Genomic DNA, 63,490 nt, shown 5'->3' with positions numbered 1-63,490 from the left:
ATAATATTGAGAATGCACATTAAATAGACATTCTCAATAACAGAGCTCGGATTAAATTGATGTTGATTTCTTGTTCTTATCAAATAACAAAGCTCGATTTTGAAGCATGGACTCATCAGCTTGTGGACTAACACCAAGGATGTAATAAGTATTTGCTTTCCACATTTACTTCGTTCATGACCGCGTGTTGCAACATCTGATTAATGGCTTTGAGTCCAAGATACAAATTCTTTAAAGCAAACTTATTCACTCCAAAATGTCTTATGGTTAATATGGTATAATTTTGGTGATGAAAGATTAAACAAATATGTACATATTATTGTGAGTGACAAATGAGATGGTTATTGTGATTGTTTCATTAGGAGATCAATATATTGGTAATTTTAATTGTGATGTATCTCTGTCAGTTACGAAAAAGGGATTGATTCTTGAATATCATCGAGTTTTGATTGCGAACATGATTATCAATCTATCGAAGAATAGATTTGAAGGTTATATTCCAAGTACTTACTATTGGAGATCTCATTGCACTTCGTGCGTTGAAATTATCTCATAATAGCCGGTGCAACATTTATCAGTAATTGAATCATTGGATATCAAAGCGGAGAGCATGGAAGCAAGAGAAAATGCAGCAGCAACCATTTTCAGTTTGTCACTCGGCGATGAGAATAAAACATTAATAGGTGCATCAGGGGGCCATACCAGCTCTCATAGATTTGCTTATGACAGGAAATACCAGAGGGAAGAAAGATTCTGCATCAGCATTGTTTAATTTGTGCATATAATATCAAGGAAACAAGGAGTCGGGCTGTTCGGGCAGGGATTATACCAGCACTGCTAAAAGTGCTGATGTTTCATAAAGCTTTGACCATTCTTTCGTTCCTAGCCAACCACCAATTAGAAGCTAGCATAATAATGTTATTGATAGATCTCCTAAGGACATGTATCCTTTCAATTGCCTCTTTTTTGTGTTGTGGCGTCTTCATTGAATTAACAAGTCGATAACTTCTACTAAAGATATGTATAACTATTAGCACTAATTTTTGGCTCTAAAGATCTTTATTTTCCCTTCTTAAACATATCAATGACTAATATGAATAGGTGAGACCTGGAATTGCCTTCAATTTCCATAGTAATGGCTTGGAATGTTATGCTATAGTACTGATTTGAGAATGTTTCATCCAACAAAAGTGATTGTTATTAAAGAAAAGAAAAATTACAAAGAGAATATAGAGAAAAAAAAAGTTAATGCCCATATATTCTGACCATTTTTTCCAACTCAATCTCATCTGTGGCGGTCTCTAATAGTTGTCATCAAAAGTAGTGCTACATATGCCTAAAATCTATTTTGTGGTGCATTTGTATATTATTTGTGATGATCACAACCGCTGCAATGGATAATAAAAAATTAATAATAATGCAACAGGAGCGGACGCACATTCATCCAAGCCTTAGCGGAAAACATTCACAAAAATTATATGTAAAAAAAATAAAATTAAAATAGTTTGGATTAGGCAAATATTTTCTTACTAGAAAAGTAGTACTTTAAAGGATAATCTAGTCACATTCATGTTTATAACCGTTAGAGCACAAGATGAAATAAAGTTTTTGGCCGTCGCCACCAAATGTTGTGCTATATGTCGTCATTGTAATAGCGACCTGTCACGACCCAAAACTAACCCGTCGTGATGACGCCTATCATGGTACTAGGCAAGTCGAGTCTCAAACAACTACCAACATTTTGAATGAACAACATACTGAAACAGGGTTTAAATAAGTAAAACTCTCATAACTGGATAGAAAGTCATAACTAAATGCGCAAAAATCCCCAAAACCTAGGTGTCACTGAGTACATGAGCATCTATACATAACAACAAAATCTGGTACACTATCTGAAAAATAAAACCAAATACATAAAATTGAAAGATAGGGAAAGGAGGATCAAGGTCTGCAGACGCCAAACAGCTACCTCGATGATCTTCGAACAGGTAGACTCGCCCGGAAATGTCTGGATCTGCACAAGAGGTGCAGGGTATAGTGTGAGTACAACCAACTCAATAAGTATCGCAAATAAATAAGGCAAGGTAAGGGAAGCTTAATTTGTTGAGGTCATTTGTTAATTCAGTGCAATTTTTTCCCTTTTTTATTAACACAATATAACAGTTAAGGCTAGCTCATAAGGCTTCGTGACATGAATATCCGTGTGTTCCTGGGCACTGGTTCTCAAATACCCTGCTCAACAGTGTTATAACATGTAGAGGAAAGAAAACATGTAAATCAAATAAATAATCAAGAAAATAAAAGTTCCACACACTGCACAGACAACTCACGTGCTGCACGCACAACTCACATGATGCACGCACAACTCACGTGCGCTACGGACAACTCACGTGATAATATCAATATATGAATCCGGACGAAAAATTCATGTGTTGCACGGACAACTCAGGTACCAATAATATCAATATATGGATCCTCACGGACAACTCACGTGCTGCACGGACAACTCACGTGCCAATAATATCAATATATGGATCCGCACGGACAACCTCACATGCTGCATGGACAACTCACATGCGGCAGTCCAAGAATATCATACAGGAGCAGTTAAGCAAGTATACAATGGATGAAATACGATTCTACTATCCCAGGACTGGTGTAAATAACATGCTAAAGTGTAGGCATGTGCAAAGTGTTCTATGGTAGCTTAATCCGTCAATTTCATCAATGAAAAACATTTATCAAGTTCGTTTAGGTTCTACAGAAGATACTTTGCTTCTGCGCAACCGCGGGTGCGACCACCTTCCCGCACCTACGCTGAACCTCCGCTTCTGTGCTCGACCCCTCTGCATCCACGACTACGCATGTGCGGAAAATCTTTCGCACCTACGACCACATCTTTCCTTACTCCTGGCCGTATCTGCGCAACACAGCTCGCACTTACGATCAAAGCTCCGCATGTGCGATTACACCAGCAGAGTCCCAGCTTCAGTAATCATTACAACTCTAAATTCGATCTATTAACCATCTGAACTCCACCCGAGGCCCTCAGGACCTCGACCAATTATACCAACAAGTCCTAAAATATGATACGAACTTAGTCGAGCCCTCAAAGCACGTCAAACAATATCAAAAACACGAATCGCACCCCAATTCAAGCCTATTGAAACTAAGGAATTTCAACTTCTACAAACGACACCGAAACTTATCAAATTATGTTTGATTGACCTCAAAGTTTTGCGCACAAGTCACAAGTAATACCACGTTCCTACTCCAACTCCCGAAATTCCAATCTGAGCCTGGTAACCACAAAGTCCACTCTCGGTCAAATTTCTAAATTTTCAACTTTCGCCATTTCAAGCCTAATTCAACTATAGACCTCCAAATCACAATCCAGACACGCTTCTAAGTCTAAAAACTCCATTTCGATGTCGTTTACACATAAGCCAACATCCGATCAACCATTTCGACTTATGCTTTCAACCTTGAGACTAAGTGTCTCAACTCATTCGAAAACCTCTTCGGACCCGAACCAACTACCTCGGCAAGTCACATAACAATTGTAAAGCATAAAAAGAGTAGTAAATGGGGGGAACGGGGCTACAACTCTCAAAATGACCTGTCGGGTCGTTACACGACCACTATTTCAGTGACAACCTTCCGTGGCGAGACATTTCAGGACTTCAATATCAGTTGGCTAACTTGAAACGGCTAATCTTGAGACATTTAGGTACCACAAAGACCTCTTGGTGTTCGATTCCGTTCTGCATTTCTTCTTTGATGTCACGACCCTAAACTAACCCGATCGTGATGGCGCCTATTGTGAAACTAGGCCAGCCGACACAAACCCAAAAAAACCAGAAAATCATAAGAAGTCATTTAAAACCATTAATTAACTAAAATCCCATAATATAAGTTTAAACAAGCAGTGCGAAAATATACCACAAGCCCGATATCGGGGTGTCACCAGTCATGAGCAACTACAAACTCGTCTAGGAACAAGAAAGGACAACATAGTTCGAAAATAAAATACTAAGACAATCTGAATAAGATATGAAGGAGAAGTAAAGGGCTGCGAACGCCAAGCAGCTACCTAGTCAACTCCGGAGACCTGCTGGAAGACTGTTTAGCAATCACTATCGCGTCCCGAGACTCCTGGATCTGCACACAAGGTGCAGAAAGTAATGTGAGTACACCAACTCAGTAACTAATAAAATTAAAAGTTCCTGGGCAGTAAGAAAACAGGTAATTTCATGTCATAATACTATAGCAAAATAGTGTATGTCCAGAACAATACAGTAAATCAATAAACTCGTAAAAACAACTCAGTTCAGTAAAACCTTTTTAAAACATCTTTCCATAGTTTCAAACAAGTGATGAAAACAGTGAGTAAAAGGATAGAAACGTAAACGGCCCCTCGGGCAAAACATGTACCACAACTGCCCCTCGGGCAAAATGTCAACAGAACCAACCCCTCGGGCTACCTTACAATCACTTGTAATCAGCCCGTCTGGCAACAACATGAAACAACAACAACCCCTCGGTCGATATCAAATCACTCACTCTGGGTACCCGCGCTCACTGAGGGTGTTCAGACTCCGGAGGGGCTCCTACAGCCCAAGTGCTATCACAAGCCATCTCGTGGCATAATAAATCAGGCCCTCGGCCTCTTATATATCACAAATCAGTACAACCTACTATGGCGCGCAACCCAATCCTATGATATCCTCACAACACAGGCCCTCGGCCTCACTCAGTCAGAAATCTCTCAAGCCCCTCGGGCAATAGTAAAACATGATGGTTAGCCCAAAATATCATTTAAATATCAAAACGGAGTAAATACGACTGAGTTATTAAAACAGTAGAATACAACATGACTGAATACATATATTAAGTCAAAACAGTGAGAAATAGTAGTAAAAAGCCCCTAAGGGTCCAAAACAGTTGGCACGAGGCCCAAATATGGCATTCCGCCCAAAACATAGCAATACTTTCCAAAACATAATGATATCAAACAGTTTTCAATCAAATACGCGACTTAACAGCCGTACGGGACTGACCAAGTCATAATCCCCAGCGGTGCACGGCCCCACGCTTGTCATCTAGCGTGTACGTCACTTCAAAGTAGCACCACGATGTGAAATCCGGGGTTTCATACCCTCACGACAACATTTACAATCATTACTTACCTCAATCCGGTCTAAACTCTAGCCCGCGATGCCTTTGCCTCTCTAATAGGCCTTCGAATTCTCCAAATCTAACCAAAATCCGTATTATACCATTAATACGCGCTAAAGGAACAAAGCCCAAGCGAAAATAATCAAATTAACTCAAATATCCCGAAATTGGCCAAACCCGACCCCAGGACCATGTCTCGAAATATGATAAAAATCACATCAATAGGATCCTTATCCTCCCACGAGTCCATACATACCAAGAACATCAAAATCGGACCTCAAATGGCCCCTCAAATCCCCAATTTACACTCTCCAATTTCAAGTCCTAATTCCCCAACTTTATGATTTAAATCCCACTAATTTCATGTCTAAATAGTTAGAAACCACCACAGAATCGAGTATTGACTTCAAAAACCTTACCTCCAAGTGTTTCCCTTCGATTCCCTCTTCAATCCCTCTCAAAAAGCTTCAAAACTGCTCAACAATGGTGGAAAATGGGCTAAAAATCGCGAACGCCTCTATTTAAACATTCTGCCCAGGAATTATTTCCTTATTCGCGAACATGGTAGCTCCCTCGCGTTCGCGAAACACAAAATTCCACTATCCAATAGTTCCTCTTTCGCGAACGCGAGTCCTTCCACGCGAGCGCGAAGCTTCAACTGCCCAAGCCTTCGCGAACGCGACCCTACCTATGCGAACGCGATGAACAAACTACTAGGGCCCCAGCTTCTCTAACTACCCTACGCAAACGCGGGACCTACATCGCGTTCGCGATGCACACTCTGCCTCACCCTTCGCGAACGTGGAACCAACAACGCTAACGTGAAGAGTAATTCATCTTCCTCACTCCACATCCCTTCATGAATGTGAGAGCCCTCTCGCGAACGCGAAGGACAAATCTCTGCAACAGAAACCAGAAGAAGTCTCCAACTCTCCAAACCAAGAATTTGAACCGTTAACCACCCCGAAACTCACTCGAGGCACTCGGGACCTCAACCAAACATGCCAACACATCCCATAAAATCATTCAAACTTGTTCCAACCTTCGAAATGCTCGTCCGAATGACCTAAAATTTTGCACACACATTCCAAATGACACAATGGACCTACTCCAATTTCCTAAATTCCATTCCGGCCCCGATATCAAAATTTTCACTACCAACCGAAAAACACAAAAATTCTAATTTCGCCAATTCAAGCCTAAATTTACCATGGACCTCCAAAATATATTCTGATTACGCTTCTAAGTCCCAAATCACCTAACGAAGCGATCCGAGCTATAATAACCAAATTCCGAGATCTTTTACTCACAAGTCAACTTCAGGTTGACTTTTCCAACTAAATGGCCAACTTAGGAGACTAAGTGTCTCATAACACTCCAAAACTACAACAAACCCGAACCAACCAATACGATACGATGAAATGTAGCTGAATGTAATACCCTATATTTTTAATAAGGGTGTATTGGTCATTAGTATAATAATAATAATAATAATAATAATAATAATAATAATAATAATAATAATAATAATAATAATAATAATAATAATAATAATATAAGCAACCATCTATTAAAAATAAAATAAGAACTAATAAAAAAAGGAAAAAAAAAGTAAGGAATGTAAGACAAAGGGTCGAAGCCCATTACAACTCATACAAGATTTAAAAAGGGTTATATGCACCCTTCTAAGGAAAAGAAGCAGAAAGCTTCAAACGACAAAACAAAAGAAAAACGAACAGAGAAAGAAGAAGAAGAAGAAGAAGAAGAAGAAGAAGAAGAAGAAGAAGAAGAAGAAGAATAAGAAGAAAGCTTTGGGCAAAGACCTTAAGAAGAATTGGGAGTTGAAATTGAAAGTATTAAAGCTCTCCTTCGGCTCAAGAGGTTAACCTTCTTCCCCTCATCTATTGAATTATTTCACCGCATCTATACAATTTCATGTAGTACAAAAGAATTCAATATCAACTTTCTCTTATATAAAAAGAAATATACAATTACTATGGAGATAATGAGGCTATAAAAGTTTGGTTTAAGTACTAATAGGTCTAATTTTAGAGGAATAAATTATACCAAATAGTTTGAAATTGATAGAATTATGGACCAGTTCTATGATTAAATATAAATCCACAAACTAAGACTCAAACGTGAACCCCGATTATTGGGTATTCTAAAATAGTGATGGATTTATCCTAAATGAGGTAATTAACATGAGATCGATATTATATAATTATAGATTGATTGGAGGAATTTGTACGAATTGCTCGAGGTGAAGCATTTGGTATTTCAGCACGAGTATTGTGACTAGTAATCTTACTGCAATTTGTATTTTCATAACTTGCATGATTTACACATGATTTTTAATATGAATATGTTACTGATTATTTTGAGTTGCATGTGGAACAAATATTTTACTTGATATGATACCGAAATAGTTATTTGAGATGAATACCGTGGTTTTAAATATTTTCGTTGTCACCAGATCTGTTTTACCGTTACTTGAATTTACGGTTATCGAAAATAAATTATATGATTTGATAAGAACCTAAATGCCCTATATTGTTTTAAAATATTTTCTACGAGTATATACGGATTACAGAGACAAGTATAAATGGGAATAGACAGTGAAGGATCCCGTAGCTAACGGCGGGTTCGTTAGACTTGGTGCACCTTGTAATTACAGATTACCATTATAGCCCTCGCTAGTGGGAAGGTAGAACTAGCATACCGTTAGCGACTTCCCTTGAGTAGGGATTACCGTTATATTTGACTTCTTGCGAAGAAGTCCACAGTTATACCGATTACATGATCCATTTATTGAAACCTTCCAAATGTGAATATTGATATTATACAGTGGTTACCGAGCTTATTACTGAAATGTTAATTGTATTATACTACAAGAAAAGCATGATGAAACTGAAAATTATTTATTATTTCTGAAAAGGCATTTTTATGTTATTTTCTCTTTGAGATACTAGGATATTTCTGACTTGTCCCCAAATAAAAACGGTTGTGGTTAAGTGTTATTACTCACTGAGCTAGTGACTCATTCCCTGCTAATTTTTTTTTACAGAGATAACAGTTGACGCAGGCGAGGATTTCGTTAATTAGAGTGCACATGTTGAGAATTCTTGGTGAGCCTCGCACTTGTTCGCGTGGGCGGAGATCTTTATCAATTGTTATGGTCTTTTCTTTGAATTCTGAGAGTCGCTCCATAGTCATTCTTTTAGTGTCATGAGTTTTATTTTGCTATTAGTCTTATGTCGAGTATTGTTCTTTATTATCAAAGTCGGAGATAAATTAGTATTTCTGGTTGTTAGTGGGTTGATTATTAATGGTGAAGACTATTTTGGTTAATTGATAAGTTGTCGGTTGGTTGAATTGCTATTAGGATGTTTGGTTGCTGATTTGAGACAGGGAAATTTTTTGGGATAGTCCAAAAATAGGGAAACTCTACCCAATTATTTGTAAAATACCGATGAGGCTTACTTGGGAGAACTTGCTCCTAAGCGCCGGTCACGATCCTGAATTGGGTCGTGACAAAGTTGGTATCAGAGCCAGGGCTTTAAGTCCCGAGTCATGGAGCAATGTTTAGTAGAGTCTTGTTCATGGGTATGTAGGCGCCCATACTTATGACCTTGAGGTTACTGAACATTTAGGAATGTTTTCCCTTCTTTCATTCTTTGATCGTGCATTGAGATAACTTGAGATTGACTTTGGAATATTTCTTTCGCAGATGGCTAGGACACTCACACCCTCATCTGTTGGACATGGTGCTGGATGTGGTGCTACGTGGGGTGGCGATCAAGTTGGGGTTCATCAAACTAGAAGACAGACTGTTCATCAACCTCAAGTTGGGAACATGGGTCAAACCCAAGTTGTTATGACAGATCAAGTGCAAGAGCTGGGAGTTCAGAACGCTCCACCACCAGTGCCAACTGTTGTACCTATTGTTGCCTTACCTGCAGATGCAGTGGCAAAGTTATTTAATGTGTTAGAGGCATTGGTGCCTACTCAGGGCGGAAGTTCAGCTCCTCAGTCTACTTTATAGACACAAGCTCCTACACATACTCAGCCTTTCGGGAATAAGGAAGTATCCTTACACGAGTTCCTGAAATTAAAATCACCAAAATTCACAAGTTCCGATAACTCAGCAGATACTCAAGGTTTCTTGGATGGGACACTCAAGGCATTACGTGCTCTTGGATGTTCTAGTGAGAGAGCCGTGGAGCTTGCATCATACAAACTAGAGGATATGGCCAACATATGGTATGAAACGATATTGCTAGGAAGGCCAGCAGGAGCACCACTACTGACATGGGACGAGTTCACTAAGTTGTTCAAGAATCATTTTCTTCTAGACAGTCTGATGCAACAATATGCTAGAGACTTTGAGAGATTGATTCAGACTCCAGATATGGATGTGTCAACATATAACACTAAGTTCTGTAAGCTGGCTATATATGCTCCTCACTTAGTGCCTACCAAAGAAGCTCGAGTTCAGAGGTTTGTTGATGGATTGGTTGGTCGTCTATACACTACAGTAGCCCCACAGATGAAGACTTTATCCTACTCTGATGTAGTCGTCCTAGCTAGAAAGATTGAAAATAAGGGACTTGAGGAGCGTGCAGCTAGTGATTTATGTAAGAAGGCCAAGACAGGAGAGGCTTTCAGTGGTGGTTTTAGTGAAAATAGAAGAGCATGAAATCAGGGACAACAACAACAACAACAACAGGGTTCTCAGACAGGGACACACATGTCTTCACAGTCCACATACAGACCACGTTACAGACAAGGTAATAGGGGACCATCATCTTCTAGACATCGTAATTCTGGGCAGATATATGCCACTACTCTAGCCTGCCAGACTTGTGGTAGATCACATTTGGGCCAATGTCGTGTTCTAACTAGAGAGTGTTTTCGGTGTGGCCAGTTGGGACATCACTTGAGGGATTGCCCTCAGCCTCCAAAAAATTTCAACCAGGCTTTTATTCAAACAGCTGCACCGACTCATACTACTCATAATACTTCAGGTGATATAGGTACAGGAAATAGAGGTCGAGGTGCTAGAAACTGTGCTACTATGAATCAAGGACAAGGGAATGCTAGTAGAGGTCAGGCGAGAGTTTTTGCATTTACTAGACAAGATGCCCAGGCCTCGAATGCAGTGGTTACATGTTACAACCCATATCCACATGTGTTAGTTCATGCCATATAATAGTTAACATAAATCCAAGAAGGAATTATCTTTTAGATGATAAGAAGTCAATCATATTGGTCTTAAGTGATACAAGAGTGTATAAGGGTGATTAACCAGTATTAAAAGTTAAACGAATCAAGGATGTTGTAACTCGTATTTTCAGGTAATCTAGCGGTGCTTAATACACTCAAGAGGTCATTTATTAAGGTATTTTAATCATATAATATCCGTATCATAAGTCTTGAAGTCAAACGAGTTATGAAACAAAAGTCGACAAAAGTTGTCGCAACTTAGGTTCATAATTTTACTTAAACATTGGGTCAAATGTTTCTAATCTTTTCTCATAATTTACAAGGAATTACGGGGTGATCTACCAACAAAATTAAAGATCTAGGAGTCTAGTTTCCAACTCATTAAACCGTTCATCGATACGATCTCGGAGTAGAGAGATATTCGCGTTTTCGCGAGACTGCGCCAAGCACCTCTCTATGGGGCCCACTAAGTCGGTTTAAGATATTTGGACCTATATAGGATGACTCCAACCCGTTTTAAGTCATTTATTTTCACTATTTTCAGACCTTAGAACCCTAGGAACATCCTCTCAAGGTTCTCTCAAGATTCAAGACCCAAAAAAGGGCAAACAACACAAATCAAGTGTCGGGAATTCCGTGGCGCTAGTAAGTCTCTTGTTCTTCTTGTTGTTGCTCATTTTTGTGTCGTTCCAGCTCATGTGGGAGGTTGTTTTAAAGGGTTTATGTTCTGTAAATACTCCCTCATGTTCTTAATATCAATCCTAGGTGATTTCAAGCCTTCTAAAATGATTCTAGTGCCGAAAAACACTAATTGATCGCTAGTTTCGCTTTTTTGTTGTTGTGGCAGCATTGGAGGGATATTTCATGGAAATTTAAGGTCAAATTGGAGTTTTTATTTCTGTATAAAGGTAATGAACCTCTTACTCTATATGTATTTAAGATTATCCAAGTTGCAGCTAAGCCATTGAAGCTAGAACTTGTGAAATATATATCGAAAGGCTTGGAAGTAATGTTATTGTTTTGTGGACTGTTTTGCATTGTTGTTGGGCTGCGAATTTTACTACTATCTTGTGGAGTTTTGGAGGAGGAAGGGTGTAGAGAAACACCATATATATGTAGGGTTATGGGCTGATAGTTATTCGTAACATTTCCAGGTTGTTTGACACGACTACGATGGTCGTCGTATGTATGGAGTGATTAGGCAGTGTGTGGACTATTTTGGGAGGCTCAATATGTTTATTATTGATGATGTTTGGGATGTTTGGTGATTGTTTTGAATGGTGTGAGGTCATATATATAGGGGAGGTGCTGTCCGTTTCATCGTAAAATAGGTTGTGGTCGATACATAATAGTTATGACGCTTAAATGATAACGATAGTATCGTTTCTCTTATTGTAGACTAAGGAGTTTTGACAATTGCATAGCTTGAGATTGGGGCAGTATATACAAGGTATGTGAGGCTATCCCTTTCCTTCTTTTGCACGACTCCGATTGTACATAATGTAATGAACGAGCTTCCAAAGATACTCTACTCTTAGAAGCTAGCAGTACTTACATTGTTTTCCCTCTTATGGAACGATTGATGTTAATGTTGCTTCTCTTATTCTTATGTTATCAATGTTGTTCATACTTCCTGAATCTTATAAGGTTCATAGTGAAGACTTAGTCCTAATAACGTGTACAGAGGATACCGACCTTACGTCACTCCGAAAGGTTTAGAATGTGATTCCATGAGTCGAGCATGCATTATATATATGTATCTATTTTACTCTACCGAGCCACGCTATAGTTGGCCGGGTACGACACCTATTGTGCAACCACTGATCAGTTGGGTTTTACCGAGCTCCACGTGGCCGGGTACGATTCTACCGAGCCTATTATGGCCGGGTACGATATGATGATGATGATGCCCACAGAGGCGAATGCTTTAAAGGTTTATGTATTTATACATATGTATCATGCATTTCATGTAAGTAGCCCTCAGAGGTACTAAGATGTTACAGGTTGTATATTCTCTATCCTTGCTTACATTACTGATCGTATTTATGGTTCCTTGCCTTACATACTCAGTACTTTATTCGTACTGACGTCCTTTTATTTGTGGACGCTGCATGTCGTGCTGCAGGTCCTGATAGACAGGCAGGTGCAGCTCCCCCACCACAGTAGACTGTCCAGTTCAGCGGTGATTGGCGAGATCCCTTCTCCGGACTTGCCTTGGTCTTGGTATGCAATTTTTGTTATAGACATTATGGGTATGTCGGGGCCCTATTCCGGCTATGTTGCAACACTTATGTTCTTTTAGAGGCTCATAGACAGGTGTCGGCTCATGTATAGTTTGGTATGCCTTGTCGGCTAGTTTTTGTTGTATAGTCTTTCATAGTAGCGTGGTAGCTCATACCTTATATGTAGTTTCTTGATTGTCTGGTCATCCCCTGCTATGTATGTTCATGCCGTCATATTTTATTGCTGGTTGTCCATGATCTAGGTCTACCATTTATATTGATCTCTTTAGCCTTAAAAGATAATAATGAAGGTTAGATGAAATGTACGTTGGTGCTCGGCAAGTGTGGTCGGGTGCTAGTCATGGCCCTTCAGTTTGGGTCGTGACAAACTTGGTATCAGAGCAAGTCTGTCCTAGGGGTTGTCTATGAGCCGTGTCTAGTAGAGTCTTGATTATGGATGTGTAGCGCGCCACATTTATAATCAGGAGGCTACATGACATCTAGGGTTGTTACCTTCTTCCTGAATCTAGATCGTGCGTAGAGTTGAGTCGTAAGTGTTTGTCTCTAATATTCACCTTGTTTTTTTCAGTGATGCCTTCGACTAGGAAGCAAACGATTAGTAGACGGCTTGATACAGCAGCGGGAGAGGGTACCAGTCAGGTGCCCCAAGTCAGAGCAGGACAAAGTGAGGCTCAAAGTGAGATGCCCTCTCATACCTTATCTACTCCATCTCCTCCAGAGGATATTAGAAGGCACCCAGCGCCTCCAGTTCCTCCGTCTGGCACTCCAGACCAGGATATGCAGAGTGCTTTGCAGTTATTGACTAGCTTGGTAGCTGCTCAGGCTCAGAGGCAGAATACAGGTGCTGCTGAGAAACCAGTTAGTACAAGAGTTCGTGATTTTATTAATTTAGACCCTCCAGTGTTTACCGGATCAGACCCCAAGGAGGACCCACAGACTTTTATTGACCAAGTTCATCGTACACTTCGGGTTATGCATGTTAGTGATACAGAGGCAGTAGAGTTGGCTTCTTATCGGTTACGGGATTTAGCGGTTCTCTGGTATGATAGTTGGGAGAGATCCAGGGGTCCGAACCCTCCTCCAGCTGTGTGGAAGGAATTTTCTGAGGCCTTTCTTCGTCACTACTTGCCAGTTGAGATACGACGAGCTAGAGCTGATAAGTTCTTGAACCTTAGACAAGGTAATATGAGTGTGCGAGAGTACAGTATGCAGTTTGATTCTTTGGCAAGGTATGCTCCCCATATGGTGGCCGAGATGAGTGATAGGGTGCATATGTTCGTGAATGGGTTGGGACCACATCTGATAAATGAGTGTACGACAGCCTCCTTGGTGGAGGGCATGGATATTTCCCGTATTCAAGCTTATGCCCAGACCCTAGAGGATCGTAAGCGCCAGCAGAGGGCAGTTAGGGAGCAGGATAGGGGCCAGCATAAGAGGGCGAGATTTGCAGGGTATTCTGATGACTTCAGAGGCCGCATCAGGCCACAGTTTTCGAGGAGTTCGGCGCCACCTGTAGCTAGTGCTCCTCCACAGTTTCAGAGGCCTCGATATGATCGATCCTATTCTGGTCCAGGTCAGAGTTCACGGGCATCTGGCTCGCAACATCACAGGGATACTAGTCAGATGAGACCCCCAACACCACATTGTGATCAGTGCGGCAAGGCCCACTTTGGACTGTGTCGTCGAGGTTCTGATGCATGCTATTCGTGCGGGCAGCCTGGCCATATGATGCGGGATTGTCCTAATAGAGGAGGTGATGGTATGGCTCAGCCGACTGGATCTGTGTCTGGTTCTTCCTCATCAGTTCGACCTCCAGCACGGGGTTTTCAGCAGTCGACAGGTCGTGGTAGGGGTAGAGGTGCAGTGCCGAGTTCGAGTGGTGCTCAAAATCGAACCTATGCTCTAGTAGGTCGACAGGATCTTGAGTCGTCTCCAGATGTTGTTACAGGTATTATATCTGTGTTTTCTTATGATGTATATGCGTTGATTGATCCGGGATCTACATTATCCTATGTTACACCCTTTGTGGCTAATAAGTTTGGCATTGAACCTGAATTGATAAGTAAACCCCTCGCGGTATCTACTCCGATAGGAGATTCTGTGATTGCTAGAAGGGTATATAGAGGTTGCACTGTGATGATTTGTAGTCGTCAAACCTCGACAAATTTATTTGAGTTAGAAATGGTTGATTTTGATGTGATAATGGGAATGGACTGGTTGGCCTCATGCTATGCAAATGTTGACTGTCGTACGAAGATGGTTAGGTTCCAATTTCCGGGTGAACCCGTCATTGAATGGAAAGGGAACATTGCTACACCGAAAGGTAGGTTTATTTCCTATCTTAAGGCAAGGAAAATGATCTCAAAAGGTTACATTTATCATCTCGTTCGCGTTAGGGATGTGGAGGCGAAACCGCCTACTTTACAATCAATCCCTGTGGTCAACGAATTCCCAGATGTTTTCCCAGATGAACTCCCAGGCCTTCCTCCTGAAAGGGAGATTGAGTTTAGCATTGATGTGTTACCTGACACTCAACCGATCTCTATTCCTCCATACAGAATGGCCCCGGCAGAGTTGCGAGAGTTGAAGGTGCAGTTGAAGGACTTGCTGGATAAGGGCTTTATTAGGCCTAGCACTTCACCTTGGGGTGCACCAGTCCTATTCGTGCGGAAGAAAGACGGGTCGTTACGGATGTGTATCGACTATCGACAGTTGAATAAGTCTACTATAAAGAACAAGTATCCACTTCCAAGAATTGATGACCTTTTTGACCAACTCCAGGGTGCCAAGTATTTCTCTAAGATTGATTTACGTTCAGGGTATCATCAGGTGAGGGTTAGGGAGAAAGATATTCCAAAGACGGCCTTCCGGACAAGATATGGGCACTTTGAGTTCTTGGTGATGTCGTTCGGGCTAACAAATGCCCCAGCAGCTTTTATGGATCTCATGAATACTATATTCAGGCCCTATCTTGATGTGTTCGTGATTGTATTCATTGATGACATTCTAGTGTATTCTCGTTCGGAGGCGGAACATGCGGGCCACTTGCGGATAGTATTACAGACGCTTCAGGATCGTAAGTTATATGCTAAGCTCTCCAAATGTGAATTCTGGCTGAACTCAGTAGCATTCCTTGGCCATGTGATATCTGATGAGGGTATTAGTGTCGACACTCAGAAGATCGATGCAGTAAAGAATTGGCCGAGACCTACAACACCATCAGAAGTCCGCAGCTTCCTAGGGCTAGCAGGATATTATAGGCGGTTTGTAGAAGGATTTTCCTCTATATCATCACCATTGACTAAGTTAACACAAAAAGCTACCAAATTCCAGTGGTCTGACACTTGTGAACGTAGTTTTCAGGAGCTGAAGAATCGATTGACATCTGCACCAGTGCTCACTCTTCCTGAAGGAACAGAAGATTATGTGGTATATTGTGATGCCTCAGGTATAGGTTTGGGGTGCGTATTGATGCAGCGTGGGAATGTGATTGCTTATGCATCAAGACAATTGAAGAAGCATGAAAAGAATTATCCAACCCATGATTTGGAATTGGCTGCAGTAATATATGCTTTGAAGATATGGCGGCACTACTTATACGGCGTCCATGTTGACATCTACACAGATCACAAGAGTTTACAATACATCTTCAAGCAGAAAGAGTTGAATTTGAGGCAGCGTAGGTGGCTTGAATTATTGAAAGACTACGACGTCGAGATATTGTATCATCCCGGTAAAGCCAATGTTGTGGCAGACGCTCTCAGCCGTAAATCAATGGGAAGCTTAGTACATATTGAGGCAGGTAGATGGGGGTTGATTAAAGAGCTTCATCAGCTAGCCAATATGAGAATCAGATTGTTAGACTCTGATGATGGAGGTGTTACTGTACAGAATACATCAGAATCATCTTTGGTAGCAGAGGTAAAAGCACGACAATATGAAGATCCTATCTTAGTACGATTAAGAGAAAGCATTCAACAGTGTAAAAGTATGGCTTTTGGGATCGGAAAAGATGGGGCACTGAGATACCAGAGCCGATTGTGTGTGCCTAATGTGGCAGGGTTGCGAGAGAAGATTATGAATGAGATTCATCAATCCCGATATTCCATCCATCCCGGCTCGACAAAGATGTATCATGATGTCAAGGAGCAATATTGGTGGGATAATATGAAGAAGTCTATTGCAGAATTTGTAGCCCAGTGTCCCAATTGTCAACAAGTAAAGATAGAACATCAGAAACCCGGTGGATTGCTTCAAAATATAGAGATTCCGACCTGGAAGTGGGAGGTGATTAATATGGACTTCATTATTGGATTACCTCGCTCTTATCATAAGTTTGACTCCATCTGGGTGATAATTGATCGACTTACAAAATGTGCCCATTTTCTGCCAGTAAAGACAACTTACACGGCTGAAGATTATGCGAAGTTGTATATCAAGGAGATTGTTAGGCTTCATGGTGTGCCCATATCTATTATATCAGACCGAGGAGCTCAATTTACGGCTAACTTTTGGAGGTCTTTCCAGAAGGGTTTAGGCACACAAGTAAATCTCAGCACTGCATTTCATCCGCAGACTGACGGACAGGCTGAACGTACCATTCAGACACTGGAAGATATGCTACGAGCATGTGTTCTAGATTTTAAGGGGAATTGGGATGATCATCTTCCACTCATAGAATTCGCCTATAATAATAGCTACCATTCCAGTATTAAAATGGCCCCATACGAGGCACTATACGGGAGGAGATGTAGATCACCAGTTGGATGGTTCGAAGTCGGTGAAACAGAATTATATGGGCCAGATTTGATTCACCAAGCTATTGAGAAGGTGAAAGTGATACAGGAGCGATTGAGGACGGCACAAAGCAGGCAAAAATCTTATTCTGATGTCCGACGTCGTGATCTAGAGTTTGAGGTTGGTGATTGGGTTTTCCTGAGGATCTCACCAATGAAGGGTATTATGCGTTTTGGGAAGAAAGGTAAGCTGAGTCCAAGGTATATCGGGCCGTATAAAATTCTTCGACGGATTGGACAGGTTGCTTATGAGTTAGAATTGCCATCCGAATTGGAATTTGTCCACCCGGTATTCCATGTATCTATGTTGAGAAAATGTATTGGAGACCCTTCTCGAGTCGTCCCTATCAAAGATGTACAAGTTACAGAGGACCTATCATATGAAGAAGTGCCAGTGGCGATATTAGATCGGCAAGTCCGCAAGCTGAGAACAAAAGATGTAGCTTCCGTCAAAGTATTATGGAGGAACAAAAATATGGAAGAAATGACATGGGAAGCAGAAGAGGAGATGAAGTCTAAATACCCTTACTTATTCCAGAATGAAGATAACAAGGATGCTGGTGGAAGACAGGATACATTGGAAGGTGAAACGGCTCTATGAGGTAAGCAATAATTTGAGAATACTCCTCCTTAATACAAAATGGTGATATGTAGATAATGTAAATACGCATAATGCTTTGTGTAGCCTTGTGAAGCCATATGTTGGGCTTAATTACATGCAAGTTTTTCTAGTGACCATTTTATAGGGGAAAATTGATCGGAAATTTCCATTGGAATCCACGATGATTTAAACTCCCCATAAACCCTTACATTCGAGGACGAATGTTCCTAAGGGGGGGAGGGTGTTACAACCCATATCCACATGTGTTAGTTCATGCCATATATTAGTTAACATAAATCCAAGAAGGAATTATCTTTTAGATGATAAGAAGTCAATCCTATTGGTCTTAAGTGATACAAGAGTGTATAAGGGTGATTAACCAGTATTAGAAGTTAAACGAATCAAGGATGTTGTAACTCGTATTTTCAGGTAATCTAGCGGTGCTTAATACACTCAAGAGGTCATTTATTAAGGTATTTTAATCATATAATATCTGTATCATAAGTCTTGAAGTCAAACGAGTTATGAAACAAAAGTCGACAAAAGTTGTCGCAACTTAGGTTCATAATTTTACTTAAACATTGGGTCAAATGTTTCTAATCTTTTCTCATAATTTACAAGGAATTACGGGGTGATCTACCAACAAAATTAAAGATCTAGGAGTCTAGTTTCCAACTCATTAAACCGTTCATCGATACGATCTCGGAGTAGAGAGATATTCGCGTTTTCGCGAGACTGCGCCAAGCACCTCTCTATGGGGCCCACTAAGTCGGTTTAAGATATTTGGACCTATATAGGATGACTCCAACCCGTTTTAAGTCATTTCTTTTCACTATTTTCAGACCTTAGAACCCTAGGAACATCCTCTCAAGGTTCTCTCAAGATTCAAGACCCAAAAAAGGGCAAACAACACAAATCAAGTGTCGGGAATTCCGTGGCGCTAGTAAGTCTCTTGTTCTTCTTGTTGTTGCTCATTTTTGTGTCGTTCCAGCTCATGTGGGAGGTTGTTTTAAAGGGTTTATGTTCTGTAAATACTCCCTCATGTTCTTAATATCAATACTAGGTGATTTCAAGCCTTCTAAAATGATTCTAGTGCCGAAAAACACTAATTGATCGCTAGTTTCGCTTTTTTGTTGTTGTGGCAGCATTGGAGGGATATTTCATGGAAATTTAAGGTCAAATTGGAGTTTTTATTTCTGTATAAAGGTAATGAACCTCTTACTCTATATGTATTTAAGATTATCCAAGTTGCAGCTAAGCCATTGAAGCTAGAACTTGTGAAATATATATCGAAAGGCTTGGAAGTAATGTTATTGTTTTGTGGACTGTTTTGCATTGTTGTTGGGCTGCGAATTTTACTACTATCTTGTGGAGTTTTGGAGGAGGAAGGGTGTAGAGAAACACCATATATATGTAGGGTTATGGGCTGATAGTTATTCGTAACATTTCCAGGTTGTTTGACACGACTACGATGGTCGTCGTATGTATGGAGTGATTAGGCAGTGTGTGGACTATTTTGGGAGGCTCAATATGTTTATTATTGATGATGTTTGGGATGTTTGGTGATTGTTTTGAATGGTGTGAGGTCATATATATAGGGGAGGTGCTGTCCGTTTCATCGTAAAATAGGTTGTGGTCGATACATAATAGTTATGACGCTTAAATGATAACGATAGTATCGTTTCTCTTATTGTAGACTAAGGAGTTTTGACAATTGCATAGCTTGAGATTGGGGCAGTATATACAAGGTATGTGAGGCTATCCCTTTCCTTCTTTTGCACGACTCCGATTGTACATAATGTAATGAACGAGCTTCCAAAGATACTCTACTCTTAGAAGCTAGCAGTACTTACATTGTTTTCCCTCTTATGGAACGATTGATGTTAATGTTGCTTCTCTTATTCTTATGTTATCAATGTTGTTCATACTTCCTGAATCTTATAAGGTTCATAGTGAAGACTTAGTCCTAATAACGTGTACAGAGGATACCGACCTTACGTCACTCCGAAAGGTTTAGAATGTGATTCCATGAGTCGAGCATGCATTATATATATGTATCTATTTTACTCTACCGAGCCACGCTATAGTTGGCCGGGTACGACACCTATTGTGCAACCACTGATCAGTTGGGTTTTACCGAGCTCCACGTGGCCGGGTACGATTCTACCGAGCCTATTATGGCCGGGTACGATATGATGATGATGATGCCCACAGAGGCGAATGCTTTAAAGGTTTATGTATTTATACATATGTATCATGCATTTCATGTAAGTAGCCCTCAGAGGTACTAAGATGTTACAGGTTGTATATTCTCTATCCTTGCTTACATTACTGATCGTATTTATGGTTCCTTGCCTTACATACTCAGTACTTTATTCGTACTGACGTCCTTTTATTTGTGGACGCTGCATGTCGTGCTGCAGGTCCTGATAGACAGGCAGGTGCAGCTCCCCCACCACAGTAGACTGTCCAGTTCAGCGGTGATTGGCGAGATCCCTTCTCCGGACTTGCCTTGGTCTTGGTATGCAATTTTTGTTATAGACATTATGGGTATGTCGGGGCCCTGTTCCGGCTATGTTGCAACACTTATGTTCTTTTAGAGGCTCATAGACAGGTGTCGGCTCATGTATAGTTTGGTATGCCTTGTCGGCTAGTTTTTGTTGTATAGTCTTTCATAGTAGCATGGTAGCTCATACCTTATATGTAGTTTCTTGATTGTCTGGTCATCCCCTGCTATGTATGTTCATGCCGTCATATTTTATTGCTGGTTGTCCATGATCTAGGTCTACCATTTATATTGATCTCTTTAGCCTTAAAAGATAATAATGAAGGTTAGATGAAATGTACGTTGGTGCTCGGCAAGTGTGGTCGGGTGCTAGTCATGGCCCTTCAGTTTGGGTCGTGACATTACATGTATTCTTTCTGTCTGTTCATTTGATGCACTTGCATTGATTGATCCAGGATCTATTCACTCTTATGTGTCCTTGTACTTTGCTTTGAGATTTAGTAGACAGCCCGAGCTATTGAATGATCCTTTTCTAGTTGCTACTCCTATTGGAGAATCTCTATTAGCTGAATACGTGTATCGTGCTTGTCAGATTCGGGTTGAGGGTAGAGATACTCTAGCTGACCTTATTGTACTTGATATGATTGACGTTAATATGCTGATGGGAATGGATTGGTTATCTTCTTGCTATGCTATAGTCGATTGTCATGCAAAGATAGTTAAGTTTGAGATACCAAATGAACCCAGTTTTATTCTAAGAGGGAGTTAAGTTCCAGAGACTTGCAAAATTGTATCTTTTATGAAGGCTCAATGACTTATAAAGAAAGGTTGCTTTGGTCTATTAACTATTGTAAATGATACAAGAAAGGAAACAGTTAGTATAGAAAATTTACCAATGGTGAGAGAATTTTCTGATGTATTTCCTGAGGATTTACCAGGATTGCCTCCAGTACGAGAAATAGACTTTAGTATTGATTTGCTACCTGACACATAACCCATATCGATACCCCCATATTGAATGGCACCAACAGAGTTGAGGGAGGTAAAGCAACAGTTACAGGATTTGTTAGCTAAGGGTTTTATTAGACCTAGTGTATCACCATGGGGTGCACCAGTACTGTTTGTAAAGAAGAAAGACGGATCCCTGAGAATGTGCATTGACGATAGGCAGTTGAACAAGATAACAATACGCAATAAATATCATTTGCCTCGTATAGATGACATGTTTGATCAGTTACAAGGAGCTGCCCACTTTTCAAAGATTGACCTCTGTTCTAGTTATCATCAACTTAGAATCAAAGATGAAGATATTTCTAAGACTGCTTTCAGAACTCGATACGGGCACTATGAGTTCCTTGTGATGCCTTTCGGACTGACAAATGCACCAGCTGCATTCATGGATTTAATGAATAGGGTGTTCAAGTCGTTTCTAGATAGATTTGTAATAGTATTTATTGATGATATCCTGATATATTCCATAGCCAAGGAGAACACGAGAATCATCTCAGGACTATGTTGCAGACATTGGGAGAACATCGGCTTAATGCTAAGTTCTCAAAGTGTGAATTCTGGCTAGACTCGGTAGCATTTTTGGGGCATGTTGTATCCAAAGATGGAATTATGGTAGATCCTAAGAAGACTGAAGTTGTGCAGAAATGGCCCAGACCTACTTCTCCTACAGAGATTCGCAGCTTTTTAGGCTTAGCGGGCTATTACAGGCGTTTTGTGCAAGATTTGTCCGGAATAGCAGCGCCGCTGACCAAGCTAACACAGAAAAATGCAAAGTTTTAGTGGACGGAGGAATGTGAGAAGAGCATTCAAAAAGTCAAAATATGTTTGACAACTGCACCAATATTAGCCTTACCATTATGTTCTGGAGGATTTACAGTATTCTGTGATGCCTCGAGGGTGGGATTATGTCACGACCCAAACTGAAGGGCCATGACTAGCACCCGACCATACTTGTCGAGCACCAACGTACATTTCATCTAACCTTCTTTATTATCTTTTAGGGCTGACGAGATCAATATAAATGGTAGACCTGGATCATGGACAACCAGTAATAAAATATGACGGCATGAACATACATAGTAGGGGATGACCAGACAATCAAGAAACTACATATAAGGTATGAGCTACCACGTTACCATGAAAGACTATACAACAAAAAACAGCCGACAAGGCATACCAAACTATACATGAGTCGACACTTGTCTATGAGCCTCTAAATGAACATAAGTGCTACAACATAGACGGAGCAGGGCCCTGACATACCCATAATGTCTATAACAGAAATAAATACCAAGACCACGGCAAGTCCGGAGAAGGGATCTCGCCAATCACCGATGAACTAGATAGCCTACTGTGGTGGGGGAGCTACACCTGCCTGTCTATCAGGACTTGCAGCACGACATGCAGCATCCACAAACAAAAGGACATCAGTACGAATAAAGTACTGAGTATGTAAGGCAGGGAACATAAATACGAACAGTAATGTAAGCAGGGATAGATAATATACAACCTGGAAAATCTGAGTACCTGTGAGGGCTACTGACATGCAATGCATGATACATATGTATGTATACATAAACTTTTAAAACATACGCCTCTGTGGGCATCATCATCATCATATTGTACCCGACCATAATAGGCTCGGTAAAAACATACCCGGCCAACATAAGGCTTGGTAGAATCGTACCCGGCCACGTGGAGCTCAGTAAAACCCAACTGATCAGTGGTTGCACAATAGGTGTCGTACCCGGCCGACTATAGCGCGACTCGGTAGAGTAAAATAGATACATATATATAATGCATGCTCGACTCATGGAATCACATTCTAAACCTTTCGGAGTGACATAAGGTCGGTATCCTCTGTACACGTTATTAGGACCAACTCTTCATTATGAACCTTATAAGAATCAGGAAGTACCAACAACATTGATAACATAAGAATAAGAGAAGCAACATTAACATCAATCGTTCCATAAGAGGGAAAGCAATGTAAGTACTGCTAGCTTCTAAGAGTAGAGTATCTTTGGAAGCTCGTTTATTACATTATGTACAATCGGAGTCTTGCAAAAGAAGAAAAGGGATAGCCTCACATACCTTGTATATACTGCCCCAATCATAAGCTATGCAGTTGTCACAACTCCTTAGTCTACAATAAGAGAAACGATATTATCGTTATCATTTAAGCATCATAACTATTATGTATCGACCACAACCTATTTTACGTTGAAACGGACAGCACCTCCCCTATATATATGACTTCACACCATTCCAAACAATCACCAAAAAATCCAAACAACATCAATAATAAACATATTGAGCCTCCCAAAACAGTCCACACACAACCTTATTACATCATACATACGACGACCACCGTAGTCGTGTCAAACGACCCGGAAATGTTACGAATCACTATCAGACCACAACCCTACATATATATGGTGTTACTCCACACCCTTCCACATCCAAAAATCCACAAAATAGTAGAAAAACACGTAGCCCAATAGCAACACAAAACAATCCACAAAACAGTCCGCTACAAGTGAATAACTCGAACTCACGGCTTCCGATCACCGTCCCGTGAGTTCTTACATGTATAGAACGAATTACCATGAATTCATAGCAGAGAAAAATGTATGAAAGAAGGAAGTAACTTACCTTACTTGTTGGATAACTCAGCCCTTCCCTTGGTTCTTCAAACTCTAGGTTTTACCTTATAATAGAACTTGAAAGAGAGAGAAAATCGATTAGGGTTTGTGTGGGATTTTTGGGGAGGAGTTGCAGGGGTTAACTTTGGTTTTGAGGGTCTGAAATATGGATGAAATAACTGAGTTCATAACCCCTTAAAATTCCTCTCTTGGCCGACTTAGGTCTTTTAATTTTGTCCTATCATTTTGGCAAGTAGGTGATGCACCTACTTGTCTTCTACCAATCTGTGCAGGCTTGCAAAAATATGAATATCTCTATACTCCGAGATAGTATTGAAAAATGGTTTAATGCGTTGGAAACTAGACTCGTAGATCTTTAATTTTGTGGGTAGATCACCCCGTAATTCCTTGTAAATTAGGAGAAAAGCTTAGAAACATTTAACCTAATGTTTAAGTAAAATTATGAACCTAAGTTGCGACAACGTTTGTCGACTTTTGTTTCATAACTCGTTTGACTTCAAGACTTATGATACGGATATTATATGATTCAAACACCTTAATACATGACCTTGAGTGTATTAAGAACCTCTAGGTTTACCTGAAAATACGAGTTACCACATCCTTGATTCGTTTAACTTCTAATACTTGTTAATCACCCTTATACACCCTTGTATCACTTAAGACCAATAGGATTAACTTCTTATCATCTCAAAGGTAATTCCTTCTTGAATTTATGTTAACTAATATATGGCATGAACTAACACATGTGGATATGGGTTGTAACACCCTTCCCCCTTAGGAACATTCGTCCTCGAATGTAAGGGTTCATGGGGAGTTTAAATCATCGTGGATTCCGGTCAAGTTTCTCCCATAAATAGAGGACAAACTTGCAAGCGGTTAACTCAACGTATGGCCTTACAAGAGTATGCAAAGCATTATGGACATGTACATTATCTGCATATCGCCATTTTGTATTAAGGAAGAGTATTCTCAAGTTATTGCTTACCTCATAGAGCCATTTCACCTTCCAATGTATCATGTGTTCCACCAGCATCCTTGTTATCTTCATTCTGGAATAGGTACGGGTATTTAGACTTCATCTCCTCTTCTGCTTCCCATGTTATTTCTTCCATATTCTTGTTCCTCCACAATACTTTGATGGAAGCTACATCTTTTGTTCTCAGCTTGCGGACTTGTCGATCTAATATAGCTAATGGAACTTCTTCATATGATAGGTCCTCGGTAACCTGTACATCTTTGATAGGGACGACTCGAGAAGGGTCTCTAATACATTTCCTCAACATAGATACATGGAATACCGGGTGGAGAAATTCCAATTCGGATGGCAATTCTAACTCATAAGCAACCTGTCCAATCCGTCGAAGAATTTTATACGGCCCGATATACCTTGGACTCAGCTTACCTTTCTTTCCAAAACACATAATACCCTTCATTGGTGAGATCCTCAGGAAAACCCAATCACCAACCTCAAACTCCAGATCACGACGTCGGACATCGAAATAAGTTTTTTGCTTGCTTTGTGCTGTCCTCAATCGCTCCTGTATCACTTTCACCTTCTCAATAGCTTGGTGAATCAAATCTGCCCCATATAATTCTATTTCACCGACTTCGAACCATCCAACTGGTGATATACATCTTCTCCCGTATAGTGCCTTACATGGGGCCATTTTAATACTAGAATGGTAGCTATTATTGTAGGCGAATTCTATGAGTGGAAGATGGTCATCCCAATTTCCCTTAAAATCTAGAACACATGCTCGTAGCATATCTTCCAGTGTCCGAATAACTATACATGAGTCGACACTTGTCTATGAGCCTCTAAATGAACATAAGTGCTGCAACATAGCCGGAATAGGGCCTCGACATACCCATAATGTCTATAACAAAAATGCATACCAAGACCACGGCAAGTCCGGAGAAGGGATCTCGCCAATCACCGCTGAACTGGACAGCCTACTGTGGTGAGGGAGCTGCACCTGCCTGTCTATCAGGACCTGCAGCACGACATGCAGCGTCCACAAACAAAAGGATGTCAGTACGAATAAAGTACTGAGTATGTAAGGCAGAGAACCATAAATACGAACAGTAATGTAAGCAGGGATAGAGAATATACAACCTGGAAAATATGAGTACTTCTGAGGGCTATTGACATGCAATGCATGATACATATGTATGTATACATAAACTTTTAAAACATACGCCTCTGTGGGCATCATCATCATCATATCGTACCCGACCATAATAGGCTCGGTAAAAACATACCCGACCATCATAAGGCTCGGTAGAATCGTACCCGGCCACGTGGAGCTCGGTAAAACCCAACTAATCAGTAGTTGCACAATAGGTGTCGTACCCGGCCGACTATAGCGCGGCTCGGTAGAGTAAAATAGATATATATATATATAATGCATGCTCGACTCATGGAATCACATTCTAAACCTTTCGGAGTGACGTAAGGTCGGTATCCTCTGTACACGTTATTAGGACCAACTCTTCATTATGAACCTTATAAGAATCAGGAAGTACCAACAACATTGATAACATAAGAATAAGAGAAGCAACATTAACATCAATCGTTCCATAAGAGGGAAAGCAATGTAAGTACTGCTAGCTTCTAAGAGTAGAGTATCTTTGGAAGCTCGTTCATTACATTATGTACAATCGGAGTCTTGCAAAAGAAGAAAAGGGATAGCCTCACATACCTTGTATATACTGCCCCAATCACAAGCTATGCAGTTGTCACAACTCCTTAGTCTACAATAAGAGAAACGATACTATCGTTATCATTTAAGCGTCATAACTATTATGTATCGACCACAACCTATTTTACGTTGAAACGGACAACACCTCCCCTATATATATGACTTCACACCATTCCAAACAATCACCAAACAGCCCAAACAACATCAATAATAAATATATTGAGCCTCCCAAAATAGTCCACGCACAACATTATTACATCATACATACGACGACCACCGTAGTTGTGTCAAACGACCCGGAAATGTTACGAATCACTATCAGCCCACAACCCTACATATATATGGTGTTACTCCAAACACTTCCACCTCAAAAACTCCACAAAATAGTAGTAAAACACGCAGCCCAATAGCAACACAAAACAGTCCACAAAACAGTCCGCTACAAGTGAATAACTCGAACTCACGGCTTCCGATCGCCGTCCCGTGAGTTCTTACATGTATAGAACGAATTACCATGAATTCACAGCAGAGAAAAATGTATTAAAGATGGCAGTAACTTACCTTACTTGTTGGATAATTCAGCCCTTCCCTTGGTTCTTTGAACTCTAAGTTTTACCTTCAAATAGAACTTGAAAGATAGGGAAAATCGATTAGGGTTTGTGTGGGATTTTTGGGGAGGAGTTGCAGGGGTTAACTTTGGTTTTGAGGGTTTGAAATATGGATGAAATAACTGAGTTCATGACCCCTTAAAATTCCTCTCTTGGCCGACTTAGGTCTTTTAATTTTGTCCTATCATTTTGGCAAGTAGGTGATGCACCTACTTGTCATCTACCAATCTGCGCAGGCTTACGAAAATATGAATATCTCTATACTCAGAGATCGTATTGACAAATGGTTTAATGTGTTGGAAACTAGACTCATAGATATTTAATTTGATGGGTATATCACCCCGTAATTCCTTGTAAATTAGGAGAAAAGCTTAGAAACATTTAACCTAATGTTTAAGTAAAATTATGAACCTAAGTTGCGACAAATTTTGTCGACTTTTGTTTCATAACTCGTTTGACTTCAAGACTTATGATACAGATATTATATGATTCAAACACCTTAATACATGACCTTGAGTGTATTAAGAACCTCTAGGTTTACCTGAAAATACGAGTTACTACATCCTTGGTTCGTTTAACTTCTAATACTTGTTAATCACCCTTGTATCACTTAAGACCAATAGGATTAACTTCTTATCATCTCAAAGGTAATTCCTTATTGAATTTATGTTAACTAATATATGGCATGAACTAACGTGTGTGAATATGGGTTGTAACAGATTAGGATGTGTTCTCATGCAAAATAGTCGTGTGATAGCTTACGCTTCGAGACAATTGAAAAAGCACGAGCAAAACTATCCTACACATGATTTGGAGATGGCTGCAGTGGTATTTGCTCTAAAAATTTGGAGGCATTATCTATACGGCAAAACTTGTTAGATTTATACTGACCATAAAAGTCTGAAGTATATCTTCAGTAGAGAGATCTGAATCTTGTTCTATTTTGTATCATCCTGGAAAAGCCAATGTGGTAAAAATCTATGGGGAGTTTGGCACATATAGCCCCTACAAAGAGACTTTTGGCCAAAGATATTTAGAGATTAGAAGATACAGGTATCAGATTTAGTGTCGGAAATTCAGACGCATTGTTGGCTTGTGCTCAGGCTAAGTCTTCATTAGTTGAGCACATTAAGGCCACCCAATATGAGGACGAACGATTATGTAAATACAGAGATAAGGTCTTAGCTGGTAAAAGTAAGGATATGATTGTTAAAAGTGATGGTGTTCTTCGAATGGGTGACAGGCTATGTGTAGCAGACGTAGATGGGTTGAGACATGCTATTCTTGAAGAAGCCCACAACTCTAAATACACTATACATCCTGGATCCACAAAAATGTACCATGACCTGAAGCAATTTTATTGGTGGGGAGGTATGAAGAAAGATATTGCTAACTTTGTTTCTATTTATTTGACTTGTCAGCAGGTCAAGGCTGAGCATCAGCGACCCGCAGGAGTACTACAACAAATTGAGATTCTAGAGTGGAAATGGGAAAGAATTACTATGGATTTTGTCACCGGTCTACCATGAAACCTTAGAAGTTATGATTCGGTGTGGGTGATTGAAGATCGACTAACGAAATCAACACACTTTTTGCCGGTGAAGACTACATATGGTGGAGTCAGGTATGCACAGATATTATAAACGAAATTGTCCGACTTCACAGAGTTCCAATATCTATCATCTCTGATAGAGGAACACAATTTACCTCACATTTTTGGAAATCTTTTCAAGAAGCATTGGATACATGAGTAGATCTTAGTACTGCATTTCATCCACAGACAGACGGGCAGTCTGAACATACTATACAGATCTTGGAGGATATGTTGAGAGCTTGCATTCTTGAGTTTGGAGGTAGGTGGGATGCTTATCTACCTTTAGCTGAATTTGCTTACAACAATAGCTTCCAGTCCAGTATTCAAATGGCACTGTACAAAGCATGGTATGGTAGAAGATGTCGTTTTCCTATCGGATGGTTTGAAGCTGGTGAGACTAACTTATTGGGATCCGACCTAGTACAAGAAGCTATGGACAAGGTCCAGTTGATCATATAGAGATTGCTTGCAGCTCAAAGTACACAAAAGTCTTATGTTGATAAGAGAAGAAGAGATTTAGTGTTCACATTGGGGACAAAGTGTTCCTACGAGTCTCCCCTATGAAAGGTGTGATGCGATTTGGGAAAAGAGGCAAGTTGAGCCCCAGGTTTATAGGACCGTATGAGATACTAGACCGAGTGGGAACGGTGGCTTATCGTTTGGCACTTCCTCCTGAGTTGTCCTTTATTCATCCAGTGTTTCACGTCTCAATGCTAAGAAAATGTATATCAGACTCATCTCAGGTGATTGAAGCACCTGCTATAGCACTTGATGAAAAGTTGTCTTACGAGAAGGAGTTGATGGCAATTGTTGATAGACAAGTAAGAAAACTACGGTCAAAAGAAATTGTGTTCATTAAAGTTTTATGGAGAAATCATACCGTTGAAGAAGCTACTTGGGAAGTAGAAAAAGATATGCAAGCGAAGTATCCCCATTTGTTTCAGTCTACAGGTACGAATTTGAGTTAAATTCGGGGACCGAATTTCATAAGGTGGGGAGGATGCAATGCCCTATATTTTTAATAAATGTGTATTGGTCATAATAATAATAATAATAATAATAATAATAATAATAATAATAATAATAATAATAATAATAATAATAATAATAAGCAACCATCTATTAAAAATAAAATAAGAATTAATAAAAAAAAGGGAAAAAAAGTAAGGAATGTAAGACAAAGGGCCGAAGCCCATTACAACTCATACAAGATTTAAAAAGGGTTATCTGCACCCTTCTAAGGAAAAGAAGCAGAAAGCTTCAAACGACAAAAGAAAAGAAAAAACGAACAGAGAAAGAAAAAGGGGAAGAAGAAGAAGAAGAAGAAGAAGAAGAAGAAGAAGAAGAAGAAGAAGAAAGCTTTGGACAAAGACCTTAAGAAGAAATGGGAGTTGAAATTGAAAGTATTAAAGTTCTCATTCGGCTCTAGAGGTTAACCTTCTTCCCCTCATCTATTGAATTATTTCACCGCATCTATACAATTTCATGTAATACAAAAGAATTCAATATCAACTTTCTCTTATATAAAAAGAAATATACAATTACTATAGAGATAACGAGGCTATAAAAGTTTGGTTTAAGCACTAATAGGTCTAATTTTAGAGGAATAAATTATACCAAATAGTTTGAAATTGATAGAATTATGGACTAGTTCTATGATTAAATATAAATCCACAAACTAAGACTCAAACGTGAACCTCGATGATTGGGTATTCTAAATTAGTGATGGATTTAGCCTAAATGAGCAATTAACATGAGATCGATATTATGTAATTATAGATTGATTGGAGGAATTTGTACGAATTTCTCGAGGTGAAGCATTTGGTATTTCGGCACGAGTATTGTGAGTAGTAATCTTACCGCAATTTGTATTTTTATAACTTGCATGATTTACACATGATTTTTAATATGAATATGTTACCGATTATTTTGAGTTACATGTGGGACAAGTCTTTTACTTGATATGATATCGAAATAGTTATTTAAGATGAATACCGTGGTTTTAAATATTTTCGTTGTCACTAAATCTGTTTTACCGTTACTTGAATTTACTGTTATCGAAAAGAAATTATATGATTTGATAAGAACCGAAATGCCTTATATTGTTTTAAAATATTTTCTACGAGTATATACGGATTACAGAGACAAGTATAAATGGGAGTAGACATTGAAGGATCCCGTAGCTAACGGCGGGTTCATTAGACCTAGTGTACCTTGTAATTACAAATTACCGTTATAGCCCTCGCTAGTGGGAAGGTAGAACTAGCATACTGTTACCGACTTCCCTCGAGTAGGGACTACCGTTATATTTGACTTCTTGCGAAGAAGTCCACAGTTATACCGATTACATGATCCGTTCATTGAAACCTCCCAAATGTGAATATTGATATTATACAGTGGTTACCGAGCTTATTACTGAACTGTTAATTGTATTATACTACAAGAAAAGTATGATGAAATTGAAAATTATTTATTGTTTCTGAAAGGGCATTTTTATGTTATTTTCTTTTTGAGATACTAGCATGTTTCTGACTTGTCCCTAAATAAAAACGGTTGTGGTTAAATGTTATTACTCACTAAGCTAGCGACTCATTCCTCGCTAATTATTTTTACAGAGACAGCAGTTGACGCAAGCGAGGATTTCGTTAATTAGAGCGCACAGGTTGAGAATTCTTGGTGAGCCTCGCACTTGTTCGCGTGGGCGGAGATTTTTATCAATTGTTATGGTCTTTTCTTTGAATTCTTAGAGTCGCTTCATAGTCATTCTTTTAGTGTCATGAGTATTATTTTGCTATTAGTCTTATGTCGAGTATCGTTCTTTATTATCAAAGTCGGAGATAAATTAGTATTTTTGGTTGTTAGTGGGTTGACTAGTAATGGTGGAGACTATTTTGGTTAATTGATAAGTTGTCGGTTGGTTGAATTGTTATTAGGATGTTTGGTTGCTGATTCGAGACAGGAAAATTTTTTGGGATAGTCCAAAAACAGGGGAAACTCTGCCCGATTTTCTGTAAAATATCGATGAGGCTTACTTGGGAGCACTTGCTCCTAAGTGCCGGTCATGATCCTGAATTGGGTCGTGACACTGAACAACACATAAGAAAGCAGAAATGAGGGAAATGGATCGGTAACTCATGAAACAACCGGCCGGGTCGTTATATTTGACCTTGTATAAAGTTTTGTTACATTACCGCAACTATGTTTTTTTGTTACTTAAATTATAAACAACTATTATGTTAGATTACGATAACACTTACACAATTTAACATTTTCAACTTGCAATTTTGTCCCTTCAAATTTTGTGTAATGCCTCACACAAATGTTTTAATATATTTATATCCTTTTCGGAATTTTTCTTATACTAAAAATTTGGTGACGACATTCCCCTATAGTCGCCACCATCTGTTATACCATATGTTGCCAACCAATATTTCAGTGACTTTCCGCAGCGACTGCTACAACCGCCACAAAAAGAGGTGCCGCGTGTCGCCAATTGGAGTAAGGACCTAAATTTCACTGACAACCTTTTGCAGCGACTGCAGTCGCCACTAAAGGTCCTAATGTCGCCAATTGCATTAGCAGCCTACGTTTCACTGAAAACCTTTTGCGCGACTTCTGTAGTTGCCACTAAAGGTTCTGTATGTCGCCAATTGTAGTAACGCCCTACATTTCACTCGTAACCTTTTGTCGCCACCAAAAGCTTCCGTATGTCGTCAATTATAGTATTTCACCAACAACCTTTGCGGGCCAGGGGCGTACGCAGAATTTTTTGTAAGTGTTAGGGATATAGTAAATATGCCCTAGATCCAATATCATATTTGATGTTTTGAACATATTTTTATAAAATATATATGGCATTTGATATTCTTTTATCATTGATATTAATTGCTTGATTAATTTGATAAGGTCCTTGATTAAATTTTGAGACTTGACATTGTGATGGAGATCATGATAATGAGAGTAAAGTTTCTTATAATTTAATCTAAATTTGTTCTTGATCGTAGGATTATTAATTTTGGACATTAGTAATCCGGTTAGATCAATATTTATGTGATCGTCTTTATGGGATAAAGATTAGTTGATCTCATTAACTAAATCACATAGATAGATGATGCATATAGAGATATGATCATTGAACCGACTCATTGGATAATTCCTAATGGTTAGAATTACCATAAACTGTCAATAGGATATTCTCTTGAAGAATGTGATGTAACCGTTTCCTTTGACCTGAGATCGTCATAGTAATTGACAAGTTATTTATTGTGCTTTGATGCTAGACACCTATGGCTCTAGGGCGATAGTTGAAAGGATATTGGGCACGATTAAATACTTGTAGAATTAGTGATTAATCAAGATGGAATCTGTCAACTCTTGGTAATGAGTTTAAGCTCCATGTTGTCATGAATTATAACCGACCAAATTAAGACCTTGGCCAGGGCAATTGAATGAAAGAAGAAATGAGTTTATTAGGTCATTCAATGGTCGATTATATTTGACGTGAACACATAGTTGGTCGCCTATTAGGATTTGACAGTTGAACCATATCTTAGGGTGATCCAAAGCTATAAGGACAGAAGGAATTACTACATTATTCTTCTACTGGTTATTGAGAGTAAATTGTATACTTTATGTTATCCGGTCGTTAAGGAGTGTTGCTAGACGCAACCCTTGATTAGTATATTGATGTGATCAATTTACTACCGGTTTAGTATTGAACCTATGGGGTCACACACTTACGAGTGTTCTGATCTTTGCTAAAGGATTAATTAACTTATTATTTGATAATTAAATTAAGAAATTTAATTAGTCAAATAAATTTAGTTATCAGTCTAAGTGAAATATTATTATATTCATTGCTAGCACAAATGATATAGTTAATATTGTGAACAAATTGAAGTTTTCTATTTGGAATAGAAAATTAAATTATATCTTTTGGTTGTAATGTATATATTAATTATATAAAAGTTGTATATAATATCAATTTAATTTTGTAATTGGATTAACGTAAAAGTCCAAAAGGACTTGTCGGCTTATTTCAATCACGTACATCTTATTAAGAATGGGATTTGTACTATTCAATTTGGATTGAATTAAAAGGTCCATAAAGGACGTGGCTTCTATTCCTATACTGAATGTGATTTAGTTTTCTAATAGAAAAAGTTTTACAAAGTTCAATTTTGGAATGAACTTGTAAAAGAAGTAAATCACGTTTATATTTTCCCTTAACCCAATGAAAGATATTGTTGGCTTAAGTGATATATAAATACATCACTAAGGGTTAAGAGGCCACAAAATTAAGAGAAAAACATACAAGAACAGTTCTTGTCGTGCGACTTCGATTATTAATTCTTGAGAAGAAAAATACTTTGTGAAAGTGAGAGTGCAATACAAAGCCAAGAGAGAAAATACAATTACAAGAAAAGTGTTTCTTGTTCTTCTAATTTGAGTTGAGATTTTTGAGAAAAATTTCATCACAAGTTTTCCGTTCAATTTGTTCGCGGGTTTCGTTGATCAAAGAGTTGATAGCAGGGATCGGTCTCGGTATGGATACGCATAGAGTCTTCGCACTATCGAAGAAATTTGAAACGAGACTCTCTTCACCAGGTACGTCTTAGATCCGATCTTTGACATGTAAATAAATTTTAAACACGAAAAGATCTGCCTAAGATTGTTATTGTCTTCCATTGCGTGTTACGAATACCTATATGCAATCCTTCAGTAAGCAATGTTGACATCTAAAGAAATAGATGAACAATCCGATATAATGACATTATATATACTATAAAAAATACAATTCAGTTCATACTAATAAAGGACACTACTATAACTCTCCTCAACTAGCTTTTATACTCTTTTGGAATAGACTCATAATATCCCAATTAAAAATAGTACTTAATACTTCTTTTTGTCTGTAAGTACCAAAAATAATCACTCAAAGAGACTTAATTTTTTTGATTTTGCAAATCAGTCTTGATCAATTCCGTCGCCGAAAAAAACAAGATAAGATGCAAAATAACTTAAAATAGAAATAGTAGCAAGCGGAACACAAACTCATATTTGCCGCCGAAATAAACCAAACTTTGTTTATGTTCGACGCCTAGAGCCCTTAGACCCAACATGCTGAAAAGTTTAAAACACATCGACGTGTAACTACTAGTTTCAAACCCACGACACTTTCACGATAACTTTAGGCACTAACCATGAGAGCTGCGCCATTCTTTGTGATGAGCACTGTTATTTTAATATATTTGCTAGTTATTTCGTTTTTGTATAATAGAGCATAATTTTCCGACGAAGCGATGTCACCAGACCCGCCACCCCTGTTTGTGGCGACCTTCTTACTCGTCACAAAGTATTTGTATGTATTTTTGATGCATTTGTTTAACGACCATTGTCACAGTGCACAAAGCTAGCGGTCAAGGTCTGTGGACCGACATATGCCTTATGAGTTGTGGCCCTTCTTTTCTTCCATTTCCCACTTCATATCAAACTTTTTCTTTATTTCATTTTTTTCTGTTTCCACGAAAGTTTCTTTCTCTTTAATTTCTTCTTTTGACTTAAAAGAGTGAGAGAGAATCTTTGATACAGCAAAAACAAAGAAAGCGAACACATTAATATTATTTTTTTTGTTGTATTTCTTTCTTTTTTGGCAGCTTATTTTTGTTGTTTTGTAGAGACGAAGGAATTAAAGAATCTATAATCCCTCAGGAATTAAAGAATCTATATCCTAACAAAAACTAAAGAAAATCTTTTTGGTATTTTTAATCGGATTTTAGTTCCTCAAGAAAACTGTCCAAAAGATTTATCGTCGGGAAAAGTCCGAGCTTTTTCTGATTTGTTTTTTTTTCTTATTTTCCTTTTTTCCAACTACTACTAACTAATTAGACTATGTGAGTTCTACACTAAGCTAAAAAAAATTAATTTTATACAATTACAAGTCAGGAAGTATTTTTTCCATTCCACACTTAGATAATGCATAGTCCCCGATGCATAAATAAATTCAACAAAGTAAGGTTGAAAGAAAGAACTCCCCGCTAGCTGGATTCCTCCTCCTCAGAATGCCCACCAGCCGCAGCTCCGGGCTCATCATCGCCATCCGCTCCCAGGGCCACCAAAGCCACGGGCCTTGTGACTTCATCACCAATCTCATCCTCATCATCAGAGCCTTTGTGGGCCTTCTCGTCCTCACACATGTGAATGGGACTTCCAGACGCAATCCCCAACATCTCCTTTGGAGAAATAGAGAGATCATTGCGTAGATGCATACGCTTCTCATCAGTCACACCTAGCTTGCTCTATGTCATATAGAGGGAACTATTAAGATACTTGTTAAAGTTTTCGTCCCTCTCATTCCTCGCAGCCTGGCTTAGCTTTGACGTAGACTCTAACAAGAACGTAATGTCCAGCATTCCCTTTGGTGCTTCCACCACCTCATCATAGCCGGGGTACACTACGGGAAATCATGTATTGCATCAAGAGGTTGACAAAGAAGAATCTTTTGATCTTTCGCCCAAAGCGGGTGCGGCCATCTCCCCTAGCATGATCTCACCCACATTGACGGGTCATCCAGTCATCAGAAAAATATAATACACACTCGAGCTCGAGTGCATTCATTATTGTGCTCAACTGACATCAACCTAGCCTGCACAAAGTTTTGCCACACCTTGGCAGTCTTGTTGAAGTCGAAGTGGATCATCTCAAGATGGACATCCCCCTTAGTCCGTGTCCACTTTGCATTAGAATCTACGCCACAAAGAGTGTGACGTATTGTCTGGTAGCTTGGGCATTTAACAAAATTTTGTAGCCTCCGTGGGTTAGGGCTATCAACTCCCAAAAATTCGCATAAGGAACACCTATCCATTGGCACCTCTTTTCCTCGGACTCATGACTTGAACAAGCCCCCGTTCCAATTGGCATAAAGTTCTTGCACTATGCTCAAATTTGTATGGCCGGAGCACTCTATGAGCGTATCCATCTTCATTTCTACCAACCGGGCAAGCACATCCTGGAAGTTCTTTTCCAGAGCTTTCACATTTATCCCCATTTCGGAGACGTACCGCCCATATGGCACAAAGTTATAATACCATTGGATGGTATCCTCACGAACTAGATCTAAATGAGGCCTTGGTCCCGATGGTGCCTTTACATATAAATTTTCACAATAATTATATGTAAAATTTTAAAAAAAAATTATTTGGATTAACTAATATTTTTTATGCGAAAAATAATACTCTAAAGTATAATCTACTTGGCTTCAGCAACTCACACTTTCATGTTTCTTACTGTTAGAGCACTATATGAAATAATGTTTTTGGTGACAACATTAATGGCGACCTTTCCCACAAGTTGTGCTATATTTATTTTTGCTTCGACTTTTTGTTTTTTTTATTTTTCCTTATGTTTATTTCATATCTAACACTAATCCTGCAGCACACTTCAAATGAATATATCAGTCGAAAACAAAGACCTAGCTACTGAATTGTTTTTTTATGAATTATTGAGTTGTAGGTCAAGGTCTGTGGACCGACATATGCCTTATGAACTGTGGCCTTTCTTTTCTTCCATTCCCCATTTCATATCAAACTTTTTCTTTATTTTATTTTATTTTCTTCTTTGACTTAAAAGGGTGTGAGAGAATGTTTCATACAGCGAAAACAAAGAAAGCAAACACATTAATAACTTTTTTTGTTTGTATTTCTTTCTTTTTTGGCAGTTTCTTTTTGTTGTTTTGTAGAGATGAAGGAATTAAAGAATCTAGTAATAGATTTTTAGGACAAACTTTGCCGTATTTATGTTATCAAACTGAAGTTATTTGAATTTAAAAGTTTTTGTCATGGTCCTTACACTAGTTAATACTTTTACTTGATAATTAGTGCAGAGAAGATATGTGCAACGTAACAGTAGTAATTAAAGATTTCTTGGCTTAATTTGTGTTATATAGAGGAAGATTTCTTGATTTCTTCTCTACCAAATACTTAGATATAGAAATGGGCATTGGAAAACTATCATTGTATATGCCTTTCTCTGTCAGCTTGTTTTCTCCTTATCCTCATCTCATTGTAATGATCACTTTGGTGAATTTTCCTCTTAAACGTGTCAAAATATATACACTATCACTGAATAAGTCTTATCGCTCTAAAAATATTTTCCATTAAAGCTTCACCACAGAATGTGCATATGAATTTGACCGAAAATGACAACTCAAAATTTAACTCTCAAAATTTTTCCCATTAAAGCTTCCTGGAATTGATTACTGCAAAGCAACAATAGTAAATTTTCTTTGCTTTGTGCTATATATACCTCAGAATTATTCAATAGAGGAACAAAGCAAATATTTCTTGATCTTTATAGTGCAGAAATGGGTTATGAAAAACTTGCATTGTTTCTGCTATGTGCCCTTCTCTCTAGACTTGCTTTCTCCTCATCCTCAACTTATTTGTGCCCTAAAGATCAAGCTCTTGCTCTTCTACAATTCAAACAGATGTTTACCATAAATCCTGACGCTTCTCGTTGTTTTAATTCTTATCCAACGACATTATCGTGGAATAGGAGTAGAGATTGCTGCTCATGGGAAGGAGTTAACTGTGACGAGACAACAGGCCAAGTGATTGAGCTTAATCTCCGATGCAGCCAACTTCAAGGCAAGTTTCATTCCAACAGTAGCCTCTTCAAACTCTCCAGTCTCAACAAGCTTAATTTATCTTTTAATAATTTCTCTGGATCGCACATTTCGCCTAAATTTGGTGAGTTTTCTAGTTTGACACATCTTGACTTATCAAGTTCAAGGTTTTCAGGTCAAATTCCTGCAGAAATCTCTCATCTTTCTAAATTATACGTTCTTCGTATCCCGAGGGATTATCCAAATGAGCTTACACTTGGATCTCACAATTTTGAACTACTCGTTAAGAACTTGACCCAATTAAGAGTGCTTGAGCTCAACTCTGTCAACATCTCTTCCACCATTCCTCTAAATTTCTCTTCTTATTTAACAACTCTACTTCTTCCATACACGCAATTATATGGGACATTACCTGAAAGAGTTTTTCACCTTCCCAACTTGAAATCTCTTGACTTATCGTACAATACCCAACTCACAGTTGGATTTCCGATGACCAAATGGAATAGCAGTACATCTCTCACGGATTTATATCTCAATAGTGTGAATTGTACTGGTAATATACCTGAATCATTTAGCTATTTAACTTCATTGTATGAACTGGACATGAGCTCTTGTAATCTCTCAGGGCCTATTCTAAAACCTCTGTGGAATCTAACTCGCATAGAGTTTTTGATCCTTGAAGATAACCAACTTGAAGGACCAATTTCCCAGCTCTTCAGACTCGGTAATCTCAAGAGATTATCGCTCAGAAATAACAGCTTCGATGGCCGACTTGAGTGCTTGAATGGGACACAACTTAGGCACTTATACATTTCATCCAATTTCCTAACTGGTCCAATTCCTTCCAATGTAAGTGGTTTGCAAAACCTAAACAAACTTTCCTTGTCATTTAATTACTTTAATGGGACTATACCATCCTGGATATATTCCCTCTCATCACTATATCATTTAGAGTTGAGCAATAACCATTTCAGTGGCAAAATTGAAGAGTTCAAGTCCAAAATATTAAAGTGCGTTATTCTCAAAAAAAATAAGCTGCAAGGTCCTATTCCAAAGTCACTCCTAAACCAGCAGAACCTAAAATTTCTTCGCCTTTCTCAAAATAATCTCAGTGGACAGATTGCTTCAACCATCTGCAATCTTAAAACAGTGCAGTTGTTAGATCTGGGAAGTAATAATTTACAGGGAACAATCCCAGAATGTTTGGGTGAAATGGATAGAACTTATGTTTTGGATTTAAGCAATAATAATCTTAGTGGGACAATTCAAGCAAATTTTAGTACTGGAAATAATCTCAGAGTCATTAAATTGCATGGGAATAAGTTAGAGGGGAAAGTTTCGGGATCTTTGATCAATTGCAACTATTTGGAACTACTTGATTTAGGTAGCAATGAGTTGAACGACACTTTTCCAAAATGGTTGGGAGTCCTACCAAATTTGAAGATTTTAAATTTGAGATCAAATAAGTTGCATGGGTCCATCAGAGCTTCAAGGAATAGACACTTGTTTGCACAACTTCAAATCATGGATCTTTCATCCAATGCATTTAGTGGGAATTTACCAGCAAATCTTTTTGAGAATTTCCAATCTATGAAACTAATTGATGAGAATAGGAGTACACCAAGGTATGTAGGAAATAAATATTATTCTGTGACAGTTACAACAAAAGGATTGGATCATGTATTTGTTAAAGTTTTGACTACAAACATAGTTATTGATCTCTCAAAGAATGGATTTAAAGGTCAAATTCCAAGTACTATTGGAGATCTTATTGGACTTCGTACGTTGAACTTGTCTCACAATGGCTTAGAAGGTCTTATACCAGCATCATTACAACATTTGTATGTACTTGAATCGTTGGATCTCTCATTTAACAAAATTGGCGGAGGAATTCCGCAACAACTTGCATCTCTAACATCTCTTGCGGTCTTAAATCTCTCTCACAATCATCTCGTTGGATGCATCCCTAAAGGAAATCAATTTGATACTTTTGGGAACAGTTCATACCAAGAGAATGTTGGGTTACGTGGATTTCCACTCTCAAGAGGCTGTGGTGATGATGGAGTAACAGAAGCGACAACTCCAGTTGTGCTAGATCAAGGAGAAGAAGAAGATTCATCAATGATCAATTGGCAGGCGGTTCTCATGGGTTATGGTTGTGGACTAGTTATTGGACTGTTGATGATATACATAATGTTGTCAACTCAAAATCCATTATGGTTTTCCAGGATAGTTGTAGAATTGGAACAAAGAATCGTTACGAGAATGAAAAATCACAAGAAAAGACATTAGTGTGTCTAGGTATTCAACTTGATCTCTATGCAGATTCTTTTGATTATTGATATTTTATGATCTAGCCATTTTAACTCTAACTCTTAATTCATTTTGAACATTGCAGGTTTTAAGTCTAATAAGTTGTTGGAGAGCAAATATAAGCCTTTGTCTTTCACAGTTTATTATGATGTTTCATGAAATGTTTGTTACCGTATGAATAAAGACATGATTTTTCTTCCTTTGAGACTCAAACCCCATTTGTTTTCATTTATCTATAGTTTGTTGCATAGAGATTATTGGTTGAGTTCATGGCCTCAAATTATATCATTGCTTCCTATAATCAGTTTAATTATTAGTTGACTAATTGGATTCGACTGCACAGTCAGTTCATAAGTTTATGACGTTATTCTTATCTTTTTCTTAATTATCTAAAGTAATTAATTTCAATGGAAAGCTAAACGTTAATCTGTTAAAATTGTTTTTGATATGCTAGTTCACTGATTTCTCTTCCTTGCTAAGTGTTGGTATTATCTCAATCGATAAAGATTGCTCTAAAGTTGTGGCATATATAGCTCTAACATTCAAGCATATAAGACATGTCTTTGGTATGCTAGATCACTATGATTAATTGGCTTAAATATCCTTTCGATATTAACTCAATCGATAAACATTCCTCTAAAATTCAAGCATATAACTTCTAAGTATGAGCATTTAACCCAAAATCTCTTAGGAAACTTTTCCATACCTGTTGAAATTTGTAGAAATTTTCAACTCTATATCTAAATAGAAGTGGCCTAATGGCTCAAGAAGTGTTTAATGGGCCAATAATTAGTACCAAAGGTCTGAATAACAGGTAAAAATAGCACGGTATAGCCAGTTTTCGGACTGGTCATTCAAAAATAGCCAACGTTTATGAAGTGAATGAAAAATAACCACTATTTTGCTGCAACATAGATCGGTCTAGCATAATATACTGGAGTTCGGTGCACCTGTGTATGAACTCCAGCATATTATGCTGGACCGGTATACTTTGCTGAAATCCAGTATAATATACTGGAGACTGGAGCACCGGCGCTCCAAACTCCAGTATATTATACTGGACAATTATACTTGCTGGAACTCCAGTATATTATGCTGGAGTTCTAGTGTACTTATGCTAGAACTTCATCATATTATGCTGGAGTTCCAGCATACTTATCCTGGAACTCCAGTATAATATGTTGTAGTTCAAGCATACTTATGCTGGAACTCCAGTATAATATACTGACGTATTTTTCGGATTTTGAACAGTGTTTTCACTCATATTTATCTTTACATGAAAAGTAGCTAAATTTCGATTACTTTTGAAACTGGGTTATTTTTGAACGACCAGTGGTAAATCTGGCTATTTTTGAATTTCTCCCGAATAACAGTAGCTGTCCAAAGGCCCAAATGGATTACAAATTTTACTCGATAAATTGTAGAAATTCAAAAATAGTCAGATTTACAAGTGGTCATTCAAAAATATCCACAGTTTTAAAAGTAATCGAAATTTAGCCACTTTTTATGTAAAGATATATCTGAACGAAAACACTGTTCAAAATCCGAAAAAATACTCCAGCATAATATATTTGAGTTCCAGTATAATCCAGTCGGTCCAGCATAATAAACTGGAGTTTGGAGCACCGGTGCTCCACTCTCCAGTATATTATACCAGCAAAGTATATCAGTCCAGCATAATATGCTGGAAGTTCATACACAGGTGCATCGAACTCCAGTATATTATGATGGACCGGTCTCTGTTGCAGCAAAATAGTGGTTATTTTTCAATGACTTGGCAAACGCTGGCTATTTTTGAATGATCAATCCGAAAATTGGCTAGACCGTGCTATTTTAACCATATTTTAGGATAATCGTTAATCCTGTTTGCCTCATGGGCAAAACTTCAACCCAAAAGTTAAAAGTATTGTCCATGGGGTAAGCGAGGGACAACACTTGTTAAATTTGAAGTTCTACCCATAAGGCAAGCAGTGACAAACATTCAAGATCATCACTTTGAGACCTATTTATGTACTTCACCCAATTTTACTTCCACTAGTCTCAAGGTACGCGCGATGTGCGTGTATTCTATCTCAATGAGTACTAATTTATTTAAAATTTGTGTTTAAACAATAAAATAAAAGTATAAATTCCTAAAGATAATTATATATGTTAAATGTGCATAATAACTAAATAAATAAAGAAGCTCACGTAAAAATCCTCAATCATAAATTAATTATTCAACTTAAAAGTTATTTCAGTTTAATAATATTATAACTTTAATTTCACAAGTTATTATGCTTCCTTTTTTAGTTTCAGTAAGAACAAGTCCTTAAAAACCTTACAACTTTAATTTCACAAGTTATCATGCTTCCTTTTTCAGTTTCAGCCAGAACAAATCCTAAACCTAAATAGTGTTGAATGATAACTTAAAATATATAATCAGTTAGTACCAATATATATATATATATATATATATATATATATATATATATAAAATCAGGCAACTAATAATCTACAACTTTCATATGATCACAAAATCAAATTAAATAGCAATGAAAAAAATACATGTAAAAGGATACTAAAACAAGCTTGCGAGAGAATTTATAATTGAAAGAAGACTTTTTCATGACATATTAACTCCAGAGAATGACTTAGAATTAGAATTAAAAAAAAAAAAAAAGATAGTCTCGTGCATAAGGTACCTCGCATAATTTAAGTGAATGATCTATATAAAGTAAAATTTTAATATTTTAAAGTTCTAAGTATTAGAAATTTTAGTCCAAATAATAAAAAAAATTAATAAATAAAAGTTTTATTAATTTTAAACTTCTAAAATAAATAATTAAATAAAGTTTTTTTATATAATAATTAACAGTAATTTGGAGGGACTTCAGATTTTCTGTTTTGCTTATAAAAATCAAGTTTAAAATAAAAAAAAACATTAGTTTTAAATTTTAGTCTTTTATTGTAGGTATTTTATTAAATAATCTAGAATTGAAAATATAATAAGCACATTATCTCTTATTAATAAAAGAAATGGAAAACCAAACGTGATAAAAGTAAGTCCTATAAATTTGCATTCATACCTATTTTAAACAAGGAAGTATTTAATATACAAAATATAATTAATTTTGAAGCCCTAAATTTAAGGCAAATAACTTAAATTACTATTTTATCCAATATATAATATATTTTTAAAGGGTAAAAAAGGCGAACGACATTTCGCTAAGGGCCTTTATACTTTTAATATAGTACATAGATATAGATTACTTCAGGACTAAAGTTTATATATGTTATAGCAATAAGGTCACAAAATTATCTTTTGTCATGTTAAAATAACTATATGCGACTTCTTCATAAGAATTCATGTTTTCATGTGAAGTTGACTCAATGATGCAAGTCACTTATGTCCAATGGCGGATCCAGGATTTTATGTTTGTGGATGCTTAATTTTTCTTGATGTGTCGTAACTATTTAATTTTTTGGTTGGTATGTGCTTTCTTTTCCTTTTATATCAGATGCCTCAAATTTCTTATATAACTATACCTATGTTGTGTAAAGTTTAATAGGTAATCAAATACTCCTTATAATTAGGCAATCTTTTTGTTCAATCAAAGTGTTCACATTATGATTTGGTATTATGGTTGTTGTGTCCGCTGCCAGATGTAAGAACTTAAACTTCACCCTCTCCTCCAAACAAGGAAACCAATCAATAAAGAGAAAATTAAATAAGAAAGCTGGATGAAATTTTGAACAAAATTAATATAGCAAGAGTAATGAAAACCAGCTGTTTATGAGACCCGAAATAGCGGAAATTTCACTTTTAAAAAATGGAAATAGCTAAGAACTTCGTCCCTAAATCACTCGTATCTAACAAAAAAAAATCATAATCTGTCGCTAAATAGAATTAGCGACAGTTTTTCTGTTTAGCAACAGAATTTGTACGTCGCTAATTCTTATTTTTTAATAGTATTTATATATGATCATGTTTCGCTTTCAAAGTTAGTCTGTCTTTTGCCCATGTATGAATTGCATACGACTCTTCATCGATGGGTGGGACTCTACCAAAATGCATGCAATATATGTAATCAATAAGAGCGTCCCTATCCACTCTTCGACTGTGTTGGTATTAATAATAAACACAACAACTTAATCATTCGGATCCGTCCGAATTATTTTCTCTGTATATAATAAGTCTCCTGCTGAGAGATTTATTAGTGCTTTCTTAGAAATTTTTTTGGTGGTTGGTTGGTAAGTGAAAAATTATTATTATTATTAAACCGAAAAATATTATGATAGAAGTTTTTAGTATTAAACTCATAAGATAATTGGATGTACATTCAAATGCAATCTTCCATAGATCTGTTGAACAATAATTTAAGAAGAATTATCCATCATTGAATCAACTTCCTAGATATGCAATCTTCAAATTTAAGATCAAAAATCTTTCAAAGAACACTCAAACCAATTGTTGGACTCCAAGTAACCTACTGAGCTGGAAGTAGATAGCAAAAACCAAGACTTTGTACTTTAATGTTCTTTACTCAAATAAAAGCCAAAAAAATAAGTTAAAGGAAAAGTAAAAAATAAACAGATCACATGATACCATTAAGTTAATGCAACAATTATTTAAACTACTAATGTTTTGGATCAATAAGTGGTTACAAAGAAAACTTAGCATGTCCAAATTGCAAGTTTTAACTGTGTAGATAGCATGATAAGTGCAGCCTTTTGGAAATAGAATAACATTTATTAGTAATATTCCCTAATTATTGACAAGTTCATGAACTTACTCAACAAACATTAAGTTTTATACTTGCAGATTTTACAGATAATTCCACTTTGTTTTTCAGTTTTTGTCTGTACTTTTAACAAGTCCATGTTTTGAATCTCCTAAATTATTGGCTTTGCAAATAATGCAATTCCATAATCCAACATTTGCCCATTGGATGTTTCATCCAACATCTTTTCATATCAGCTTTTAACCAATAAATATTCTTTCTGAGCTCAAATCTACATAGTCAACTGATGTTTTAAAATAAGAATAGAGTCGAGCAGCTTGCGCTCACCTAAATTATTTCATCTATCTCACTTGCACAGCTATCGAATAATTCGTCGCCTAGTACTTTTTTTTCTCCTGGAATTTGAACCCTGATCTCCAAAATTAGCGCTCATTTTATTGACCACTAGGTCACAACATAGTCCACAGCTTTGAGGACTAAAATTAATAAAATTTTCAGTTTTGTGCATCCTGATCTAGGTCAACATGTATTTCTTAATTGTTTGGGATTTCATTAATTACTTCCAAGAAGTTGGAAGCACATCATAATGATTGAGTATTAAAGAAATTATTTGCTTTGACAAGAGATTGTCAGAAAGAAATAATGTCTTTTTAAAATAAGGTTTTAGCCCATATTAAACTTTGTTAAAGAGTCATGTTTTGCATCAGTTTCCTGAATCCTTACAGTAGTTCCTTCTATCCAAGAAAAACAATGAAACAAACAAGGATCCTTTGACAATCAAAATCAAATATTTTCTCCCCTAGCAGTGACTTAACTATATCAACACACAAATCTCTATAAAGGCAGCCCGCTGAACTAAGCTCCCACTATGCGTGGGGTCTGGGGAAGGGACGAATGTCTATATATAACAAAGTCTATATGTATGTAAAAGCAAATACTTAGTAAACATATAACAAAGTAACTGTGGAAAACATGAGGCTCTAATCCTATGTTGCTCAGACTTCCAAAAACATTGCGGCACTTTGGAGGATCTGATACGCATACGATGACATTTTTGAAGAGTCCGATCAATATAACTCTAATCAAAACTAACTTTTCTTTCATTCAAAACTTTATAGTCTCCAAAGGGCCAGCTTTACAAGAACCAGAAATATCAATCTGTCAACCAACATATGATCTTAACCTTTTAATTCTCATACAAATCACCTACTAGCAATACAAGGGCAGTAAATGTATGAAATGGAAGAGTAAGAATGTATGAATGATTTCCTCTTTTTTGTTTCTCATTTTTTTCTTTTCCAATTACAATGTATTGGAACTCAAAAAAAAAATTACAACTTGCATCTTGCAATCTACTACTAGGATCAACAAAATTGTTTACAGTTGAATAGAAAAGAATCCCTATGTCATTTTGTCTATTCACAGTGAAAGAACAGACTGATGAAAGAAAAAAATCTAATCCTAGTTCATAAGTATGAGGTTCAGCAACTGAAGTTAGGGTCCTTTATATGGAGGAGAGGAATATCTGCTACTGAGGCAAGATAAAGTCTTGTTCCCCAGAGGAGAAAGGGAACAGGAAACCTGCATTACCCTGCTGAAGCTCGTTGGCGTTGATGCCCTCGAAGGGAAGTTCATCTTGAGACGCGTAGCACTTCTCGGGGACAAGCTCACTTGTTCTAAAGCATGGGATTGAAGCTGCGAGGGATAATCCCTCAAGCATCCGATTCGAGGTCCAGCTCCTGTGCTCCATTTGCAAGACAGTTGCTTTCCCAACTGATATGATTTAAGATCTTTGTGTGAATTTATCCTTTGGATAATAGATTCTTCTGGAATTATCTCTTCTTTACTTTCCTCGAGCTCTTCGTGTTCTAAATCCGTTTGATCTTTTTCAGGAACAAACAATTCTTCTGCTGTTTCATATCCGTCTGACGGTGATTCTAATGAGAAGGAGTTGGAAATAGATTTAGCAGCTTCACTTTCATTCTTTAATTTCTGTAAGAAATCATCATTGCTTGGAATTTGAAGATTAGTCAATTTGCTACCGAAGCTATGAGATGGTTTTGAATCGGATAGTTGTATATCAGCAGCATTCTCTTGTAGTTTTAAGTCACTTTTCTCTGAAGTTGACTCTTCTAAATCATTCGCTTCCGTCTCCAAAACATCTTTTCGCAAGTCATCCTCAGAAGAGTTGCCTCTGAGGAAAACACCACTCTTCTTGCCAATGGATTCTTCCTCATCTTCGTCGGAATCAAGCTGCGTAATATGAAACTAATCAGCATGTGGCTCTATTTTAGAAATTACGAACTAAACTATTAAAGATCAAATTTGTACCTTAACATCATTGAGGTCGACATTGTTCTCCCTCATGAATGAAACAAAGTCCTGGAAGTTTTCTGGGGTAGGTCGGTAATGTCCACTATGAGGCCAGACAGCCTGTAGAATTCAGTTAATGAAGACAAAGAGTTAGATCGGAATCAGGATAAGGTGTCAATATAAGTCAAATTGGAAGTGTGCAAGTGATATATCAACATACCTTCAATACTCCTTGTTCGGCAACTATTCTCCCAGCCGCTAATGTGGCTCCACCAGCCAAGAAACTAGAGTGCTGAAATGTACCTTTCGTTTTCTTGCCAACATATAAGGTTTTAGAGGTGCTGAGGACAAAAATCCACTTAGCGCCTTTTGGTTCAATGGTAGTGTTAAGGAGCTTCCCTGTTTCCTTGTACAAGAGCTTCCCATCTTGCACTTCAACTTCATAAGCCTTTCTTTCCATCTGTTGTGAATGAACAAAAAACCGATGGTAAGTAAATTTTCAAACCCCCATAAGAGCAATTAGCGAGATACTCATTACAACAAACTGATAAATGGAGCTAAGACCTACCGGACCAAGGTATTTAATACACTGCTGCTGAAGTTTCCATCGAGGGCATTTGTCAACAATATTCACTTCTTTTCCTTCTCCAATATCCAACCTGATTCAGAGAAATACAGTTAGCAAATGAGAAAAGTTTAGGTCGTATTATCGTTGCAATTCAATCATTCGTTATCTAGACAATTACCAGTAGAAGAATGGCTCTTTGCTTTGAGAATGCAGCCATTGGACATAATAGAAATGCAAGTTGTGTCCATAACGATGTCGTGGGTCAATCTGTTCCACAGGAAACCTTTTCCACATTAGCAAAATAGAAATTCGGCATAAAACACAAATTTAGTATACCGTCGAAATTCTACTTACAGCTTCCAGCCAGTGTTGTAACGCTAATTTCTGGGCTTTACCATTTTTAGATAAGCCTTTGCCAACCTGCATGAAGAAGATAAAAGTCAGCAAACATCTCAGAGTAAATTCAAATTTTGCAATAACTTTCAGAAGCATAAATGAAATGATCCAAATTTTACCTTGGCTGCTCTAGTTCTTGCCCTCGACCAACGTGAAACTGCTGTCTCGTGTTTATCAAGATCAAAAAATGAAATAGAACTATGCTTGAGTTCTGCAAAATCTAATAGCTTCCACCTGAAATTTTGGGAAAATACATATTAGGAAAAATCAAATTAACAGGATTTTAAGATAGGACATGTTCTTTTTTGGATAGAAAGGCATACCAGCTTTGCTCTATAAGTACTGCACAGTCTGCTAATTTTCTTCTAGTCCTAAAGCTCTTATACACTTTCTGCAACTTTAAAGCTGCCTCGTGTTTGGGGCTGCTTGTAAATACTAGAGGAGATTTAGGAGACTCTCCATTCCTGCTGTCTAACCTACGAAACTCGTTAAACTCGTGCTTCTCTTCTGATGAAGTTTTACTGAACTCCATTGCATTTTCCATTGTCCTAAAGCTGACAGTTTTTTCTATCGACATCTTTCCAAAGCCATCCGATTGCAATATTTTTGGTTCTGTATCTTGGCTCTTGAAGCTAACTGATCGTAGTGGCGTCTTTCCCTCATCGTATCCAAAATCGATGGATTTCACAATGACAGATTCAAGGGCAGTTTCCAAATCACTATGAGAGGCAAGTGGGCATGAAAAGGATAACCCCATACGATTTCAAAATGGATCTTGAATAGCTTATTGACACCTTTAAATCCTGCCAATAGTAATATATACTTAGAATTTGAATGATTCAAATTATAATAATCAACTGCCAAATGTAAACACATCAACAAGTATAACTTTTGTACATCACATTATGAGCTGTATTAATACACTAACACTACCATTTAAGTCTCCAAGAAAAGAGAATCAAAAGTATCATTTGCGGGAACCAGCTTTTTTTGCAACTTTTGACACATCCTTTTGCGTATTTTAGACTACAAGTTTCATAAGTTTTTCTTTTTTTCTTAAACTCCGTACGCCGGTCAAACAACATCACGTAAATTGAGACGGGGGAGTAATTCTTTATTTTTATATTTGAACAAGTCAGGCAAGACATATTTTCTCAACAACAGCCGAACATTTACAAGGCAGATTCAATTGTCTCAGAAGCCGAAGGTCGGGTCTATTGGAAACAGCCTCCCTCTCTGCTACATACTACCCTCCCGACCCTACGATGTGGGATAATACAGGTATGTTGTTGTTGTATTCAATTGTCTCAGCAAAGTGGAAACTAAGCATAAACTTTACAATCCATTGGTAAAAGTGTCAAAAACTGAATCTTTTCAAATGGCTAGCCACTTCTCAATGGCATTTTCAATATCCGAAATACCTCAGAAATCAAAAATGCACAGAATATTCTAATTTAGTCAGTTCAACCTCTCAAAATTTCCAAGAAACACGTTCAAACCAGAGAAGAAAAAAACAGAAAAGAACCCCACATTTAACAGATCATAAGAAAAAGAAGCAACCCCAAAAACAAAAACAAAAACAAAACATTTCACAAGTTTCTTGAAAACCCAAGTTGTAAAAATACATGAAAATCCACAAGAAATCATGAAATGAACAATAAAGATTCAAACTTTACCTCAATGTAATAGTTTTGAGAACCCAAGAACTGAAATGGGCTAAAATTTGAATAAAATGGAATAAATGGAATAAATATAATGGGAATTTGGTTTGATTCTGGCTTTGATTTTCACAAAAAAGAACTGTTCTTTTTCCCTTTTGTGCTTTGTGTGCTATAATAACAGAATGAATATATGTTGGTATTTTCTGCTCCTTTTAACACTGATGGCTATAAGCTGATTTATATATATAGGAGGAGAAGAGGATACATACGAGGGTGTGGGGTAGTTGGAGAGGGAGGGGGGCTGGGGTAGGCACGTGGGATGGACTTTTTAGTGAGGTTGTAAATAAAAATAGTATTTTTAAAACCTTTTTACTCTTTCAAAGAGAAAAAAAACAGATTTTTTTTAACCTCTTTTGTTTATAATATTCATTTTTTCATTTAATGAGGCTGTAATAAAAATGGTATTTTCAAAACCCTTTTACTCTTTCAAAGAGAAAAAAAAAACAGATTTTTTTAACCTCTTTTGTTTATAATATTCATTTTTTCATTTAATGAGGTTGTAATAAAAATGGTATTTTTAAAACCCTTTTATTCTTTCAAAGAGGAAAAAAAACAGATTTTTTTAACCCCTTTTGTTCATAATATCCATTTTTTCATTTAATGAGGCTGTAATAAAAATGGTATTTTTAAAATCCTTTTACTCTTTCAAAGAGGAAAAAAAACAGATTTTTTTAACCTCTTTTGTTTATAATATTCATTTTTTCATTTAATGAGGTTGTAATAAAAATGGTATTTTCAAAACCCTTTTACTCTTTCAAAGAGAAAAAAAACAGATTTTTTTAACCTCTTTTGTTTATAATATTCATTTTTTCATTTAATGAGGTTGTAATAAAAATGGTATTTTTAAAACCCTTTTATTCTTTCAAAGAGGAAAAAAAACAGATTTTTTTTAACCCCTTTTGTTTATAATATCCATTTTTTCATTTAATGAGGCTGTAATAAAAATGGTATTTTTAAAACCCTTTTACTCTTTCAAAGAGGAAAAAAAACAGATTTTTTAACTCTTTTGTTTATAATATCCTTTTTTTCATTTAAAAAGTTCATACTTTTTTGAAATTTTGTTTAATTATGTTTATTTAGTAAGTATTTGTATATCCTTATTATTTTCTTTTTTTATTACTTATATTCAGTGTGAACAAATTCTAGTTGAAACTTTATAAGTATGCAAGATCGTAATCTCATTTAACTTGTTGAGCACGAATGGCTTTCATATAGCTTTTTGAAAAATTCCGCCCTACTTATTGGAAAATAAAGAAAAAAGAATTTAAAGAAAAATTATTTTTTGTAAAACTTGAATATAAGTTCACATTTTATCTTATAATGGGAAGTCCACTTGACTCAATAAATTTTCCTTTTTCCTTTATATATTTTCAATTTTAATATGATTATTTCACTTTAGTCGCATCTATTTTCAATAATTATACCTTGCATGGATAAAACTCTGCGTGGGAAAATGAAAAATGACAAATAGAAAAATTCTCTTTGAATATTTTTCAGTTTCTTGTTGAAGTCAAATTCTATAGTACGTTCAATAAGAAAATTTATACTAATGACGTTGTATTGAACTGGTAGATATGAGTAATCGCAATTGATGAGGTTAAGCAAACATTTTCTTTTTTCGTTTTCTACTCGGTGTACGATATTCGCATAGGATTTCGACTGATCCAGATCACATAGCGTAGGGCTCATTAAAAGCGCACCATGCTAAAAAGATTTATTTTTATAGTTTAAACCCAAAATTTTAATTAAAGATGAAGAAGTCATATTCATCCCACCGTAACATTGATGGTGAAAGCAAACATTTAGCTTTGTCAAAATCTAAGGGAAAGAAACAATAAAGTACTAATATAATTTCATGATCCACAAGTGATATAAATAGTTTCATGGTTGTTATGTGTCGTTTCACAACATATCGTATAGTATTGTATTGTTTTGATGTATAGAATATTTGGATAGATTGTATAATTTTTTATTTTCATGATGTCAAACACCAATAATATGAAAAATAAACTTGTAATATTATAAAGAAAAAATAAGGTACGAGATAATATTATTATATAAAAATAATAGGGTAAAAGATAAAATAGAATTATTTAATAATACGAAAGGGTAAGAGAAAGAGAAAAAAAATAAAGAAACGATGCGACCACACCAAATAGACCGTTCCATAAAGCGATAATTTTCGTTGTTATGCTATAACAATGATTCAAAGGATTAAAATCATTTTCTGATAGGTCGCATCTTGAAGCAGTGACCTCTTTAGAATATTTTCCTCTACGTTGCTATTTTAAACAACTACTTCAATATGTTGTTTGTGTCTTTTAAATTTCTTATTATATCCTAAAATATTTAATACATCGTGTATGGATCGCATTTGCTTGCATAACTACGTATAAAAAAATTAGAAGGTAAAGACGATTAATTATACTAATTAAGTGTTTATTAGCCATAATGATGTATTTGCTTAGGTTGGGATGCAGTGGATATTGATTTTTGAGTTGGTGAACATTTGAAATTGACAAACATGATTTGCCTTTTTGAATAATAATAATAATAGAGAAAAGTGAAAGCTCAAAGCTATTTGAAACTTCCATGCATACTTCTTGAATGACCCACAATTTGACTAGAAAAATCCCCATAATAATAATAATAAATAAAAGAGTGGGTGTGATGAGTTAATACAAACAAAAAGAGTTCAGATAAGTCTAAAAGGACAGATATTTTTAAAATTTATATTCAATGCAAAGAAACATTCAAGCCTTTATATTTGGTGTCATTTTGATAGAACACATACAAGCTGCTCAATATTATAATATACATTATATAATACTTTATTGGTTGTGTGCGTAAATAATTGGAGCTTTTGCATTAAATGTGTGGTTGCCAAGCATAGTCGTTACTCGTTACCACTTTATTTAATTTCTCTTTTTATATTTTAATAATGTATATATTTATTTTTGCTCTTTAAGATCTTAGAGCAAACTACCATATATTGAAGCGTATGGGATTTCCTTAGCAGGGGCGGCCTTCCATAAAGCAATTATTTTAGGCCCTGTATTTGTGAGGGCCTCATTTTTTATTACACCTAATCGACTATGTATAAGTATAAAAAAAAACAGTTTTGTACAGTGAAAAAGTTTGATTTTTTTCTACCAAGAAAATTGCACTTGAAATGAATATCGAACACGAATTTCGTAAGAAATGTGTGATATATACGAAGTAACAATTTGATATAAATATTGATAATGAAATCTCAAAATCTTTCAAAGAGTCCTTTAGAGTTGATTACTTTTATACATAATAGACAAGACTATCTTTTCACTTCAAAATATATTTGGACAATTCGAAGCATATGAAAATATTTTTGATTTTCTATTTAGCAGTAAAAAATAAGATCACTAAATGTTGAAAATTTGAAAAAATATTGCCTTAATCGTGAATGTTCCTTAAAACGTAATAATCAATTTGATATTGATGGTTTAGATTTATTTTCTGAATCAAAAGTATTAAGGAAAATAGTACAATTAGAAGATAACAGTTTATTTAATATACTTAATCAAATAAAAAGATTTAATTCTTTTCCAAATGCCTAAATTGCTTATGAAATAATGTTAAAAACTCATGTTATTGTTGCTTCAACGGAAAGAAGTTTTCAAAATTCAAATTGATAAAATCTTACCTAAGAACAACAACACAAGAAGGATTAAATGAATTAGTTATATTGTCAATTAAGAAATACTTATTACGAGTTATTGATTATAAGAAAATTATCAATAACTTTGTATATAAGAAAAGCTAAAATATTGAATTCAAATAAATAATTAAAAAAAATTAAAAAGTTAAGGCCCCTTATAAAGTTTGGCTTTAGGCCCCAAAATTTATCGGACCGCTCTTGTTCCTTAGCTAATTAGGGAACGCTTTACCCTAATATAGAATTTTTCGTTACGAATTTAAATTTAGTAAAGTCATTGGACACCGGATTTAAAAAGCAAAAAAAAAAATACTATAAAGGTCATGAACCAAATCTTACCCGAGAAGACTTACCAAAACAAGAAGAAAGCAAGGATCCTATAGAAAATGTCTTGTGTAAGCAAGAAGGTTAATAATCTATAAAAACAATGGTATCAGCTCAGTTTGCTAATGATATTGTCCGCTCTGGGCTTAGGCCCTCACGGGTTTAAAACGCATCACTAGGATCTAAGGCTTGTTAACTTATATACCCAGCATCCCTCTTGTGTTTTGCCGATGTGGGACTATGTCTTAAGTGTGGGGTGTTACATACACCCCCTCTTATGGACTCATCGTCCTTGTTGAGGTTTGCCCCACTGAATGGGATTCGCCTAGACTCATTACTGAGGTTTGCTCCGCCTAACCGAGATTTGCCTAAACTCGGTTGAACTCTAACCCACCATCGGCAAGGCTGACACAAGCAGAGGCGGACCTACAGCCATGCTTGAGGGGTCACGTGAACCCGTTAACTTAGTCAAAAACTCTATATATACATAGTTGTATATATGTTGGGGACCCCTTAAATATTTTTCTTGGCAACCTCGTTAACAAAATTATGCCTGCAGCAATGGTCCGCTTATAAGAATAAGCCTTGTTTCTTGTCACAAGATGCGGGTTTGAAACTCACCTGCTACAATTTTTTTGATGGTGCCCCCGTTATTCTCAAATCCCGGGTCCGCCTCTGGACGCAAGAGTGGCTCTGATACCATCTGTAACAGCCCAGCTTGCTGGTGATATTGTCCACTCTGGGCGTAGGCCCTTACGGGTTTAAAATGTGTCACTAGGATCTAAAGCTTGTTAAATTATATACCCAACATCCCTCTTGTGTTTTGCCGATATAGGACTATCTCTTAAGTCTGGGGTGTTACAACAAGTCTATTTAATTGCATATTGGTGGTACGACGGACGAGAAATAGAACAACAATATTGGGCCATTTTTCAATTTGTACATGGTAGGCTATGTTAATCCTCTATATGACTGTATTGTTCCAATTTTATCGAATGTTCCCTTTGAGACAAAACAACAATATTAAATTATCAAAACCTGAAGAAGAAGAGGAAGAAACAAATGATACGATTGGACTTACAAATATGTCGTAAATTAGTCGAGTCGTGCATAAATTAGCCCAAACATCACGGTTGTAAAGGAAGAGGAGGAAAAAACGAGTCTTATTTAATAAGGTGTGAACATCAAGCCACTTGCGAAGCTTTACACTTCAAAGCACATGCACGCTCACATAAAAATATGTAATTTTTCTTTAAACAAACGATTAATCAGACAAAAAGTGCGGTTTTTAAAACCTAAAAACTTTCTAACACGTAAGAAAACAACAAAACTTATAGTTTATTGAAGAAAATTAAACAATTAAGATAATCTTTTCTCAAGGTTATAAATATAATTAAAATGGATTACAATGGATTTGATGGTTCCAACAAAAATAATAAAAATAAGTCTGATTTTGGTTCTTGACGCAATATGGTGTTTCCCACTAAGCCAATAATTTACATAAATATTTATTTATTTATTTATTTCTATTAAATACCGGGGTAAAAGGCGAAAGAAAAAGGAGTAAGTTATTTCGCAAACTAAATGGAAGATCTGCCGCATTACATGAGCTAATTTAAATGAGTTTAAGTAATATACCATATCATTAAAAATATTAATACACCGTCAAATCACTTTTATTTGTTGCTGCAATTAGCATATCTTATTTTTATCTTAAAAATCTCCATATCTTATTTTTAAGATGACAAATCTTACCTTTTAGGGAGGTTAACTTCAACTCAAATTTAAACGTACATGCGTCGTCAGGGGTGGATCCACCTCCCCACCTACGGGTCCATATAAACCCAGTAAATTTTGTCCAACAGTATAAATATGTTCCAAAACTTTTATTAATTATCTATAATTGTTTGAGTATGAACCTGGATACTATTAAAAATTTACTCGAGATCGTCGCAAAAACTCATAAACATTAAATTCTAGATCCGCCTATGTGCGTCGTGAATAATTACAGATAAATATGTGACTTGCTGAAGAATTAAGTTAAAGTTAGACGTATGTTTAGTCGTCTATATATAGTAATTACATAATTTATATTAACCATACATAATTTATATTAACCATAGTGAATTCCTTTTGATCTCCTTCAAAGTATTGAAGTTCTATTTTTTTTGTGTCGAAAGCCATAAAAGACTCCAATCATTCATTGAATATAACTTAAAGCTAACAATTGCATATTTATCCTAAAATAACCTATGCCACTAGTATAGAATTTCCTTGTCCTATTTAGAAATTATTGTCGTCTAATAAATTTCACATATATTCACTCTAAACATTGCACCCAAGGGCAGTCCTACACCAAGTATCATATGTTCACATAGGTTAGAGAAAAGATCGTGCACCTTTTTTCCAGTAATAGACCGGAGAGAGGGAGGCAACTAAAACTTTTAGAGTCGAGTTTGCGTTCTTTCCTTCTCTTTCGATAAGGTTTTCATAGTCGTAGTCGTACTCAAGTACCTTTGTGGGGAATCTACTTCTGAGATGGAGAGAATTCCGGGATGCATATGCTCTTTTCAGGGTTGAAGGAAGAAGTAAGCGCAGCTATCCCAAATAGCATAATATAGGCAGTTCCATCATAACACAATGTCAGTAGCTAATTTCAAACTTAAACTTGAGACCTATAGATAGTAGGGCTGGGCATATATCGGGTAAAACCGATAACCTGAACCGTTAATTGTTTGTTAGGTTATCGGTATCTGGTTATTGGGTTAACGGTTCGATAACAGTTTAGAATTTTTTTCACTATTGGGCTGTCGGTTCGGACCTCGGGTTGCCAATTTTGATAATGGGTTAACCGATAACCTAATAAGAATTAATAAAATTACGACTTTACCCTTAAGTGTATATATATTTATATATGCTAGGGCTTCAGTTCATTCTCTCCTATTCTTTCTCAGACGCACTCTTCAACTGTTTCATCTTCATTCTTCTTAGACCTTATGAGTTACTCCCAGTGTAAGTCATTAGTCTTATATATTAGGCTTTTGATTTCTATAACAAAATTCATCTTCATATTGGTATTTTTGAATGTTAATGATTCTTTATTTTTATTTTTTTTCGTTTCTTAATTTTGTGAGCTCACGTTATGCAGCCTATAAAAACTACTAATTTCTCTTCGCACTTATCAATTCTCAATCGACAATCTTCGTCAGTTTCGGATATATTTTTGAACATTATTCTTCTGTACAGTACGCTGAGCTTTGACTATAGAACAATATTTTCTTGCCTTCTAAGTGTTTTTTATTCTGTGTTAGTATTGCTCATGCACAGATCAAGGTTTTGCTCTATGATTTATTTTTTCAGGTTAAGCATTTGACAAATAACATCCAGTTTATTTTAGATTATTAGTACTATATGTTTGGATTTGTTAATTTTAAGGTGAAATTGTTGTTACTTTGTATTATTATTAATGTATTTGGACAACTGTTGTTGAAGAATTAGTACTATTTCAGTTGTGGCCACTGGACAGAGCGCAGAAATGGGTAGTATACTATATGTGAATTCTTCTCTTTTTTGCTTAATTCCAGTGAATTGTTTTCTCGTTTTTGCTTGACTCTAGATTGAGTTATCTTATCGGGTAAACCGATAACCGATATCTTATCGGTTTATCAAATTTGTAAACCGATAACCGATATGCTAAACTGATAATATTCATAACTGAATCGAACCGACCGATGCCCACCCCTAATAGACAGAGTCAGAGCCAGAATTTAAAGTTTATGGATTCTAAAATTGTCATCGAAGTCATAGCTCGTTATTTAGTTACTGGCTTCATAAATAAATAATTATACATTTTGAGTGAATTTTTAATAAAAATATAAAATTTAAGCAAAGGCTACTGGATTCGTTGAAACTCGCATCTGCTTCTCTAGCTCTGTATTTATCTGTATATCACATAAATACAACTTTTACGGTTGCTTCAAAGCGACAAGTGCTCTTAAAATTGCACCAACGAATAAGATGATAATTTTTGGTAGTATATGATTATTTTTGGTTTCAAGTTTCACTTCTGGAAATAAAATAAATCGAAAAGCTCACACACGAAGTCAAATCCTAAAACCCTCAATTCCGAGGTATGCAGCATAGACTTCTTTTTTATAATCTCGTTGCATAACTTTTTTACAGCAAAATTATAAATAAAAAAAAACAAAGAAACGAACAAAATTGTTGCACCGTAATATAAAATAATTATTTTACCAAAAAGAAAATCAACAAAAATCAGACATAATATGATTAACTCGACATATCCAACTGTCAAATTTCAGATCTCCATGCAAAACCTAACTATTACTCGATTATTAATAGCACTTTGCTTTAAATACATTATTTAAAGTACTTTTAAGTACAACTAGGTAGACAATTCTCTTCCCATTTTGATGGGTACTTTGTACCGTACAATGAGCCGGTCTTGGCTCACAGATCCACGTCTCCACATGCCATTCAACCACGTGGCCTTGTCTTTATAGTTTGAGTTATTTTTTTTCGGTTTCCACTAGGTGTTCGGTACCCATATTGGTGTCCGACTAAATTTGGATTCGCGTCAGGAAATCCCAAATTGGAGGATAAAGCGGCCCCTAACAAAGACGACTTCATACATAGGTTTCGAACCACAGACCTCTGGTTAAGGATGCAGAAGTACTTATCACTTCACCACAACACTTGTTGGTTTAAAATATATAAACATCGGTCTTTAAAAAAAAATTAAATTATCAAGTCATAAGAAAAATATCTACAATTCTTAAAATGTGAGATTTGTAATCTTGAAAATACCATAGGTTAAATTACAATAGGTAAATATGACTGATAATGAAAAAAAATTGTACAATAACTGTGTATATAACTAAATTAAACTCTTAAAATTTATACATACTCAATCTAAGAAAGATGTTTATTAGTTTTAATAATAAATCTCTTAGTTAATAAATGTTTCACTAATTGAAACAATATGAATAAATACGAAAAAAGTAATAAATTACTATTTTTTAACATTAAATATTTTTAAAATCTCATGGAGTAGAATGACGTAGGATGTGACAATTTATATCCCATCATTGAGATACATTCACGTTGTTGGTTCCTATCATTTTAATGTTATATCACATTATGATAACACCTATCTGGCGTAATTAAATGACCTAATTATTAGTATTCATAAGGAGTCCGTACAAGTTCGGAATGCATGTAATTTATCTAAATTATAATTTTTTGTAAAAAGAAAAAAGATGATCCTAATTGAAATCCTCAGTCAAACATTAAAAAAAATCTTTACTTACAAAAATTGATCTAAAGCTGGAAATGGAGATTATAGAAAGTGGGCGTTTGGACATAAGAATTTGTAAAATTTCGGAAAAAAGAGAAATTTATTTTCAGGTAAAAATAGTATTTGAAAATTAGAGTTGTGTTTGATCATGAATAAAATTTGGGTTGTTTCAGAATTTTGTGAGTGATTTGAGCCAAAATTTTGAAAGCACCTTTTGAGAATTTTTCAAATTTTCGAAAAATTTTGAAATTTATCTTCAAATGAAAATTGAAGATTTCATGACCAAACACTGATTTTGAAAAAAAAAAAGTGAAAAATTTTGTATGGCTAAACGGCCCCAAATCTTTCTATGGAAATAGTTTGTCGCAAATTTTTTACTTACATATTTTTCTTTTCATTTTATAATAATTTTGCAGATCTCTCTTTACTTGCTGCAGTGGTTGTAATTGTGCCACATCAATTTCTAGGCATTTTAATTGACAGAAATCTTCATTTTGGAATCAAATTTGGAACATAATATTGTATCAGATTTACTGATTATACTAATGTTTGCCAATGATGCTACAAAAGGGTTAGGTGAGTAAGTTAAAATGCCTCTAAATTCAAGAATTGCTTAACAAAATAATAGTCATATAATGATGAGAGAGATATGAAGGAGAAGTATTAGCTGCACACACTCACTTTGTCAAGCTACTTTAGACAAAGGGTGAGGAAGCAATAACAAACACAATCTATTGAAATTTTCTGCTTAGATTTGTATGCCAAAAATCGCAAGCGTAGCCTTTAGAACATTAGGGGTGTGTTTTGTACGAAGCCGGAAAATGTTATCTAATTTTCTCATGTTTTGTTGGCTTAAATATTTTGGAAAATATTTTCCTTATTAACTCATTTTCCTTCAATTGGAGGAAATTGTTTTCCTTATCAAGAGAAGGGAAAAACATTTTCCAAAACTCCTTCTCAACCTTCCCCACCCTCACCAACCCACCCCACCCCTTCTCTCCAAAAAAGGCTTTTTTTCAAATTTTAGTTTTTCCATTACCACCCACCCTACTACCCCTCCATCCCCTCCTTCCCCGCAAAAAAAAAAAATTACCTTAATTTTTTTTTTGCAATTTTAGATCACCTCCCCCCCCCCCCCGCCTCCCCCGCAAAAAAAATTAATATATTTTTCAGTTTTAATTTTTTTATTTATCAATTTAAAGATTTAAAATTTTACAAGTTCCAAACTTATGAGTTCGGAGGTTTATGTGTTTGGAAGTTTACGGGTTTAGAAATTATAAAGTTTACGGATTCGAAATTCTGCGGTTTTGAAAGTTTAGCGGTTCGAAAGTTTATGAAATTTGTGGGTTCGGAAGGTTGTTGGTTTGAAAGTTTATGGCTTCATGTTTATTATATCTAAATTATTTATGAATAGTCTTGAGAAGTCATTTTCCTTAATTTGCATACCAAACACCGAAAAATGAATAAAAATACTACTTGTTTTCCAAAAAAGTATTTTCTTGAAAAACATTTTCCACGAAAATTATTTTCAGTTATACCAAACACACCCTTAATCATAATTTTTTGTGAAAACTCAAAAGGGGCGTGTAATCGGCAGAGGTGTAGCTCGCGACCACAAGCCCCTATTAAAAGTTGACAGCTATCTCTGTTCTCCCTACTTCTACAACTGGAATACATCTTATTTTATTTTTATTTAAGAGTCTGTTAGGACGTAAGAAAGTTTTCACCTTTTTTAAAAGAAAATTACTTTTTTTTAAAATAATTGTTTCGCCATAAAATTTTCAATTTTTGCTTGAAGATGAATTTTCTAAATTTTCGAAAATTTAAGAAATCCCAAAAAGCTATTTGTCAAAATTTTTACTCAAATCATTTACAAAACTTCAAAAACAACCCAAAATCATATTCGTGTTCAAACACAACTCTAATTTTCAAATATTATTTTCACTTAAAAAAAATTCACTTTTAATTATTTTTTTTACAATTCTTATGTCCAAACGCCCTATAAATTTGAAATCCTTATGGTAAGATTCATCTAATCCCATGATAATGTTTATCGCATTGAATACAATCTTTTATGTACATAGGTTACTGTTTGACTCAAAAGATGTTGTAATCTTTTTGAACAAATCAATCAAAAAAAATGAAGGAGTAAATCTTAATTAAACATAGTGAATTCCATATCAATGAGTTAATTGAAAAAATAGTGTATGAGATGAAATAGAAGTAATCGATCTTCTTGAAACTCTTCATTGTGGCTCTCATTAATCAATGGGGGAAGTAGTTTTACATATTTTCTGGAGATTACTTCGTTCTTCTTTTCATTATGAAGATTACAAAAGAGAGAACTAAGGAGAGAGGATGGAGCAGAGAACCGTCCTCCTTAATCGAAGGTTTTCCCCTACTATATATAGTCATGGGATCTTTGCTATTTACTTGGTCCGGCGCTCTCTCGCACTATGTTTGCCTTGGTCGTCCTCCAAACGTTGTTTCTTCTGACTCGATGGGTAACGAGAGTGCTGGATGTGGAATAGACCATGTCGTCTTTCGCTACCTCGCCGCCTGGATGGGATGTTGGTTAGCTTGACCGCAGTAGTCAGATTTTGACCAATATAGTTAGTCCCTACGTTTGTCGGGCCAGGCAAATGGATCATGATTGCTACGAATTCGAGAGAAATCTGACTGTATGTTCCTTGGTTGTGCTTCTTAGGTTTCAAGTGAGATGACAACGCTCTTTCGATATCCTTGGACCGTTGCGAACGTTTTGGAACCGAAACGTTGGTTGGTGTTGAAGAGTTGTTTCGTGGTTGCTACCATTATGACACACGTTTCTGGGGAACCGAAACGTTTCGTGCCCTATCAGATTCGATTGGCGACTCTTGGGTTTCGTGCTTGGTGGATTTATGTCTCTTATAAATAGAAAGAACATATCATTCGATTGACACACTTCTTTGCCCTTTGCTTGAAAGAATTTTGCGAATATACTTTCTTCCTGATACTTCGAATTTTCCTTCGCCTCCAGTTGGCTGAAAAATTTTCATCCTTCCTTTCTATTGTCTTCTTGCCACACCATCTTGACAAAATGGCTAGTGATTCTTCTTGCACTGATCTCCCTGTCACAATTCCGGCGCCGAAAAATGTTGTTCTGGCCACCGGAGGAGTAGAAGTGGTAGAAGATGAGGAGGTCCCATCAGCAGCCGAGATCTTGCCTCATCCTGGGAGAGAATGGACTGACTTCTGCAGTCGCGTCGGGGTGGAGCCGGAACCTGTCCCCTCTGTTATAAAGGAAGAAGACATTGCAGAGTTGAAAACTAGACGGGGAATCCCCACTTACGTTGACATGAGGACGGCGGTAGGGAATGATATAGTTCAT

General features: G+C 36.6%; 3 protein-coding genes across 3 annotated transcripts; 2 read left to right on the top strand and 1 right to left on the bottom strand.

Moving 5' to 3' along the window:
- The first annotated feature begins 22,205 nt into the window (after positions 1–22,205).
- Positions 22,206–29,066, top strand: LOC138881935 (uncharacterized). The gene is made up of 3 exons (XM_070162242.1): positions 22,206–22,354; positions 28,257–28,365; positions 28,641–29,066. Exons 1-3 carry the CDS (start codon positions 22,206–22,208, stop codon positions 29,064–29,066), a joined length of 684 nt encoding a protein of 227 aa, XP_070018343.1.
- A 9,165-nt stretch (positions 29,067–38,231) lies between these two features.
- On the top strand, positions 38,232–41,265 carry LOC104236541 (receptor-like protein Cf-9). Its single transcript, XM_009790484.2, has 2 exons — positions 38,232–41,054; positions 41,152–41,265. Exon 1 carries the CDS (start codon positions 38,493–38,495, stop codon positions 41,043–41,045), a length of 2,553 nt encoding a protein of 850 aa, XP_009788786.1. The 5' UTR covers positions 38,232–38,492; the 3' UTR covers positions 41,046–41,054; positions 41,152–41,265.
- A 5,779-nt stretch (positions 41,266–47,044) lies between these two features.
- On the bottom strand, positions 47,045–50,926 carry LOC104236542 (IQ domain-containing protein IQM2-like). The gene is made up of 9 exons (XM_009790485.2): positions 50,744–50,926; positions 49,391–49,870; positions 49,187–49,301; positions 49,026–49,091; positions 48,850–48,938; positions 48,672–48,762; positions 48,324–48,563; positions 48,122–48,223; positions 47,045–48,043 (listed from the first exon to the last, which is right to left on the bottom strand). Exons 2-9 carry the CDS (start codon positions 49,822–49,824, stop codon positions 47,285–47,287), a joined length of 1,896 nt encoding a protein of 631 aa, XP_009788787.1. The 5' UTR covers positions 49,825–49,870; positions 50,744–50,926; the 3' UTR covers positions 47,045–47,284.
- Between the last annotated feature and the right edge of the window lie 12,564 nt (positions 50,927–63,490).

Source organism: Nicotiana sylvestris, chromosome 11, assembly GCF_000393655.2.
Source record: "Nicotiana sylvestris chromosome 11, ASM39365v2, whole genome shotgun sequence".
NCBI classification, from domain to species: domain Eukaryota; kingdom Viridiplantae; phylum Streptophyta; class Magnoliopsida; order Solanales; family Solanaceae; genus Nicotiana; species Nicotiana sylvestris.
The sequence above is the reverse complement of the archived record's forward strand: the minus strand, read 5'-3'. Positions and strand labels throughout refer to the sequence as shown.

What these genes read in the sequence shown, in the direction of transcription:
- LOC138881935 (XM_070162242.1), top strand. Translation starts at nt 22,206, where the DNA reads ATGGCCCAGACCTACTTCTCCTACAGAGATTCGCAGCTTTTTAGGCTT. An exon ending in GTTTTAGTGGACGGAGGAAT is followed by an intron (nt 22,355 to 28,256) that starts GTGAGAAGAGCA and finishes GGGTTGTAACAG; the next exon opens with ATTAGGATGTGTTCTCATGC. An exon ending in ATTTGGAGATGGCTGCAGTG is followed by an intron (nt 28,366 to 28,640) that starts GTATTTGCTCTA and finishes GCTTGTGCTCAG; the next exon opens with GCTAAGTCTTCATTAGTTGA.
- LOC104236541 (XM_009790484.2), top strand. Translation starts at nt 38,493, where the DNA reads ATGGGTTATGAAAAACTTGCATTGTTTCTGCTATGTGCCCTTCTCTCT.
- LOC104236542 (XM_009790485.2), bottom strand. Translation starts at nt 49,824, where the DNA reads ATGGGGTTATCCTTTTCATGCCCACTTGCCTCTCATAGTGATTTGGAA. An exon ending in GTACTTATAGAGCAAAGCTG is followed by an intron (nt 49,302 to 49,390) that starts GTATGCCTTTCT and finishes CCAAAATTTCAG; the next exon opens with GTGGAAGCTATTAGATTTTG. An exon ending in GTATTAAATACCTTGGTCCG is followed by an intron (nt 48,564 to 48,671) that starts GTAGGTCTTAGC and finishes CATTCACAACAG; the next exon opens with ATGGAAAGAAAGGCTTATGA.